This window comes from Benincasa hispida, chromosome 1 (genome assembly GCF_027475165.1).
Source record: "Benincasa hispida cultivar pf3 chromosome 1, pf3_genome.v1.1, whole genome shotgun sequence".
Taxonomy (NCBI): Eukaryota; Viridiplantae; Streptophyta; class Magnoliopsida; order Cucurbitales; family Cucurbitaceae; genus Benincasa; species Benincasa hispida.
In genome coordinates, this window is record NC_143478.1 from 5,520,188 (window position 1) to 5,581,135 (window position 60,948).

Genomic DNA, 60,948 nt, shown 5'->3' on the forward strand with positions numbered 1-60,948 from the left:
CATAAAACAAACGTAGTTATCCAAGATATATTAAAAAATACATTCCTAAAAAATATGATTATTTAAGGATATCAGACGTATGTAATTCCAGATATCTAACCATTCTACTTATCTATATTTCCAAAAAAAAAAAAAAACCACCTTAAAGACCAACCAAACAATTTAACCTTGAAATTTATTATATCTAGGGAAAAAAGTGAAACAAATCCTTTTTCTCTCTTTTTTTTTTATAAAAAACCCTTCCATTACTCTTTAGATGGATAAAAGGATCAGCTGTTAGGTCATTCATGACATTAAAAAATTGCATTATGTTCTAGAAAAGCAAACCAAACCCTACAAAATGCCTTTTTTCTTCCTAAAACACAGTATAAAATTTTGTCCAATAAATTTTTATTCCCTAATTCTGGTCAGATTTGTTGAAGTTGACCTTTAATTCATCCTGATATATACTAATTCAAGTAAACTAGGTCTCTATTCATACTATATATATATAGTGGAGTAAGTTTAATTATAAAACTTAAGTATATTTTTTAATTCATATATTTTATTTTATTCTTTGTGGCTTTATAAGAACATTATTCTAGTATTGAAAGAGATTATAGGTTGGGCTGAAATATTAATTTGGTTCATATATATATATATATATTGACCATATAATTTTTTATACTAATTCTATTATGTTATATTTAAATCTAGCAAGTGACTCTTGAGCAAATACATATCTTAAACTTTAAGTTTTATCAACCTAAATTTAAATTTGAGAAAAGTGATAGCTTTTTATACTATATGATAGGCTTACAAATGCATACCAACTACGGGTGTTCAAAAAATCCGATGACCCGAAAAAATCGATCAACCCAACCCAATCTATGCGGTTTGAATTAGGTTATCAACTCATTTGAATTGGGTTGAGTTCAAATAAATGAAAATTTTTTAGGTTGTGTTGGCTCAAAGATTCACCTAAAATAACCCAAATCAATCCGAACCAACCCGAACTTATTATTTTCTTTAAAATGAATACTTTTTTAATTACGATACAATTATATATACAAATATATTCATTTTTGTCTGGTTTAATTTCATTATTTTTTAGATAATTTATCGTCTAACAACTCATAAAAATAGTTTTTTTAATACGTTGGAAAGAAAATTTGCATTATATAAATTGAAATGGAGTTGTTAATCTTAATTTAATAATAGAAATAATTAAATCAAATTTATATGTTTTAGCATTTTACTTATTTTTATAACAAAAAGTTAAATAAAGACGACATTTAATATGATAAAATTAAAATCTTAAGAGCAAAAGTTGACTCACCTTCGGGCTCCATTAATTCAAAAATAAGAACAAATTTTTATTAATATATATATATATATATATATATATATATATATATATAATTTTATAATATAAATTCACTTGATGAGAATTTGAACGTATAACTTTAAAAATGTAAAATGTAAAATGTCTTTTTCTAAGTGTAAATCTCTTAACTATGAAAACCCTACCTAAGGTAACTCATCAATGCTTAAATTATAAGGCATTTATATTTAAATATGATTAAGAAAATAAAGTTCATATTTCGTGCAGTTCACGTTATTTTAGAGGGGAAAATGATGAATAATAATACTAAAATTACCCACATTATTGGATTATTCATACTTCCTCTTCATTGACAGTTCATATTCAATGCATCGTTTATTTTATTATTATATAGCATAACAAGCTATGGAAATATTTTGTTTTAAAAAATCGTTGACCTTAGAAAACAAAGATTTGACTCGTTTATATGGTTATTTTCTATAATAGTTTTATATTTATATTTTTAAATTTGATTATAAGACTTGTGAAAAATTAGGATTTTTAAAAATATTAACAAATGTTAACAACATTTAAAATCATCGTTGCAGTTGTTAGCATCCATCAATAGTTTTTATTGATAAATTTAAATTTAAATATTTAATTAAAATATATAATTTAATTATATCAGATCTGTAACTCATTAATTTTATGTTTTATATATATATATATATATTCTAAAATAAGATTCCGTTTGATAACAATAACAATTTTTTGTTTTGTAGTTTTTGAAAATTAAGCTTATTTTCTCTTAATTTCTTATCATGATTTATATATTTTTCAAGTACAATAGTAAATTTAAAAAATAAAAATAAAATTTTAAAACTTTTTTTAATTTTTTAAATTTTACTTAGTTTTTTAAACAATTGATAAAAAAATACATAAAAAAAATTTAAAATAAAAATAGTGTCTATAAACTTAATTAAAAAAAAAAACAAATATTAACTAATAAAACCTTATTTTTATTTTTTGTTTTTTTTTGTTTCCTTTCTCTCCTCTCTTTGTAGCCTACCGCTCTTTTCCTTCCCTTCTCCCGTATGTTTTCTTCTATTATAGATTTATAATAACAAATTTTCCAATATATTTTCTTTCTGGAATTATGGGTTATGATTTTATGATCAATTATGTTTCAATTTTTTTAACGATAGACATTTTACATTGGAGTTGTAATGTTTAAATGGGTTGAAAATATCATTTTGGTCCTCATACTTTAAATTTTATTTAACTTTAGTCTCTATACTTTCATTTATCTAATTTTAATCAATGTATTTTCAATGAATCTTAAATTTAGTTCCTAATATTAATTTATCGTTGATTTTTTAGAAAACTTTTTGATATATCTATTAACAATTTTTAATTATAAAATTTGAAAACATATTCATATATTATATTTCTTTGCATGAAAGTAATTATTATTATTTAATCATTTTGATAAATAGTTGATTTTAAAGGACTAAATTTAGGATTTATTAAAAATATATAGATTAAGATTTGGCCCATTAAAATTATAGGGACTCAAATTGTACCATCGAAATGGTACTTTAATATATTTAAATCTCATGTGTTTTTTCTTTCTTTTTATTTAATGCCTTAGATATTTGATATGTTTGTCTTTGAACATATGAGAGTTTGAAATTAAGAGGATTTTATTTTATATCCATGAAAAATAATAATATAATTTTGGGGAAATTTAACTAGACGTTTTGTTTTGTAAGAACAGAGACTAATTATATCCATTCCATTTGTCATCCAAGTTTTAAAGTTCAATTTAAAAATTCAGGCTCTAATTTGATAAATATTTTGAGTTTTGAGTATTTTTTATTTCTCCTAACAAATTTTATCAATTGAGATTCAAATAGATAAATTCCACATCTCTGCCATTTTTATTTATATATAAAAAAATGTAAAAAATTTGCTAATTTAATGAAAATAAAGTTTGTACAAATTAAATTTGACTAGTGTACAAATTTGACCATTAAATAACTATAATTGAAGTTACAAATTTTATTAATAAAAAAACAAGTTTAATGTTGTCTTTGACTAAATATATCAATCGTGTATCAATATGTTTTATAATTCATTGAATAATAAACTCACACTAAATACATATTTCAACAATTTTGAATGACAATTTATTGTAAAGTATAAATTGTAGCACTTTGGACATTTATTTTTGTCGGTTTTGAAACACATTCATTTGGACTTCTAATATCATAGACAAACATTTATCATATTCATATTTTTTTAGTTAAACAATATGACTTCAACCTCTATTTTTTTTTTTAATCAATATTATACGTTTCACATAAGTTGAATTATATTCACATCGATCGATTATTTTTTTTTATAATTTTTTGAAGAATGTGAAAATAAAAATAATTAAAACTGTGTCCATGATCATTGGATGAACCATTTTTATATCATTTATTTTTTTCAAGTATAAACCATCTTTAGATCATATATCATGTGAATATTCATAATTAAGGAAATGATCTCCGAGATTTTTCACTTTTAAATTAGAGAATGAGATAGGGACCCAAGAAAAATAGAGAGAAAAAACTTACTTTCTTATAATTTTTTATTATATTAGTATTGTTATCATATATATTAGTTTGAAACGATAACTCTTGAAATGCATATTTTAATATACTATTAAAAAATCAAATTTGTACCCAAAAAAAAACATTTTGCAATTTGGATATATATATATGAGTTCACATTTTTTTTAATTGTTCAAAGATCGTGGAGAAGATCCAAACCTTTAACTTTAAAGATTAATAATAAATTGACCAATTGATGTGAACATCTATATTGAACCAAAAATAAAAACTAAAAGCATTGTTTTTCAAAATTTATAGATTTTTTTTTTTAAAGTCTTTTAAAATCAAAGAAGAACCTTGAGAGGATGTCAAAGCTACTAAAATATGAGTAAATTTACTTTCCTCTTAAGGGATGTGACAAAGATAAAGGAATTAGTAGTATCTCCAATAAAAACAATATCCTCAATAAGTACTCTAATCTCTGCAAGTGAAACCTCATTTCTGCAAATGCAGTTAATAACATCCAGAGCATCCTACTCCACCCAGGCCAATCCCCTTACACAGTTACCAATCCCTCAAGCACAAGCTCAACTTTGCCCTTATGATCACGAACAATCCACCCTACACTGTCGACACCTCTCTCCTTCGATTACGCCCCATATATCATATTGAGCTTCCAATGTCTGAAACTTGTCGAAGTCCAACATGGTTGAGTATGTGAAATAGTTGACTGGTTGAAAGCATGTCAAGAGGCCATTCAAGCAATTACCTTTGCCACCACAATCATTGAGATGCATATCAATTGTCCCCCTGAGCTGAACAATGTCATACATATCTTTCTTGAAGCAAACCTTGCTCCTATAATTTCACAAATTCCAAAGAATGATCAACTCACAATCTAGCTCCTCACGCTAGCACAATGATCTCAAATGGTTCCAAAAATCTAGAGGGGATCATGTTGGATTTAGTGTCATAAATCTCATATATCTTGTAATTTGTATTTTGAAAGAACAAATTAATTATTTAATAAAATAAGAGATATTTTATTTGGCATTCAGATTGCATTAATTCAATCCACTAAACCAAGATTCAAGGTTATGTGATGTCACTTGCACAATATGTGGTAGACATACAAGTGGTTCAGGTTCAAGTTATAACTTAAAAGATTTATAGTAAATGGATAAAGATGGGTGTCTTATCCTGGTAACACTGCGAATACGACCTACTTTATAATTGTTACATGAGTTATAAATGTTACAGACAATATGAGTCATGTTGTTCATGTGGAGACATGTGAGTAGGGATATTCTATATAAAGAGTTTATACAAGATCGGACCGCAAAATGATTGGTTTATCTTTATAATACTGTTACTTGAAGAAACCAATAGTTCACTAGGATGACTGTAGGTGACTTGACCTTAATCCTGAGTGAGTTGTGAACTCTTGTTTACGAGGGAAATCCTTTGATCTGTATAGGTGAGAGTGGTCGTGTTAGCCAACTCAACAAACCTATTATTTTGGGGATTTATCTGAGTAGGGAGCTGGTAACACACCTACGCAAGAAGGAATTCACTCCTTCCCGATCATAGAAAAAGTAGATAAATTGCTCCCTTAACAGCTGATTTTGAATCTTGAACAATAAGACCTCAACCTTTCACTGGCCCGAGAGGTGTTAGTTTATAGTTAGACTATAAACTGTTTGTTCATTAGAAGAATCAGTGGTACTTAAGAAGTTAAATGTAACTACAAGGGTAAAATAGTATTTTGACTTGGTTGTAGTTATGAGTAATTTGTGAAGAGTCGACTCATTGTTGATTGATTATATCTATGGACACAGAAAATACATCTACAGTGTGAAGAGTACAGCTACTGATCTTTAGTGGAGTGATCGGTAGTTAATGAATATTGATTGATATAATTAAAAGAATTTAATTAAATTAATCTGATATCATTGAAACTTCTAATCTATAGGTCCATAAAGTCCCATTGTTAACTTGCTAAGGATAATAAAAAGGAATTATTTGAATTGTTCAAATTAATTAAAAGAATTTTATATTAATATGATTAATATAAAGTATAGTGAATTTTGATAGATATGATCTATAATCCAAACTATATTATAAGAGAGAGATATTTGGATGAGATTCAAATATTAGATTTATATGAATTGGATTCATAAAGAGATATATGCATATAAATATGTGATATTCGAATGTTAACTAATTAATTAATTAATTTTATATTAAATTTTATTTAGTATATAGTTATTTAATTTGTATGCTAATTAATTAATTAATTAGATAAAATGAGGAAAGTGGAAAACTTGAAGAATGGGTTACCCTCTCTCCTTCTAAATATACTATTATCACTCTTTTTAAGGTAAGATTTGTTTTTGTGAAAAATGACCTAGCCTCCACCCTTCCTCTCTAATCTATCTTCTCCAAAAAGAATTTCTCTCTAAAAATTCCTCTATCAAAAGATCTTGAAGCCCATACTTCCAATCTTTTTTTTTTTTTTTTTTAATTCCAAGAGAATAACAAGATAGCCTTAGAGGTGATGTTCTTGTTCGTTGAGAAGCTTGATATTGTTCGTAGTCTTTGGAGGGGAAACGTGAAGAAAGAAAAGAATCTATAAGGGTGAGTTTATTTATTCCCTTCTTATTCATTAGAAGTATCCTTTGGTCCTTTTGTATGTTTATCATTTGAATATTTTCATGAGTTCACTGGTTTTTGTTTTTCACAAAATCGTATTTCAAAATTGTAAGGCGATCACAAGCTTCTGCGAAAATTGGATTCTCTTTAATTGGTACCAGAGCCTAATTTTTGCAATTTTGATTTTCGATTTTTAGAAGTAAAAATTAGAGAAAAAGGTGGGTTATTTTGTTTGTATTATGAATGTGGGTTTGCAAATAGACATTTTCGAATTTTGGCACTTTAGATTACTATTTTTACTTGATCTGATCATGTAAGAGTCTGTTGTTTTTGGGGTCTGTAAGTCTAGGTCACAAGTTTTGCAAGTGTTGTTGACGATCGGGATGAAAAGCAGAGGATTTCAGTGCAATTTCGAAGTAGATTGCTATAATCTATGATGTAGTGTCACGACGCTATACCCTAGCGCCGCGATGCTTTGACGCGAAGCAGAATGTGAAGATTTTCCATAGCATCACGATTTACCAAGGCGAGGTGCGGGCTAGCAGTCCATCCAAGCGGTTGCGGTTTGAGTCTTCCTCTAGGTTTTGGTAGTGAATTTCCTTTTTTTTTTTTGTATTTTAGTTTATTTTAATTAATTAGATTAATCTAAATCAGTTATATTAATAAATTAATATTTTTTTGGGTGCCAAATTCGGTCTATTTCGCTATTTAATTTAATTTTGCATGTGATGTATGATGAAATTAGTAATATGCGTAATATATGTCATATAGTTTAAAATCCAACCTTAGGATAAACATGTTTCGTGCATCTTTTTCAATATAAGTGTTATATTATATGGTTGCATGATTAATTAAGCATGCTCATGCATCTTACTAGAATATAATTGTTATATAGTATGATAGCACGTGAACGATTTTCATTAGTAATAATATAATTATTATATTGTTTAATGAAAATGAATATGTATGTTTATTTTCATGGATAATAATTATAAGTGTTATTACTATTGGATGAAATAGATAAATATAATTGTTATATTTGATCAGTGTCATTAAATGCAAATTTTTGTTTTTAATAATTTCATTATTTTATAATAGCTATAAGTTTAACGAACTAGATTAAAATCATAATCAAGAGTTGCATGCAAATATAGGTCCAAATTTATTTTAAATGGTTTAAAATTAATTCACCTAGATCTATGTTAAATGTATTTCTAATATGATTAGCAATGAGTTAATCCTTTAATTTGTAGGATTAAAATGAACTCTATAAAAGATTAAATTTATAAAATAATTGCCTATAAAGGATCTCTGTCCAAGGAACGTTCTGTCTAGGCTGAGATATTTAAGCTGACAGAAACGAAACACCCCTACCTGAGAACCGACTTGGGAGATGAATTAGTAAAATATTTTATAAGCATGCAATAAATGTTTTTATTTATTAAGGAGTTTAATAAAGAAAATCATTTATTGTTAAAATATTCAATATAAATGTTATATTGAGCAAATTAACAAGGATTTAGTTAAATTATTTAGTCGAATTTTTTTGAGTTAATAAACCCATTTTTTTAAAACACATAGTGGGAGGAAAAAGATATATATGATATGTTATTTTTCCACTCATGTTCTCCCTAAAAGTTCACAAGGTGAGATTCATGCTCAGCCTTGTGGTACCCTAGGCGCACCCTCCCTTAGGAAGATATTTGCATGGATCAATATCAAGGTGAATAGAGAAAGTGTTTATAGTAAGTAGGAGAAGGACGTGTGTCAACATATCCTGCGGTCTTCTTCATTGGTTTGGAATATTTTTTCAATGTTCGGTCTCATGGCACCCTGGAAGCATCCCCCATTAGGAAGGTGTTTGCATGGGAAAGGGACATAACAAACTCTAGAAATAGATAGGATCATTATAATCAATTGCATTAATTACATTATACCTTGACTGGTTGGGGTGGGATTATAAGGTTGAAAATGATGGGTTACACTTACAAGAAAATATTAAGGTAATTAATGATTTCTAGACCAAATCAATAGTAATTAAATATTATAGAAATAAGAGTTATTCTGGTGTAATATTTGATTGAGAATGTATTAATTCAATGAAGGAGTAACTGTTCACCCCAAGGTAGCATTTATTCTATCACTAAAGTATCGTTGTAAAATAAAATGATGTTGGGGTTCATTATTTCTTTTGTTAAACTAATTGGATTAAAATGAACTTTTGCATAGGTATCTAATATAGGTGATTTCTTTTGTATCAGCAATATGACTAATGTTGCACTGATCCTTCTTAAAGCTGAAAAATTAACGGGAGAAAATTATACAACTTGGAAAAATACGATAGATACTGTCTTGGTCATAGATGATCTTAAATTTGTTCTGACAGAGGAATGTCCTCCAGTCCCTGGGTCTAACACATCCATGAAATGTTTGTGATGCTTATGAGAAGTGGATAGAGGCCAATGATAAAGCCAAAGTCTACATTTTGGCACGCTTAACTGAAGTCTTGATAAAAAAGCATGAGACCGTGATTACTGCATGCGAGATCATGGAATAACTACACGACATGTTTAGAAAACCTTCCTCACAAGCCATACATGATGCTCTTAAGTTCATCTTCAATGCACGGATGGCAGAAGGATCATCTGTTAGGGAACATGTCCTTAACATGATGGTTCATTTCAATGTCATCGAGATTAACAGAGATCTCATAAATAAGCCTAGCCAAGTGAGTTTTATTCTAGAATCTCTGCCAAATAGTTTCCTACAATTCAGTAGCAATTGTGTTATGAACAAAATTGACTACAACCTTACCACCCTTAACGAGTTGCAGACTTTTTAAGTCTTTAATGAAAGTCAAAAGGACCAGTTGGGAGGTAAATGTTGCCTTCTCTAACAAGAAGTTCCATAAAGGCTTGACCTCTGGAACTAAGTCTATACCTCATTCCTCTACCAGTGTCAAGAAGTGGAAGAAGAAAAATGGTGGAAATGAGAATAAATCCACCACTGTTGCTACTATCCAGAAGGGCAAAAAGGTCAAAGCTACAAAAGGAACTTGTTTTCATCCCAACCAGGATGGGTACTGAAAGAGAAATTGCCTTAAGTATTTGGCTGAAAAGAAGAAGGCAAAAGAAGGTAAATATGATTTACTGATTCTAGAAACGTGTTTAGTGGAAAATTATAATAATACCTAGATACTTGATTCCATGTTTGTACTTCTTTACAAAAAATTAGTTCCTGAAAGCAGCTTGAGGCTGGAGAAATGACTCTACGGGTTGGAACAGGGGAGGTTGTCTTGGCGGTTATAGTTGGGAGTTTTAAGTTATTTTTCAACTCAAAGTTTATATTGTTGGACAATGTTTACTATGTTTCTAATTTGAAGAGGAACTTGATTTCAATTTTATGTTTGTTAGAACACTCTTATAATATATCTTTTATTCGTGATAAGGCGTTTGTCTTGAAAAATAGTGTTGATATATGTTATGTAATAAACGAAAGTAACTTATATGTACTAAGGTCGTTAGTATCTAAAATGCTCCACAATGTTGAAATGTTCAACACTGCAACCACATAAAATAAAAGAAGAAAGGTTTCTCCAAAAGAAAATGCTCATCTTTGGCATTTAAGACTAGGTCACATTAGTCTCAATAGGATTGAGAGGTTGGTTAAGAATGGAGTGCTAAACGAGTTAGAAGAAAATTATTTACCAGTATGTAAATCTTGTCTAGAAGGAAAAAGGACAAAACGACTTTTTTCTGGAAAAGGTTATAGAGCCAAAGAACCCTTTGAGCTTACACATTCAGACCTTTATGACCTGATGAGTGTTAAAGTAAGAAGAGAGTTTGAATACTTCGTCACTTTTACTAGCGATTATTCTAGATATGAGTATATTTACCTATTGCAACATAAGTCTGATACTTGAAAAGTTCAAGGAGTATAAGGTTGAAGTTGAGAATTTATTGGGTAAAAAGATAAAAACCGATCAGATCGAGGTGGAGAGTACATGGATATAGGATTCCCAAACTATATGATAGAACATGGAATCACATCTCACTCTCAGCATCTAATACACCTCAACAAAATGGTTGAGCTATGCTTCTCTACCTATCTCATTATAGGTTATGCAGTGGAGACTGCAACAAACATTTTGAACTAAGTTTCGTTAGTGGTTATGAAACACCTTTTGAAATATGGAGAGGTTGTAAAAGTAGTTTAGAGCATCTCAGAATTTGGGGGTGTCTAGCACATGTGCTTGTAGGAAACTTAAAGAAATTGGAATCACGTTCAAAATTATGCCCTTTATAGGCTACTTCAAAGAAACAAAAGGCGGTCACTTTTATGATCCAAAAGAGAATAAAGTGTTTGTATCGACAAATGCAATTTTCTTAGAGGAAGACCACATCAGAGAACATAAACCAAGAAGTAAAATCATATTTAAATTTACTTACCAAAGAAACTATTGAAACTTCAACAAAAGTTGTTGAAGAATAAAGCATTTCAACAAGAGTTGTTGATATTGCTTCATCCAGCCAAGTGATGGAATACACAAGCATGTAACGGAAGCAAAGAAAATCAATAAGCACTTAGCATGCTATTTCAAAAATTCACAAAAGGGTTTCAAGAAGAACATATCTTTGATGATTTCTCCCAAATCCAAGCTACTCTTCACTCCAAATCAACTCCAAATCGACAGTGAACCACCAAGAGATCTTCTCTACTATTCTCAACCTTGAATTTGAGTGGTGAAACTCGAATTTGAGTGAATTGGTGAAGGATAATGAGAGTTCTTGTGAGGAAGAAGATGAAGTAGCAGAAACTCTTTTCAGCTTCAGCACCACCACCTTTCTTCTTCAAATTTGAGAGTTTTATATTTCTTCAGCATGCATGCATTCCTTAACCTTCAAATGGCCAGCACCTACTTCAATTAAATGTGGCATTTGTGTATGCTTGGAGAAAGAACACCTCCTCCTTGAGGTGTTTATGGGCAAAACCCATAAAATCCAAATTTTCCCATTTTCATTTCAAAAACCAATTAATTCAAAAACTAATAAAAAATTGATTAATTAATTCATAATTAATCAAATATCAAAATTCAATTTCTTAAATTGAATTTAAAATTGAAAATTAATTTAAATTTAAATTAATTAAACATATTTAATTAATTAATTAATTTAATATAAAATATCAAATTAATCACACATTAGATTTCAAACATGAATCTCATTCATGTATTTAATATTTAGACCAATATTTAAATATTATAAACTTTCCAATTTTGTTTAATTTCAATAAATTAAATGTTAAATAATCATATCAAATATAATTTGTAAACCCTAATTTCAATTTGAACATTTCAAATTGATATCATTACAAATTCACTCAGTTTAATAATTCAAGGTGTTCATGTTTTACGAGCTAGTAGAGGGACCCTATGAACCTACAGACCATGAGCTCTAACGATTAAGATTAATTGGTTAAAACTCTTTAGACCAAATTAATCAGTATTCGTTAACTATCAAGTCACACCACTATAGCTTGATAGTTGCACTCTCCTCACTGTAGATATATTTGTGTCCACATGATTTAACCATAACTAGTAAGTTGACCCTTCACAGGTTGTTCGTAATAACGATTGGGTCAATATGCTGTTTTACCCCCGATATTACGTCTTGTTCCATAAGTTCCTACTGATCCTCTAATGAACAATTGGTTTATGATCTAATCGCTACACAAGATCCCTCTCAGGCCAGTGAGAGGGTGGGACCCCTTGTTAAAGACCTGGATTCAGTACTTAATAGAACAACCTTTCTCCTATCCCTAAATCAGATAGGCGTGAATTCCGTCTTGCACCCTATATCTCCAGCTATTTACTTGGTCTTACCCCTGAAATGAGAGGCTTATTGAGCCGGTGCTGTTGAGCCGACCATCACCTATGCAAATCTAAGGATAATTCCGAATGAACAGGAGTCCATAGTTAGCTCAAGATTAAGATCGAGTTACCTAGGTCATCTAAGCGAAATAGTCAGTCTTAAATTGTAAACAACATTATAAAGTAAGAGTGACTTATTTTTTGTTCCGATTGTATGCAAACTCATTGCATAGGACGCCCCCACTCCTCATGCCAATATATGAATGAATCTGGATCACTTCATTTGTAGTATCTTTACAAACACTTGTAATAGCTACAGAGTAGGCCGTATCCAATAGTGTTACCAGAATAAGGTACCCAACCTTAATCATATACTATAGACCGTTTTGGCTATTTACTCGAACTTGATCCATCTCTATGTTTCTATATAAAGTTCAAGTATTCATATAATAGTCATGCATCTTAGTTTATTGGATTTAGACTTTATGTATGCAATTAATAGATTCAATACTTTTATTGAAGAAATGTTTGAATAACATTTTTATTGATAATAGAATATGTTTAATTTTTACAAACTGCGAGTTTTAGGACATAAAACCCAACAATACTCCCACTTAGACTAAAACTCCAGTGAATCAATATATACAAATATATACAATGTTGAGTTATATTGAAAGAACAAATGGTATAAATACAATAAAATAGGGCATTAGATACCTATAAATTATCCCACTTGCCTTAGTGATAAATATCTCATAGACCTAGTCCTACTAGATGACCCTCGAACACTTTAGCCGGGGGGCCTTTGTAAATAGATCAGCTAAGTTATCTTATGTGGCTATTTGTGTGGCGATCACGTCTTCTCTGTGTAAAATCTCCTTGATGAGATTGTACTTCCGCTTGATGTGTTTTCCTCATTTATGGCTTTGAGGTTCCTTTGAATTTGCAACTGCTCCACTATTATCACAATAGAGAATGACAGACATGTGCATATTAGGAATTACTTCCAGGTCAGGAACTTTTTAAGCCATACTGCTTCTTTTGCTGCTTCACTTGCAGCTACATACTCAACTTCCATTGTGGAGTCAGCAATATAACTTTGCTTGATGCTTCTCCACACAACTGCTCCTCCACTCAGAGTAAATACTGATCCCGAAGTTGATTTCCTAGAATATGGATGATATCCTACTCATTGGGAACAATATAGATTTTCTTAATAAAATTAATGAATGTCTAGCCGCTTAGTTCTAAACGAAAGATTTGGGTGAAGCACAGTTTTTTCTAGGGGATCTAAATCATTAAGGATCGTAAGAACAAATCACTAACCTTGTCTCAAGCATCGTAAATTGACAAAATGCTTGTCAGGTATTCGATGCAGAATTCCAAGAAAGGTTTATTTCCTTTTAGGCATGAAATTATTTTTTTTAAGGAGCAATGTCCTAAGACACCTCAAGAAGTCAAGGAAACGAGAAGGATTCCCTATGCATCTGCAATAGGTAGCCTTATGTATGTCATGTTATGTACTAGGCCCGCCATCTTCCATGTAGTGGGAGTGGTCATACAAATATCAACCGAATCCAAGATTTGATCACTGGATAACGACTAAAACTATTCTAAAATATTTTAGGAGAATAAGAAACTATATGCTTGTGTATGGTGTTAAGTATTTGATCCATACATGATACACTGACTCTAATTTTCAGGCTGATAACGATTTTAGGAAATCCACATTAGCATGAATGTTTACTCTGAATGGAGGGGCTATAGTATAGCGCAACATTAAGCAATGATATATTGTGGATTCCACTATAAAGGTATAATATATAACTGCTTGTGAAGCTGCTAAAGAAGCTGTATGACTCAAAAAAATTCTGACGGATTTGGAAATCGTTATAAACATGACCTTGCCCATCACCCTTTATTGTGATAATAGTGTTGTGGCAAATTCCAAGGAGCCTCGAAGTCACAAATGAGCAAAACATATTCAGCACAAATATCATCTCGCTAGGAAGATTGTGCAACGAGAGAATGTGTGTTGGGATTGATGTCCTAATTCTCCCGGCGTCTTGTTGTTTCTAATATACACGTTGTTATGAATAAAATAAGAGTTATTTCATTATGACATTTACTCATATCCAATAAACAAAGCTCCATGGTTATTGTATGTAAACTTAAGCATGTATATGAGATATACAAGTGGATCATGCCTTAAGTAATAACCTAAATAGGTCTGTAGTATAAGGACTAAGGTGAGATACTTAATCTTGGTGACACTACGGATACGGTCCGCTTTGTAGGGGTTTGCAAGTGTTGTAAACTACTACAGATGGTAGATCCTGACCATTCATGTGGAGATATGTGAGCGGTGGTATCATATATAAAGAGTTTGTATAAAACTAGACCACAAGATGACTCATTTTTGTATATAACGCCATTGATACTGAAGACTTACATCGCACCTAAACGACCATAGGTGACATGACCTCAATCCTGAGTGTTTTGGGAACTCCTGCCTGCCCTTGATTAGTATGGTGAGAGTGGCTAGATTTCCAACTCAATATGTATTCCTTTTTTAGGATTTTTCTGATTTGGGAGTAGGGAACTCACTTACACAAGATGGAATTCACTTTTTCCCCGAAGTAGGGGTAATAGATAGATTACTCCCTTAAAGGCTAATTCCGGGGCTTGAACATAGTGGCCATAACTTCTCTTTAGAAGAGAAGACTCAGTCATAGTAGGACTATGACTTATGTTCATTAGAGGAATCAGTGGTACTTAAGGAGTTAGATGTAACTACAGGGGCATAACGGTTATTGGCCGAGTTGTACTTACGAACGATCTGTGAACGGTTGTCACACTATTAATTGGTTAATATGGGCACATAATATATCTATAGTAAGAAGAGTTCAATTGTCGATCTTTAGTGGAGTGCCTGATAGTTAATGGATGGTGGATCCCATGACTAAAGAGTTCAGTCAGTTATTCATGTACCATTGGAGCTTCGAGCTACAGGTCCATAAGGTCCCCTTGGTAGCTCAATGGATTCAATTTGAGGATCAATTCTTGGTGCTGATTTGAAATGTTCAAATTGACAAGAGGTAATTCGATTATATATGATATGATCAGTATGGTGTATGCGATACATCTAGTGGAGGATTAATGTAAATGAGATTTACATTAAGAACTATGGAATAGAAAAAGTGTTATGGTTTATATGTTTCATGAGATGAAATATTAAAACTATAGGTTATAAATATAGTATGGTAAGTTAGTTATCACATATATTTATAATAATATTAATTATTGGATAATTATCTCTTTTTCTCTAATAAGAAATTGAGCGGGAGGTTATTGGTGGTTTCGTGGTAGCTGTGAGATAAAAGGAAAAATATTTTCTTAAATTTAGTAAGAATGTTAATTTGAGATTTCTAATCTTAGAAAGTTCTCATGAAAGGTTGTCAAGTAAATCAGATTTACTAAACGACAGCTTGGAGAGACTAAACAATCGTGGAGAGTTTCTATACGATAGACACTCAGCTAGACGATTAGCTAAACGATCACATAGCTTTAGCTAGATGATCGCATAACTTTTGATAAACGATTGAGCATCGATCTATAAGATATGCTTTATCTTCTCCCACTTGCTAAATCATTTACACGATCGTCTTCCTCTGGTTTCTCGCCTTTAACCGAGTCCACACAGAGCCCACACTCTGGATTCTCACACCGAGAATACCAAGGTAATCTTTTTGGTGGTGTCATATTCAACTCGACACAGTCGACAAAATCGAGGTTTTGTGGAGGTCGTTTGTGGTATTCGGGGTGTTTATGATCTTGGAGATCATTTTATTCGAGTTTGCTGTGATGTGTTGTGTAGCGGTCGTAGTGTATGAGATTTCATGTGTTGCTGTGTTGCTGTTATTGAGCGTTCGTGATCGAGGGATCTGGAAGATGGGTCTTCAAAGGTTTGTTAGTTCTATCATTTGATCGTTTAGAAAAGCATGTGCAATTTTTGTTTTGTGCATAACCGTATGTTTTCGTTTGTGACTATAATTGTGTATGTTCATATATGATTGAAATTTAGAAAGATCCTTTCGCTGTTCATGGAAATCCTCATGTCTGATTTCCTTCAATGTGATCGTCACAAAGATCACGTTGGAGCACAATGTTGCTGATCATTTACAAAGGCTCTCACGACTAAAGTTTTTTAGGGTCACCTAGAAAGTCTGGGTCTACGAGACATGAGTCATCTAATCTAGGATAAGTGGGAGATTTTATTGGGTATATTGTATGTCTTAGTTTATTGTATTGTATTTGATAATACACATCCCACTCGCTTTAGGACAAGTGGGAGATTGTTGGATTTAGTGTCCTAAATCTCGTAAATTTTCTAGTTTTTGTTTTGAAAAAATAAATTATTTATTTAAAAATAAGAGGTATTTTGTTTGACATTCAGACTGTATTAACTCAATCTAATACACTTGGATCCAAGGCTATGTGTGTTAAAGCTATAAAAGTATTATTTTCCTAGGCTTAATTTAGGCTCGTTAATGAATTTTACATGTTAATTATGCTATTTTGTAGGTATTGAGCACCAAAGAGGTATAATCGAGCTTAAGATGTCAAATGGGATTAATTTGAAGTAATTTAGAAGTAACTTGAGCATACGAGCTTCAAAAGAAGAGAAATGACCAAAATACCCCTAACCGAAGCGTTGCAACCCTCACTCAACGCTCTTGTGCTATGCTAGAAGGCAATGTGCTTGGATGTAGAGAAGTGTTGCAACATTGCAAAGATAAACGGAGTGCCACCAGCACCTTATTGCAACGTAGCATCGCACTAGAGTTGCAATTCTACCTCAACACTTGAGGACTGGATCGACAAGAGTGTTGCAATGCTCTTGCTAGCGCTACAACGTTGCGGCTATTGTATAAATATGTTCTTTCCAGATTAGGTAAAGGGAGAGAGGAGAGTTTAGCCGACTTAGAGAGCATGTTACTTGGTTTTGGCCATTCCAGGCCAAAACTCATGAGATTTCCTTTACTTTTGAGTTTTAATTGTATATCTTGGAATCGTGAGTCAGACTTGATGAACGATTGAAGGCTATGATGTCGGTTTTTTAGGTTTGTAGGGATTTTGTTTTTAATTCTTTGAGGTTTGTTATGGATTCTTGATTGGATCTTTCTATTCTTTAATTCAATTTCTAGTACAAGCATATAAGATTGACTCAAATTTCTTGTATGTTTGTCTTTGCCATGTGTGTTTTTCATGTCCATAATTGCATTGAAAGCATGTTTGATTTAGTGGCAATAGGTTTTAGTTTGAATTATGGCTTGATTTCTAGGCTATCGAGGATCATCTAATTGATAACAAAACTTAAAGATTGGGAATGCATTAGGATAGAATTGGCCATTCTTGTTTAATGCCTTAATCAATCTAAGAATATAATGCAATTATGTAACGAGCTTAGTTAATTTAGGATCGACACGTTGATTCTCATTAGGAAGTTTGTATGAGTTATCCCTATATTCGATTAGGCTTAAGAAATAGTTAATTCAATATTATTTTCATAATTAATCGATGATTAGATTCATAGAAAACCCTATGAGCTCTAAACTGGTGAAGGTAACCTTGTGTTCGATCTCTCTCTTTCTCAATTTATATTACTTTTCCGCACTTTAATTTTTGCATTTAGTTTTCTTGAAATCAAACCAAAACCCCCCGTTTTTATCGCTTTCCACAATAAAATTTAGCTTATGAAAAATTTAATTATTGGTCTTTCTGTGGTTTGACTCCGTGATTGCCACTTGTGCTACCTAATAGTATAAGTAGTAATTTGGTGAATTTTGATTTTTTCTTTTATTTAGGCTAGGGGTCTAAGAAGCGACATTATATTCTTGCTAACTTGTAGAAATACAAGTTATTTTATTTCTTTTATCTAAAACAACTAGAAAAGAACTTGGAAAAATGCGACAGCTTGGTAAAAAATTCATGAAATTAATTATATCATGCGTTCACATGTGTACAAAATCTCAAAATCCACGAAAGATATAAAACTTGTGCTTTTTGGGTGTAAGAAATATATTTATGCGATCACAAGGCATCGCTGCAAAGGAATTCCTAATGCCAACATTGGAATCACATAGTTGAAAACATAGCCTCATATGATAGAAGGTGACATGATGCATAGGCGGTGGAGGTCAAATCAGGGACTAAGTTGGTAGCTGACAAAAAAGCTTCACGGTAGAGCCAATAAACTTCTAAGACAGAGTACGTGGCGCATCAGGATATGAAAATTAAGGCATCTTGTCAGTACAATCATTAGTGAGAGAGGAAGAAGTACTCCTTGACACCTATGAATACTCGACGAGATTTCCATGCAAAGAAGATAACCAAGACATTGGAGGAAACTCTAACCAATTTCTCACTTCATAAACATTTCCCTTGAGCCCTCGTGAAATCTTGAGGGAAGGCTTAAGATTTCTTCCTGAAAACAAAGGAGAGACTTCACCTTCAGCATAATCTTGTGAAGCAGTCATTTATAAAAGCCAGAAAGAGCAAGGAATTGCATCCCACGACTTGATATTCTATCTCTATCTTTTTTCTTCTGCTATTGTTGTTATTTATATTGTGTAAAATATTGAAAAACTTCTTTTATCAATATGAATGCATCTATAGTATTTTATTTATCCATCTCTCCATCTTCTACCATGAGCAACTAATTTCCTTATGGGTTAAGAGACATTTCAACTAACATGAACTAAGTAAAGCTTGTGCGTTCAACTTATTTTATGTATGCTTTATAAACTATTTGAATAAGTCGAAAGATTGTTCTAAATAGAATGAATCTATGTTTGAAAAAGCAAAGAATTTAGACCGCATAAAACAATAAGAGATGATCTTTAGAAATAAAGAGACATCTTTTACATCAAATACTCATCGCATGCATCTTAGAAATAGGATATGGTGGCTAAATACACTGAAAAGTGTAGGTTATAATTTTTGAGTGATTTTCTTGAACGCATGATTGATGCTGTTAGGAATTGTTAGTGAATATTTTTCTCAGCCCTATCTTTATTTCATTTGAAATCTATATCTCTTCGCATAGGGTTTTAACTTACGATTGTGATTCCCATCGCATTCACCACTATTTATTTTAGTGATAGAATAGGAACAAACTAATTGCATATTTAACAAACAATTTGCATCAAGATCGAAACAATCATTATCAACTGCATCAATAGAATGCAATCCTTAAGTTCGACCCTTGACTCACCAGGATTTTAGTTGGAGTTATACTTGTGTCTAACTAGGTAAAATAATGTGTTTATAAGATATTACATAGCACTTAATCCATCGCATAAACAAAGTGCATTAAGTTTTTGGCGTCGTTGTCGGGGATTGTAGTAACTAAGTTGTTCTAAGATTATTGTTTTTTATTTTCACAGTTCTCAGTTTTTGGTGTATTGTACCCTAACAAACGTTTTATGAGTGAGGGATCAACATCTAAGCTAGTATACGACCCAGAGGTCGAGAGAACCGTTCACAGAAGAATAAGAGCAAATAAGAAAATGAGATGAAGGAACAAGGCTCAGAAGATGGCAGATCAACGAAACAATCCAGAAGAGCCAGATGCAGTAATCAATGATAATGCGGATGCTTTTGGCAACCTTATTCTTCTAGCTAATGATTGGAATAGTCCCATCAGGGACTATACTTTGCCAATCCTATATGACTTCTCACCTAGAATTATGCGTCCAACACTAGATGATTCCAGGTTTGAAACGAAACCCGTCATGCTTCAGATGATTCACCTGGACAATTTGGAGGGAGACGAAGTGAAGACCCTCATGCTCACTTGAGAAGTTTCATCAAAATTTGCAACACATTCGTATTTCTCAACATTACTCCTAAAGAAGTTAGGCTCACCTTATTTCCATTTTCACTATGTGAAGATGCTAGAAAGTGGGCTTATTCACTTGAACTTGGTGAAATCACATTGTGGGAACAAGTCGTGGAAAAATGAAGAAATATTTTCCACCTACAGAAAACAAAAAGGAGAAGAAAAATCACAAATTTTCAACAAGAAGAGAATGAAACATTTGTTGGGGTTGATGCCCTAAATCTCGTAGGGTCCTATAGTTTGTAAACATTATTGAACAAACTACTTGTGTATTTAATAAAATATATGATATTTTATTCATTGTCTATAAAATACATTATATTTTAGTTGCATTAACCATAAACCAATAAACTAACATTCAAGGTTATCATCCAAGGTTATCTTTGTAACTTAAACATGTATGTAGAGATATACGGGTGGATCATGTTTAAGTGATAACCTAAATGGTCTGTAGTAGATGGATAAGGCTGGGTACCTTATCCTAGTGACACTAAGAGTATGGACTGCTTTGTAGGTGTTACAATTGTTATAAAGTGCTACAAATGATCTGATCCTGATCATTCATGTATAGTCATACGAGCGAGGATATTCTATACAAAGGAGTTTGTATAAGACCGGACCACGAATTGTTTAGTCTCATTATATAATATCGTTGAGAATAGAGACTTACATTTCACCAGGATGACGATAGGTAACATGACCTGAATCCTAGGTAGGTTGTCCTTTAATTTGTATGGGTGAGAGTGGCCAGATCGCAGATTCAACAAGCCTACCATTTTGGGGATTCCTCTGTTGGGGAGTTGGGAACACAGCTACACAAGATGAAATTCACTCCTTCTCCATGACAGGGGTAAGTAGATAAATTGCTCCTTTAAGAACTGATTCCGGGTCTTGAACAATGTGACGCCACACTCTCTCCTGGCTTGATAAGGGTTTAGTCATAGTTGGCTATGATCTATTGTTCATTAGAGGGATCAATGGTACTTAAGGAGTTAGATGTAACTATAGGGACAAAACGATAATTTAACCTAGCTGTACTTACGAACAATTTGTGAAGGATCATCGTACTGTTGATTGGTTAAATCCATTGGACACAGAAATATATCTGTAGTGCGAATAGTGCAACTGTCGGTCTTTAGTGGAGTGCTCGATAGTTAACAGATGGTGAATAATATAATTAAAGAATTTAATTAATTATTCATGTATCGTTGGAGCTTCAAGCTATAGGTTCATGAGGTCCCCTTGGTAGCTCAATAGGATTAAGTTGAAAATCAGTTTTTGGATTAATCTGAATTGTTCAAATTAATAGAGGGGTTTAATTATATATAATATAATTAAGTTGTTTCAATTATATGTGATATAATTATCATAATGTATTTGATATATTATAGCTTAATGGGAGGAAATAAATATTTGAATGAGATTCAAATATAGTTTTTATAGCTTATAAAAGAGAAAAGAAACTATAGCTTATATTGTATGTGATACAATATTAAAACTATAGGTTATATGTTATATTTAAAATAACATATAATTTAATATATATATATATATATATATATATAGTATGATAATAAAGGAGGGAGTTACAACTCTCTTCCCCTTCTTTTCTCTCCATCTACTTGGTTATTTTTGGTAAGTAGAAAAGAAAAGGTTTCTTTTTCTTCTTGCTAAGGGCTGGTTGGATGAATTGGACAGTAAGAAAAAATAACAAAAGTGTTCTGTGTGTTTGAGTTTAGAGATAGTTCTCAATCTTTCCTCGTCTCCAAAAGTTTTCCCTCATAAGTAAAATAGCCAGAGCGCACCACTCCTGGGTTATCACCCTGAGAATACCAAGGAAACATTCGTGGTAGTGTTCAATCTTGTTTGAGGATTTTCTTGAAGAAAGTCTTCAAGGAGTTCGTGATTTATTCGAGGGAAACTCGTGAAGAAAAGGTCTTCAAAGGTGAGGTTTTCTGAAACCTTTTTCATTAGCATGTTGTAATTTAGAATTAAATGCATACCTTGTTTATTGTTTACTGTAAAATTTTATATTAAATGAAAATGGAATTTGGTCAATCCGCTTCCACTCAAGGTTCTCTCCTCAAAGAGTTCCTTCAACATTAAGCGACACATGGGCAAGGTTTAAAAGACTAGTAAGAGATTGTCCACATAAAGGACTCTCTGAGCGTTTACAAATGGATATTTTTATTATGGTCTGAACTTAACACCTCGAACTACTATAAACGCTACCACAGCAAGTGATTTATTGGATAAAACTAATGTTGAAGCCAAATCATCCTTGATCGCATTTCAAAAAACCATGAGGATTAGAAGAAGAGGTAATATGGCTCAAGATCGAACGAGAGAGGAAGAAATGGACATAGTAACGATGCCATCGCATCAGTACAGGCACAGATGAATGCAATGACCAATTTGTTGCAACCAATGGCAATGACAAAAATCGGCGTCATAAATGGGCAAGTGAATGCAGTTACTTAGATGGTTAACAAAAATTGCATTCTCTGTGAAGAAGTTCACTCATTCGAGGTATGCCCACGTAACCCACAATCTGTCTGCTTTATCAAAAACAACCCATTTTCAAATACTTACAACCCTTGTTGACGAAACCACCTAAATTTCTCTTGGAATGGAAATCAGCAAGCACACGCCAACCATCATAGTGCCCCTAGAGATGGACCACTTAGGTTTCATCAAAGACATAATGGACACCAATAGGCATCACGCTCATTGTAACAACCAACAACTTCACCTTTAGAAAATCTGTTAAAAGAATACATACAGAAAAATGAGGCGGTTCTGCAAAGCCAAGTGACATCCATTTGAAATCTTAAACTTCAAATGGGGCAGATCGCTGGAGAATTGAAAAATAGACCACAAGCCTCACTATCAAGCAACACTGAAGTCTCTCGTAATGCGAGAAGTTCAAGCAAAGAACAATTTCATGTAGTGACATTGAGAAGTGGTTGCATAATGAAGGAAGATTAGAAGGAAAAGTCAATCAAGCTTACTAATGAAGTGCAGAGACATTCTTTTGATGAACAAACTGAAAAGCAACCAATGTAGGAAACACAGATACCATCGCATGAAAATCAAAAGGAATGCAAAGACTCATCTGCGATATCCTTTACTTCGAAGGCATTAAATGAGGTGCAACTCCCTTCATACCCACAAAGATTGAGGAGGAAGAATGATGAAAACCGATTTCAACGCTTCCTTGGAGTGTTCAAGCAGTTGCATATTAACATTCCACTCATTGAAGCATTGGAGAAAATGCCATCTTATGCCAAATTCTTAAAAGATATCATCTCAAAGAAAAGAAAGATGGGAAATACGAGATTGTCGCATTGACACAAGAATGTAGCAATATTATACAAGAAACTATTCCACAAAAAATGTGAGATCCAAGGAGTTTCACCATTCCTTGTTCCTTTGGAGGAGTTTATATAGGGCAAAGCCCTATGCAACCTTGGAGCTTGCATCAATCTCATGCCATTATAAATCTTTAAGCAACTGGGAATGGGAGAACTTGTACCCACAACAGTTACTTTGCAATTGGCAGACCATTCTGTGGTACATCCAAAGGGAAAATTAGAAGATGTGCTCGTGAAGGTGGATAAATTCATCTTGCCAGTTAATTTCATTATATTGGACTACGAAGCTGATAAAGATGTACGTATCATTTTGGGAAGAACCTTCCTATTCACAAGAAGAACCCAAATTGATGTGTACAAAGGTGAAATCACCATGCATGTTAATGGCCAAAAGATGAAGTTCAATATTCTTAAGGAGATGGAATATCCTGATGAGATCAATGCATGCTAAACAGATGAATTGGAAGAAGATTGAAGGATGAGGCGGATGCAACATTTGAATCTTGTTATGCGATAAAAGAGATGTAAAGGAATTTTGAACCTTTGGGTTTAGAAAATCGAGAAGGAAAAATCAAGCCTTTTCTCGAGCAACAGTTGGTTTTAGAGTTGAAAGCACTCTCTGCTCATTTAAAATATGCATTCCTTGGTGAGATCGATACTTTACCTGTAATAATTTTAGTAACACTCTTAGAAGAAAAGGAAAATGCTCTATTGAAATTTTTGAAGAAATACATTAAGGCGATAGGGTGGACCCTAGCAGATAGCAGAGGAATCAACCCATCCTATTGCATATACAAAATTACACTCAAGGATGGAAAGGAAGGCTCTATTGAACACTAGTGCAGGCTCAATCCTGCGATGAAGGAAGTAGTCAAGAAAGAAATCATTAAATGGTAGGACCAGGGGATTATTTTTCCTATTTCAGACAACACGTGGGTCAGTTCCATGCAATGCGTCCCAAAAAAAGGTGGAATGACTGTAGTTCCCAACCAAAACAACATACTCATTCTAATGCCTTCAATTACAGGTTGGAGAATATGTATGGACTATAGGAAGCTCAACGCAGTGACTACGAAGGATCACTTTCCCTTGTCATTTATTGATCAGATGTTGGACATATCAGTAATGAATGACTTCTTTTGCTTCCTAGATGGCTATGTGGGTACAACAAAATCATGATTGTGATTGAAGATCAAGAAAAAAATAACCTTCACTTGCCTTTATGGGGCATTCGCCTTCCAGTGCATGCCTTCCGAGCTATGTAACTCCCCTAGCACTTTTCAGAGGTGCATAATGGCCTTCTCTTTGATTACCTTGAAAAGAAAGTTGAAATTTTTATGGATGATTTTTCAGTAAACATCAAGACATATGATTATATCTAGCAAATCTTAAGAAAATTTTGAGGAGATGTGAAGACACCAATCTAGTTTTGAATTGAGGAAAATGTCAATTCATGGTGACAGAAGGAATTGTGTTTGGGCACAAGGTGTCTAAATTTGGGATGGAAGTTGACAAAGCTAAAATTGACGCCATAGAAAAACTGTCACCATTTATAAACATGAAAACACTTCGAAGTTTTCTCAAACATGTTGGATTCTACTGTAGATTTATAAAGGATTTCTCTAAAATTGCACGACCTTTGAATTTGCTGCTAGAAGTTTATAGACCTTTTGAGTTTGATCATAACTGTTTAAGAGCATTTGAGACATTGAAGCAAGCACTAGTCATAATGACTATTTTGATCGTACCGGACTACTCAAAGCCATTCGAATTGATGTGTGATGTAAGCGATTATGTGATGGGTGCAGCCTTAGCCCAATGCAAAGAGAAAGTTCTTCATCCAATCGCATATGGGAGCAAAAATCTTGACAACGCACAGGAGAATTATATAACAACAGAGAAAGAGTTGCTCGCAGTAATGTTCGCTTTGGAGAAATTCACATAATACTTGTTGGGATTGAAAGTGATTATTCATAGAGATCACTCAACAACAAGTATCTTATGACCAAAAAGACATGAAGTTGCGTTTGATCAAATGAGTATTACTATTGCAAGAGTTTGATCCTGAAATCATTGTTTGCAAAGGATTAGAAAATAAAGTTGCAGATCATCTATTACAGCTTCCAATAAGAGGTGAATGCTTGTTTCCCTGATGAAACGATATTAAAAGTTGATGTGTTCTTGCCTTGGTACGCAGACATTGTCAATTTTCGGGTATGCATGCAATTCTCAAAGGAGAACACTTTGCAAAAAAAAAAAAAAAAAAAAAAAAAAGAAGAAAGAAACTTATGCATGAATGAAAATTTTACTATTGGGATGAGACACATCTTTATAAAAGAGGCCCAAACCATATTTTAAGGCAATGCGTTCCAAAAACTGCATTTCATCGCATCTTATATCAATACCATGAGTCACCATTCAGTGACTATTTTGGAGGTCAGTGTACAGCAACAAAACTAGTTCAGAGTGGGTACTATTGGCCTCCACTCTTCAAAGATGCCATAGATTACGTTATGAAGTGCGACAGTTGCCAACGCACTGGGAATATTTTCGGAAGAAATGAAATGACATTGAAGGTTATCCTAGAGGTTAAATTGTTTGATATATGGGAATTGACTTCATAGGCCTATTCCCGCCTTCCAATGGCCAAAAGTACATTTTGGTAGCTGTTGATTATGTTTCAAAGTGGGTTGAAGTAATTTCATGCCCTACAAACGATGCGGCAACAGTACCGAAATTTCTACAGAAAAATATTTTCACTCGTTTTGGCATCCAAAGTTCCATCATAAGCGACAAGGGTACTCATTTCATTAATCACATCATCAACAAGCTTCTAATTAAATACAATGTTCATAAAAAAATTGCGATATCTTACCATCCTCAAACAAATGGACAAGCTGGGTGTCCAACAGGGAGATCAAATCCATACTTGAAAAGATAATTAATTCGATGGGAAGGGATTGGGGACAAAAGTTGCACAAGACACTATGGGCTTACTGCATGACATATAAAACGCCTATTACAATGTCCCTACATGCGCTCGTCTTCGGTAAAACTTGCATTTTCTTTTGGAACTTGAACATAAGGCATTCTAGGTCACAAAGAAGCTCAACTTTAATATGGAAGACTTAGGAGAAGCAAGGAAGTTGTAGTTGTACGAGCTGGATGAATGGAGATTACAGGCGTATGAGAACGCCAAAATTTACAAAGAGTGTATGAAGTGTTGGCATGACCAATACATTAGTAAGAAAAATTTTGAAGTTGGCCAAAAAGTCTTGTTATTTAACTCAAATCTCCATCTGTTTGTAGGAAAAATAAATTGGGCAGGTCAGGACTCTTTGTTATTAAAGAGATCCATCCTCATGGTGCGGTAGAGCTAACACATGAAGATGGGTCAAATGCATTTAAAGTTAATGGCCAAAGGATCAAGCCATATTTTGGAGGTGATTTTGATCGGGAAAATGCCTCCATTGATCCTCCACTAGATGTATCTCATAGACCATACCGATCATATCATATATAATTGAATTACCTTTTGTCAATTCGAACATTTCAAATCAACACCAAGAACTGATCCTCAACTTGAATCCATTGAGCTACTAAGGAGACCTTATGGACTTGTAGCTCGAAGCTCCAATGGTACATGAATAACTGACTAAACTCTTTAGTCACGGGATCCACCATCTGTTAACTGTCAAGCACTCCACTAAAGACCGACAGCTGAACTCTCTTTACTACAAATATATTGTGTGTCCATCTTAACCAATCAACAATGCGACAACCCTTCACAGATCGCTCGTAAGTACAACTCAGCCAATAACCGTTATGCCCGTGTAGTTACATCTAACTCCTTAAGTACCATCGATCCTTCTAGTGAACATAAATCATAGTCTTACTATGACCGAGTCATCTCTTCCAAAGAAAAGTTGTGGCCACTATGTTCAAGCCCCAGAATCAGCCCTTAAGGGAGCAATTTATCTACTTACCTCTACTTCGAGGAAGAAGTGAATTCCATCTTGTGTAATTTAGTTCCCAGCTCTCCAATAAGACGAATCCCCAAAAAGATAGGCATGTTGAGTTGGAAATCTGGCCACTCACCCATACTAATCAAAGGACTGCCCTCAAAGGCATAAATTCCCAAAACACTGAGGATTGAGGTCATGTCATCTATGATCGTTTAGGTGAAATGTAAGTCTCCAGTATCAATGGCGTTATATACAGAGTCTAGTCATCTCGTGGTCCGGTCTTATACAAACTCTTTATGTAGAACACCCCCACTCGCACATCTCCACATGAATGGTAGAGATCTACCATCTGTAGTAGTTTACAACACTTGCAAACCTCTACAAAGTGGGTCGTATCCGTAGTGTCATCAGGATTAGGTATCCCACCTTAATCCTTATACTACAGACCTATTTAGGTTATCACTTAAGGCATGAACCACTTGTATATCTCATATACATGCTTAAATTTACATAAGATAACCATGAGACTTTGTTTATTGGATACGAGTAAATGCCATAATGAAATAACACTTATTTTATTCATAAAAAATGTGTATAATTACAAACAACGAGACTCTGGGAGAATTAGAACATCAATCCCAACAGTCATTTCGTCCAGGGTTGATGAAAAGGTGATCAAATCACCCCAAGTTGAAAAGACACCTTCTTCCCACCGTAGAAAACCCTCATTGCCTAAGCTTAGGCCATACTCTCTCCCGCATCAGAACGAGTTTGATGTAGAACCATTTGCATCACTAACATATAGGGATTCTTTTAAGTTAGGCGTCGATCTGAACAAGCACCATTTCCCTCTTGAAGAACCTTCTTTCCCATTTTGCCTATCGAACCAAAATTACCAACGTCTCCACCTTCCCCCAAAATAACATAATAGGCTTTAGCCCCTGAGGAGCCTAAAGGTCCCAAGCGTCTAACCAACCATACCCACTGCTGATGATCAAAGCCTACCAACATTTACCCTTAAAGTAGGCGGAGGATATGACATTAGTGAGGCTAGTGGGCACCAAGATGGTGAAAGAAGCCAACACCAAAATCCCAGCGTGTCTGAAGAAGAAGTTGATCTAGAAGTTGACGAGTGGTACAGATTCCTTCATGATGACCTCTGAAAGCCTATCTTAGGTGGTTCTAATAAGTTGTCGCGGTAACAGAACACTATCGCAAGTTAGCTAAGTGACATGATGTGGCAAGAACAAGAACTCATTTGTCAACACAACAAGTTGAGAGAATTTGTCCAACGCCAGGTTCATGCAGTTCAACACCAGCAGACCATTACCAGAAGCTTCATACGTGATGCGTTAATTTTTTAAGTGAAATATGGATGATATGCATTGATGGATTGCATTGTGCACTCAAGTTTCCCCAGTGGAATTCAAGTGTAAATTCCTCTGAGTTTCCCGGTAAGTCCAGGATCGAACACAGGGACTTGTGAAAATAGTTGCGTTGGTGATTTTTATGAAGACTTGCGATAACCAGTTAAATAAATAAATCGTTGGGCTTGTTGTTTGTGTTGATGAAAATAAATAATGAATGCAGCAGAGTTTGAAAGAGTTGGTAAACGGGAAATACGATGAATATGCGATGAATAGGTTGAGAAAAGTTTTGGCTAATACTCCCTAGAATGCATTCATGCTTTGCGATCATGAAATATACATACAATAGTCAACTACCTCTCGGCATGAATGCTACGGCTTCTAAGGCTAGAACACATGCGATAAATATGCGATAAGTCTACAGGGTTTACACATAAACCTCTATCTCTATTTATGCGATAACAACATGACATTCACACAAATATGCAATCACATAATATCATTCTTATTCCTAGGATGCATGCAATGCAAGTTGATAAACAAAGCTTATCTCTAAGTCCCTATCTCTTCTTTATGCAAGCCTAAGCTTGTTCTTTCGAGTTTGGATTCTAACCTAGCTCTCTCGAGACATTAGGTTCTTTCTTTAGATTCTCTCTCGAGTAACTCTAAAGGGTAATTTGAACAGCATGAAACAAGACAATCACAAGCAATGAACTTCCTAAGTCATGTTAGCTTAGTTCTTTTCAACCCATTAAACTAGTTTAGCTACTCATGCATATTAAGAGAGTGTGCAGATGTAGAAATAGAACTTCCATTTAATAGATATGAGATGAAGTACAAAATAACAATGCAAGTATAGTAAAGAGCCTAAAGCAATTTCTTGCTGCCAGGCATTTACACTGTTTCTACTCGTGCTCTAAAGATATTCTCACTCTCACAAGAGTCGGCCCGCTCTCTGCTCTTACACCCCAAGGTTTTCTTTCAAGCTGCCCTAGGCGATCTCCGGTGCCACCACTCTTCTCTTGCTCCGCCGTAAAATGGAAAAGAAAACTTTGAACAAAAGCAACTGGTGAATTTTTTAACTCATCAACCCATTTTCTGAAGAATGCATTTGATATTTATAGGGCATCAATGGTGAAAGGCGGCTTCTCTCTCCCGATTGTACAGATGGGACAACTTTAATTCCTGATTGACGCGCCGGGTGATTGTTACCGATAAAGTTCAAAGTACTTGGTGACCGTTATCGGCTGTCAACTTAATTTGGATCCGACTGTCATCAGCTTTCTGTCCCATCGCTCTTAATTATTCTTTCACTCGGATGCGCCCACCATGTTGCGCTGATCAAGTTGCAGTGATACTTCTTGGGCGAATGTTTATGAGCACGATCAACGCAAAGTCTTGCGGTGAAGTTGCGCTCGATCAATGTATTCCTATGATCGCAATCTCTGTATTGCATTAACGTATATTCTGCACAAAAATGTAAAGATCAACTGCTCTAATGCATTGGACGCATGCGACCGTAATATTATAGAATTTATGCTTAATGGAGGCAATTTAACATATTTCATTAACGCAATCCAACATTATTTAAGAACTTAGCACTATGATAACGTGCATTTCTGCCCGTTATCACACCCCAAAATTTAAACAATGCTTGTCCTCAAGCATAAGCTAAAGATTCCTTTAGCAAGTCCACCGCAAAGTTCTTTTCCTAGATTTCTCAAGGATACTTCATTCAAGTCCAATATACCAGAATTTCCTCAAGTCTTATTCAAGTCTCTTCTTAAAATAATTCTAAGCCCTAGGGATTGCAAGTTCAACTTTCAAAAAGAGTTTATTAAATTTCGGAACATTGCATGATTTATTTCAAAAAGAAAATTTTCCACTGGGGTATCAACTGATTTATCCTTGCACAAAAATTTTCTTTATTACTATTTTTCTTCTGACCTTGCGCTGATCTGAGTGCCTTGCCTTCATTTTGGCTTGCCCCCACGGGTGTCATGCGGACATCCAACTACGAGAAATGCATTCTTTCTGAGTCTAAACTCATACCAATTTGACATTGGAGTTGCGGTCATTGATTTATGCGTTGATCCTAGTGACTTACTTTCATTTTGGCTTGCCCCCACGTGTGTCATGCGGACATCCAACTACGGGTAAGTACCTTCATAACTTAACTCTTATCAACATGGGTTTTCCATTGCGTTGACAGTGGAGTTGTTATTCTTAATTTTTTTTTAGAAAATAGCAAGGTCGAAAATAAATACCTCGCCCCCAAATTTAAAATGCGACAATGTCCTCATTGTCAAAAGATTAAAATAAGTCATGTGATGGTCATAGAATGCGTCGTAAAGAAAGTTTGAAAGAAAGCTATCAAACCCCTAACTTCGAGAAATATTGCATGAGGTGACTATCTTAAGATGAAGTTGACTCTAATATATACGAAAGAAATAGAAGCATATTTTTCATCATTGAAATCATATTTGGCAAAGAAACAGAATGCGGTGACTCATTTAATTTATCTATGTCAAATGATGCGGTGATTAAAGAGGATGCGGTGATAAAACTTTGAAGACTAAAATGCACTGTGATAGCGAAAAATTGGAAATAAAGATAAGGAAGAGTACACCCCTCGCTCGCATCGTATTGACGCATCCATCTTTATGGCGATCACTCTTCGTCGCGTTGCGGTGATGGAATAAAATGATTGTTGCTTTGCGTAATATTTCCACAATCCAGCGCCTCGATCGTTGTAAGAAAAACAAAGAGAGGGTCAAATTATTTTAAACAAAATAAAAATTGTTATCACAATTTTTTTTTTTTAAGAAATGATAGTGAAAATTGAACATATAGTAAAGTAAAGATAAATCAGAATTGAAAAGATAGTGAAAATTCTGAGTAGTGGAGAAAAGAGTTGAAGACTTGAGGTTTCCCAAAACTTACGTCCCTGATAAGTTGTGATCATCTGATAACGCAGGGACCACCTACTTCCTTCTTCATTCAAAGTTTCTTAGTTCCATGGAGTCGATTTGGCGATGCCAGTCTTCTCCCTGATATGCCTTTCTCGCTGCCCATTGACTTTGAATATGTTGGTTCCATCGTCATTTGATAATTCCACCGCGACATGCGGAAGTACTTGTCGAATTATGAACAGTCTGGACCAACGTGACTTTAGCTTTCCCGGGAAGAGTCGCAGACGTGAATTGAAAAGCAAGACTTTTTGCCCGACTTGGAGGTTCTGACTGCATATGCGTTGATCATGCCAACGCTTGGTGCGTTCTTTATAAATCTTCGCATTTTCATATGTGTTGTTCCTCCATTCTTCTAGCTCGACCAGTTGCATTTTTCGCGCTTCCCCTGCCTTCTTCAAAACAAAATTCAGCTTCTTTACCACCCACAGTGCCTTATATTCCAGCTCCAAAGGCAAGTGAGATGCCTTACCAAATACCAGCACATAGGGGGACATACCTATGGGTGTTTTAAATGCGGTCCGGTATGCCCATAAGCATCGTCAAGCTTTATTGCCCAGTCTTTCCATGAAGGCTTTATTACCTTCTCAAGTATCAATTTAATTTCTCGATTGGACACTTCAACTTGACTATTCGTTTGCGGATGGTATGTGGTGGCCACTTTATAGAGGATATTGTACTTGCGCAGAAGCTTCTTGATATTGTGATTGACAAAGTGTGATCCTTCATCACTTATGATGGCACGAGGAGTGCCAAAATGAGTGAAAATAGTTTTCTTCAGGAACTAGGAGACTACTGCCGTATCACTTGCAGCGCATGATATTGCCTCGACCCACTTGGAGACATAATCAACGGCTAATAAAATATAGTGTTTACCGTTCGAGGGGGGGGGGGAATGGTCCCATGAAATCAATTCCCCATGCGTCGAATAATTCCAGCTCCAAGATAGTGTTCATTGGCATTGTGTTCTTCCATGAAATGTTACCTGTGCGTTGACACCGATCACATTTCACTGCGTAGTCAGCCGCATCCTTGAATAATGAAGGCCAAAAGAATCCACTTTGCAAAACTTTGGCTGCAGTGCGTTGTCCTCTAAAATGCCGACCATATGGTGAGTCATGGCATTGTGACAATATGCATTGTTGAGGAGCATCTGGTACGCATAATCGAATGATTTGGTCTGCACCTCTTTTATACAGATTTGGCTCATCCTAATAATAGTGTCTGCATTCATTCTTGAGCTTTTTCAGTTGATGATAGGTGTAATCTTCAGGAAATTGTTCACAAACCAAATAATTAACGATGTCCACATACCAGGGCAATTCTTCTATGTGGAATAGTTGCTCGTCTGGAAACACGACACTCACTTCAGATTCATTGCGGTCAACCTTGGGATTTTCTAGTCTGGATAAGTGATCCGCAACTTGATTCTCTGTCCCCTTCCGATCAATTATCTCGATATCAAATTCTTGAAGGAGAAGAACCCATATGATCAACCTCGACTTTGCGTCTTTTTTTGTCATCAAATATTTGATTGCCAAATGATCGATGTGAATGAGTACCTTGGTTTCCAATAGATATGCCCAGAATTTTTCCAACGGAAAAATCACAGCCAGAAGTTCTTTTTCAGTGGTGGTATAATTGATTTGAGCAGGGTTCAGAGTTTTACTCGCATATGTGATGAGGTGCAAAATGGTTTTCTTCTTTTGCGCTAATGTGGCTCCCATCGCATACCCACTTGCGTCGCACATGATTTCGAACGACAGTGTCCAATCCGGCATAATCAAGATGGGTGCGATAATCAGCGCATCTTTTAAAACTCGAAATGCATTGAGACAATTGTTGTCAAATTCAAACTTTCGGTTCGCCTGTAACAACGCACTTAGTGGTCGTGCAATCTTAGAAAATTCTTTAACAAATCGTCCATAGAATCCAACATGCCCCAAGAAGCTTCGCACAACCTTCACGCTGGTTGGAGGTGGAAGCTTTTCAATTGCGTCAATCTTTGCTTTGTCCACCTCCAACCTTTCTCGGGAGACCTTGTGTCCCAACAATATACCCTCTTTCACCATGAAGTGACATTTTTCCCAGTTGAGCACCATGTTCGTCTCTTCACATATTTTTAGAATTTTCTCCAAATTGGCCAGGCAGACTTCATAAGTGTTCCCATAAACGGAGAAGTCATCCATAAATATTTCCACTAAGTCTTCGAGAAAATTGAAAAGATCATCATCATGCACCTCTGAAACGTGCTCGGCGCATTGCAGAGACCAAACGGCATGCAACGAAAAGAGAATGTCCCATATGGACAGGTGAACGTGGTCTTGTCTTGGTCTTCAGGAGCTATCATGATTTGATTGTACCTGGCATATCCATCCATGAAGCAGTAAAAATCATTCCCTGCTAGTCTATCTAGCATTTGATCAATGAATGGCAGAGGGAAGTGATCTTTCTTTGTGGCCGCATTCAATTTGCGGTAGTCCATACATATGTGTCATCCAGTGATGGTTCTTTGCAGTATTAATTCATTGTTCTCATTGGGGACTACTGTCATTCCACCCTTCTTCGGCACACATTGCACGGGGCTGACCCATGTGCTATCTGCAATGGGATAGATAATGCCCGCATTCAGCCACTTGATAATCTCCTTTTTGACGACCTCCTTCATCACAGGGTTAAGTCTGCATTGATTTTCAATGGTTGCTTTGTGGTCGTCCTCAAGAAGAATGTGGTACATGCAGTACGTGGGGCTAATTCCTCTGATGTCAGCGAGCGTCCAGCCAATTGCTCGCTCATATTTCTTGAGAATGCTCATCAACGCATTCTCTTGATCTGCGTTGAGCGTAGAGGAAATTATCACTAGTAGCTTCTCATTCTGCCCCAGAAATGCGTAATTCAAATGTGTTGGTAGGGTCTTCAGTTCAAGTGCTGGTGGTTCCACGAGGGAAGATTGCGTTGTTTTTCTTTCTTCTGTTGGCTCTTTTTCTTGTGTTGCGATCATTTCTTCTTCTTTGTTTTTTTTTCTATGATTGCATTGCAGACAGCTACGGATGCGTTAGCATCCTCTTCTTCACACTTTTTATCAGACTTTTCTTCTTCAATCAAATTCAGGTCATCGTCAGAATCTTGTAGGTCTTCCTCATTCAACAATTTCATGGCACGAATTATGTTAAATTTGAGCTTCTGACCATTTATGCTCAAAGTGATTTCTCCCTTATGCACATCAATCTAAGCACGACCCGTTGATAGGAAAGGTCGCCCCAAAATGATGGGCACATCTTTGTCGGCCTCATAGTGTAGAATGATGAAGTCAGCTGGCAAAATAAATTTATCAATTGTGATCAACACATCCTTCACCTTACCTTCTAGATGAACTAGAGATCTGTCAGCCAATTGGAGAGTCACGAAGGTGGGCACAAGTTGCCCCACATTTAATTGTCAAAAGATTGACAGCAGCATCAAATTTATGCTCGCCCCCAAGTCACACAGGGCTTGCCCAATATAGAGTCCTCATATGGAGCAAGGAATAGTGAAGCTCCTAGGATCGTTCATCTTTGGTGGAATAATAGATTTGAAACTTTGTGTTAATGCCACCGTGGAAAATTTTCCAGCGCCTCTCTTCTTAGTTACCATGTCCTTTTCGTTTTTCTTCTTCCTTAGCCTCTGAGGGAAGGGTGGTTAACTGAACTTTCACGGTTCCCGTTTCATTTGACTTTGAAGTTAATGCAACCTCAGGTTCTACTTCTTCGTTTTCTCTTTCTTCTTCTTGCGTTGCTGCGATCTTAGGCTCAGTTGCGATGGAAGTTGATTTGTTCTACTCCTTCTTTTCTCCTTCCACAATCTTTCCACTGCACAATGTCACAACCTGTCATTGCTTCTTTCCTGAGCCCCCTAGGTTGCGTGGAAGCTCGGTTGAACTTGGCAACGCCCCTTGCGATCTACTTTTGAGCTCATTCACAATCTGGCCCATTTGCAATTCGAGGTTGCGGATGGACGTAGCCTGATTTTGAAGCACTGACTCGTTTTTCTCTATATATTGCTTCAATAGGCTCTTTAGAGAAGAAGATTGCGTTGGTTGTTGTGAGCTACTTGCTTGGTTGCTCTGTTGACCGTTGTTGCGTTAAAATTCTAGGGTATGACATCTTTAAGATCTCGAACCTCGTTGTCCGTATTCTTATCGGCAATCCAGTTCACCATTTCCTTCAATATAGCAACTGGAACCTTATGCTCCAAGGAGTATTGGATTGTCTTTTTAAACTGTATCATAGGTACCCTAGGGAGATGGTACTTAATATTTGGACGATCCAAAGGAAGTTGAACCTTAATTTCCTTCTCTTTTGTTATTTTCTTTTTTGGTTCAACGGGAGGTGTGTATTTATCAACGGCCTTCCTCTTACTTGTTGTTTTTGTACTCTTGACCATAACCTATAGAAATATAACAAAATGGTGAACATGTTGGATAACAAATATGAAGAAAGAAATTTTCGAATCACATAATGATCATACCTGTGAATCGAGATGTAGGGTGTTAGAGGAGGTCGTGATATCAAGTTGTATAGATGAATTGAGAGGTGGAAATGGGATCGATGACTTAGGTGGAGGTGGGGTAGGTGACCTACGTACAGTTGGGATGGGGGACATGTGGCATCTTGGCCTATCTATGGAGTGGGAGACCTCGTCGCCTCAAACACCGTGGAACCTTTTATAGACTGTAATAGAGACAAAATAGTTAACAATTGTGTTTTCATGTCTCTCGTGTCCGTCTCTAGGTTCGATACACGGGCATCCAAGCTCGATATTGAGCTGTCAATGCTCCGAAGGTACGCATATACACCAGGATCAACATTACCTCCCTCCCTGTGGCCCGAAACCTACGGGACAGAATACTCCTCCTTAGGCTCAGGACGTACGTCACCCACCAGTACATCATGAAACATATCCTCACTAGGGGTGTAAGTAGGCTGGTGGATGTTTTGGTCCCCATCAAATTCGTCATCCCTCACTCCACCTTCTAAATTACCCTGTTGTTCACCTTCCCCACCTTCTGAACTATTATTATCTGAACTACTGCGACTATTTGAACTACTATAGCTCCCTGAACTCTCGGTGTTGGAATGTGCTTGTCTTACGGCCCGTCTATCAATTAGAGTGTCCTGAAACTCCTTCTCAACATCGGACATGACAAGACCCTCTTTGACTTTTGTCTGCATTAAGGAACCCAGTAAGATGGTTAGTGTACATTTAACTACTGAATAAACATACTGTGGCTACATAGATTACACTTACATTTTGAGACTAAAAAATGTCTCTCTCGAGTGCTTTGAAAGACACCGAGTGGGAACATGACCACCGTAATATACGAGGAATGGCTACCTTGCTCTTTTGAGTGGCAATGTTCCTTGCCAATACATCCACACCTAAATCCAAACAATTCAAATTTATAACTATGTTAATGTTAAACCAAAGATAAAGTTAAGTTAAGGAACATTTATCTGGAATGCTTGGGGAAATCCACGGAGCGAGTACTTCACAACATAATTTTTATTTCCCCTCACCTCTCGTTGTATAAACCAACATTGTCGTTAAGTGCGGACTTCAGGGCATCGAGTGTCCTCTGCCAAATAATTGTACCCCAATCAAGATTGTTGTAGTAGTTTATGTCTTCAACATCGTCAAATAGAGTACAATCGACAACATTCTTTTGCATGTTTTTACCCATCATTGCAACCTCTGCATAATATACTAGGGAAATTTTCATAGCAGCATCGTCATTTTCAAATACCAATTTTTTATATTCCTCTTCAAGCAAATTCAAGTGGAATGTGTCTGAGGTTGACCGACTACCAAAGTACCTCGTAAAAAGTTCTTGTGAAGACTTCTCACTCCATCCAACTCGCGTAGGAAACCGCCACAAACCAATGATCAATAAAAAGTCGTCCTTCGAAAATGTGACGACCTTTCATCTGACAAAGAAACTAATTGAGTCCATTCCTGACTTCTTCACTTCCCTCAATAACATATAGTGGATTAGTGGGTTGTTGAATACAAGTTCAATGTCTAGAAAGAGACCAAAAATTGTTTTCTTGAACATTTCTAACTGCCTTCCGGTAAGCTTTTGCTTTACAATCTTGTTGGCATTGGCAACGTAGGCCATGCAAGTTCCTTGTCCGGGAAACCTATCAACTTCACGATTTTTAAGATTTTTACATCTTAAATTACTCCTGTATTGTATGAACATTCAGTTTATCAGTTAATAGGTTCGTACTAAAAAATCACTAACAAAACATACTGTTAAAGTCTCACTAATCTCGCTAATAATCTCGTTAATCTCACTAATCTCGCTTTCGCCCATCTCGCTCTCGCAAAAATCATCCACTACCTTGTCTGACTCGAACTATATCTTCTTCATCCTTAACCAATGCAGAACACATCGAAACCCAAAATAAAAAATAGACGCGACCGATTGAACCCCGAAACCAATTATGAACGTGATGACCGATCAAAAGAAATCAACCTAAACAGATGCAACACAACATGGAAGACAAAAATTAAACTCACTAACTCAGTAGAGAACTTCGATTACGACAGTAGATGGACGATGGTTTTGCAGAGCGAGATTGAACGACACTTGCACAATAATTTTGACGGAGTGGGACAACCGTTGAGTTTGAGCGCACTCGTATAGACTGGAGGGGCATTTTTGTAATCTCATCCCGTGATGACGTAAGCAGAAGGTCAATTGACATTATTTTTTAAAAATTGGTCGATTGATATTTTGGACCAAAAAATTGGGTTTCGTTCAAATTTACCATTTATATATATCCCATCTTACTCCGACCGTCATTTTTCGTCAAGTCCATCGTCAAATTCTTCCTCGTCGTCTTCGTTGCCACATCTCTCTGCATTTATCAATGGATTCTGCTCTGCTAATTCCTGTTGTTTCAGTAATTCTCGGTGCCCTAATCGTCATTATCTTCTTCGGAAGTTACTTTCGCAAGCGAAGATCCGAAGTCCAAACCATTTCCCATCCGGAGCTTCCATCGGATCCGAAGAAGCACCAAAAGCCGTCTCAGACTAAGAAGTCTCACTCCAAACCTCACTCTCACTCCTCCGATAAGGTCCGTTTGGTTCCTGAAAAGCTGCATAAAACGACGACGGAATTCTCGCAATTTTGTACTGAATTATTCACTGCACAATTTTCGTCTTAGATTATCTAGGTCTAGCTTCTACATCTTCTGCTAATTTTCGAAGCTGCGAGTACGGCGGAGTGATTGAATTCTTCATCGATCATCGTCCGTATCGCAAATGTGATCTAATTATACGTAGCTAGTTAATTTTGCTCTGGACACATGCTAATTATTTGAAATGATCGCCATCTAATTCCTTTTTAGTCCCATCTTCTCTGTTTATCATGATTTTTGGTTCGTTGTTCATCGTAACCTCGCTGAAAATGCTATTCCTCTGTCTTGTTACTGGTTCATCACGGTGTTCTGCTACCATTTCAGTAAAATATTCATTGTTTGCTTCATGCGAACTACCTCGAGCTTTGTGCTGCATCGAGTTCAATAAAGGTTGTTTATTTCCTTTTTACATTTGCTATTTTTTGATTCAGGTGTATTACGGTCAGCAGGTTCTCTTGTTTATTCTAATGTTATCTGCAGAGGAAAATAATTGTATTCAGATTGAAATGTTGCAACTCCATATATTGTTTACATGATGCATTGAACAACTTTGATATTTCTCTTACACTCAGTTTTTCCTTTTTTGATTGTCAAATGTAGGATCAAAACAAGAAACATCACCCGTTGGATTTGAATACATTGAAAGGTCATGGAGATTCTGTGACTGGATTATGCTTCTCCTCAGACGGAAGTAATTTGGTGACCGGTAACATGGTTAATCCTGCTAGATCAAACAGTTTTTCACTTGATATTACCTCCATTGTTAATATGCCGTGACGAAAGGGAAATATATTTAACTAAGAATGTCAGAATGTGAATATTGCCCCTGCCTCCATTTTATTTATGCTTATGGCTGAAGAATTTTCAATTGATATTCCCTCAGTAAAATCATTTTCCAAGCAAGCATTTAATTAGACTAAGCATATCAGGTTTGCATTTGTATCCTTTGCTAGTTCATTCGCTGGATTCAAAGTGTTTCAGTTGATAATATATGTGTTTTCTATATTAAGCTCGTGTATTGTATCAATTAGTGTTTTCAATTATTTCTAATCCTCTTTTTCTATCGAGTAACAAGTTTTAAGTACTTTTCTGTTTTAATGGTCTATATTAGTGAATTTTAGTGGGTTCATTCTCATATGGAGCTGAAAATTTGAACTCAGACTTCATGCTGTTCTGATCTGATGCTAATTTCTCATCTTCATATAAAATTTTCTCGCTATTCCTAAAACTCCTATTAGAGACTTATTTTTGCAATATGTTTTCAGCTATGAAAAAGCAACTTCTGTTGTTGTTTTTGATAATTTTGTTTTCTAGACAGTTTTAGCTATTACTGTATTCTGTTTCCTCTTGTTGTTGCTCAACTTAGCAGTAATCAGTGTGGGAATTGGTTTCTAAATTGTGGTATCCAAATTTATATCAATTGGCGTTTTTGGTTCTGGTTTCTGGAAGTAGAAGGTATCATTTATTCTCTATTCATTAAGATTAATATATCCATGTGTTTAACAGTTTTATCATAATTAATATGCAATGTTTTATCAATGTTTCGTATTAATTCATTTCAGTATGATATGTTGAAGATTTTTGTTATCATTTTTTATTCATTAATCTTGTCTTATCTGTTCCTAAAACAGCCTGTGCTGATGGCGTGATCAGGGTATTTAAGTTGGATGATGCATCAAGTAAAAGCTTCAAGTATGTAAATCCGTTTTTCAAATCTTTTCAAATGTATATTTTCAGAGTGCTAATAAATAGTATTTTGGTTTTTCATCCATTTTTTGCACATCATTTATATTTCTGCAGGTTCTTGCGAATTAATTTGCCTGCTGGAGGTCATCCAACTGCTGTCGCATTTGGTGATGATGCAACCTCTATCATTGTATCCTCACAAGGTCTGTCTGGTTCTTCCTTGTACATGTATGAAGAAGAAAAACCCAAAGCTTCAGGTGAAACTAAACAGCAAGCTAAGCTCCCTCTTCCTGAAATCAAGTGGGAACATCACAAGGTGCACGATAAAAAATCTGTTATAACCCTAGTAAGTGCAACTGCTAGTTATGGCAATGCCGATGGGAGTACAATTGTGGCTTCTTGTTCAGAAGGTACGTTACATCTACCTTACAATAATCAAGTGCAAGGCATGTGAATGATGTTATACTTTCTTTTATTAGACCTCTATGGTTTGTTTAACCATTGAGATTTAAAATATTCATCAGTGTTGAATTTGTTGTTTGCCATATAAAGAATTCTGGAGGAACATAAGGGCCGGCTTCAAATTTTCAATAGCATCCATGAGTACTAAAATATTATGCTGCAGATGTGCTAAATCATGATCAAATAATTCAAAATGTTTAACTTGGTTGCGAAAATTATCTTGTTGATTTCTTGTGCGTAAACAAATCTGCTCAACAGTTTACTGCATTCTTTATCATAGTTCTGTCTTACGTAGAACTTAGAAGTGCTTATATAAGGAAATTGCTTTCTAGGGACTGATATTAGACTCTGGCATGCAAAAACGGGGAAGCTGGTGGGTGATGTTGACACTAATCAATTAAAAAATACCATGGCCACTTTGTCACCAAATGGGCGTTTTATTGCGGCAGCTGCTTTTACTGCAGATGTGAAGGTGAATGTTTCTGGCATTTGCATATTTAATAATGAGAAGTTTCTTCTTTCTAGATTTGTCTACAGTGTTATCTCTTTTATGGACCCACACATGAAGAATTGAGCAGTACTTTTGAAGGCAAACATTAGTAAAGATCAGCTTTGAGATACATTTCTTTGTAGTGAGACATCGTTTGTGTACACGGGTCCAGTGTCATATGTTCTTACCTCCTAAGAAGTACTGACACTTCTAAACTGGCAAAGTGTTGGTGTCGGACACCTGTCGAACACCGACACGTCAGCTGGCGTATGCATTATTTTATTATTATTTTTTTGTTTTCCAACATGTCAGCTAGCGTATCCATTATTTTATTATTATTCTTTTGTTTTCCAACACGTCAAGACACACCAAGAGACGTTAGCGACATGCCAAGGACACTCCATATGCAAAATAAATAAATAAATAATAAATAATAAAAAAATAAAAATAATGAAACAAGACCCACTATCGGTAGTCCATTTAAGGGGCATTTTAAGCGTATTAAAATTAACTATAATCCACAATTTTATTTACGTTTTTTCATACTTTTTGTTAAATATATGTTCTGCATATTTCACAATATGTCAAATTATGCACACATATATTTGTTTTTGAAAAATAAATAAATAAATAAATAGCATGTCACCAACGTGTCATTCTTACTTTTTTGTAAATTGGTGTGTCGTTGTGTCAATGTCGTATCGTATTCGTGTCGCGTGTCAGTGTCCTTACTTCTTAGCTTGCCTCCTTAGAAAAGATAGACAAGTGACTGTGAATTACAATTGGCTTTAATCATTCTAGCTCATGATATATTATGATTTATTGAAATCATTTCGATTTTGCTGGGAAAAGAAGTTACCACTATCACAATATTGGTGTTGCTTTATAACTACCTGATTTTACATATTTATTCAATCAATAAGACTGGTCTTTGATGTTTTTCCGTCAATATATTGTTCTTTGCAGGTATGGGAGGTTGTTTACTCAAAGGATGGTTCAGTTAAGGAGGTTTTGAGAGTTATGCAGCTGAAAGGACACAAGGTTATTGTTTAGATATTTTGTGAAATTCATGATGTGATTTAGTTAGTTAGATCTAATAAAAAACTTACATGATTGTCTATCCTTTTTCAATGTTCTGCTTCCACTCTTGTTTTATCACTCTTCTACTCTTCAAGCCACCCTAATTCTCTACTCTTGTTATATCACTCTTGTTTTATCACTCTTCTACTCTTCAAGCCACCCTTTTCTTCGAAAAAGTTTGTAAACTATGGTATTTGCAGCTTTGATACATGGAAAAATCCATATGAAATCTTCTTCTTATGTGTGACTAAAAATATTCTGCTATCTGTTGCACTTCACTTTGTTTTGACTTTTGAGTTTGGTTTTCAGTAAACACCAATATCATTTTTTAGGATTCATCATCTTTTAAATATCTTCTTGATGGTTTCAACTTCCTTGTCGGTTAACGTTTTCTTTCTGATGTCCAGAGTGCGGTAACCTGGTTATGTTTTACCCCAAACTCAGAGCAAATCATCACTGCATCAAAGGATGGTTCAATGAGAATATGGAATATTAATGGTACGTAGAGTCACATCTATAATTTTCATGTGTAAACACCTGTTAGTATAATTGACTGACCTATGACCATATCTTGTATTGCAGTTGAAGTACTTTTAGTTGATTTTTTTCATATGGTTTCTCCTTATTCTCCTAGTTTCCTCATTTCATCTGATGGAGCTAAGATAATATTAGTAGAGTACATGAATGTTAGTTTTTGCAAATGAATACAAAATTGGTCTACATTAAAATTGTATTGTGTTTTCTAGATATATTCTTCATCTAATTAATTTTTATCACTTCTAATTGGGATCTTTCCTGAAAACTCACGTAATTGTTAAAAATACACACGCACGCGCTTGTAGATAGAAATTAAAACACAAACTTAACAATTAGCTATTAAGTAAATGCACATTTAACTGTGAATCTGTGATGTTGTAACATATATATTCTTTTACCTCTTAATGCAATTAAAACTTTAATTGGTTGATTGCTGATTTCTTTCTGTTTCATGTTAACCTATCTAATTAGATGACTTTAAACAACTGACATGTTCCTTGTATCTATATTTGCATTATTTCCTTTTTCAAGTGAGGTATCACCTTGATGAGGATCCAAAAACTCTCAAGGTGTTTCCAATTCCATTACATGATTCAAATGGTGCTACATTGCATTATGATCGTCTCAATATATCCCCTGACGGAAAGATACTAGCAGCAACGCATGGTTCCACACTGCAGTGGTTATGTGTTGAAACTGGAAAGATTTTGGACACAGCTGAGAAAGCTCACGATGGTACGTATAAGTCTAAATTATTTACCGCTTCTTTTCTTACCTGCTATGAGGTTCTATTAATATTGATTAAAGAGGGCTCTCTGTCTCTCTCTCTCTCTGTTGGGGGTTTACCATTTTAATGGGTTGAAATTGCACCTGATGATCCTAATCCGAAGAATTAATTACTCACTTGAGAGCGAGACTACTACTGTTTTAATTTTGCGTAGCATCATCTATCAAGAGAAATACTTGTATAGTGTTTGGAAACATTTTTTCAATAAAAAACACTTTCCAAAATGTTTACGGTGTTCACCAACCCATTAGGAAGTGTTTACCAGTATTTGTGTATACATAGTTGCTTCGTCAAAACTAAGGGTCCGTTTGGATTAACTAGAGAAAAAAAATTTTTTTAAAAATTTTTTTTATTTAAACTATTTTGATAAAAACTGTCAATAGTATGTTTTGAAGTTATTTTGAGTAGTTGCCATACACTTCATTTTTTTTTTCAAAATGAATTATTTTCAAAATTAAATACTTAGTTAAACCAAAAAGTTGGTTGAGAATTGTAATTATACTACATAATTACAATCTGAATCGATTAACTACATTGGGTCTCATCTTTCATATTAATAGAACAACCTAAAGAACCAGGATTTTTTTTTAATTTCCCTTACAAGGATACTGACCATTACAGTAGTATGACTTGATTTATCAATTAAGTGACGGTTGTATCCGAGTCCATGTGTTTACTAGTCCGAACATTTTGGTTCATCATCTCAGGTTGTTTTCATATACCTGGACGAGGTTTTTTCTAGTTATATTTGCCATGTCTCATAGGGTCCTTAACCTAACAAGATTATCTTATTCGATTTGTGCAGTTCAATATAGTTTAGAACAGTTTGTTGATAATATAATATTTCTTTTAACTGCCTATAGTCCAGACTCCAGAGCATGGTCGAATTTAAGTCGAGAACTTTGTGAATTAAATCAGCTAATCGTGGGCACCCAATTCTAATGCAGGTGACATCACATGGATTTCGTGGGCACCCAAGCCTATTCCATCAGGTAAAACTTCATCCCACTTCTTCTTAATTATCTTCTTTCGCTACTAAAATATGGAAATATTAGAAAAAAAATATTTTCACAAGTATAAAAACGAGAGAATTACAACAATATAAACTAACCATAACACTAAAGCACTCTACATTATTTTCATAAAGTTATAAAGAAAAAGTGAATGATCTATTTAAAACTGCATTATTGTATTATGTCATTTAGTTAGAAGTTTTTGTACAGAAAAATTACGTTAGCCTGACTTGATTTGAAATCATAGGAATAGTAAAGAATCAAGAATAAAAGACAAAGTTAAGAAAGAAATGTGCTTTTTTTCCCCTCATAAACGATTACAACTTCGACAACACTTTAATTCGCATATTGACCATATCTTAAATTTACAAAACTAAAAGATATTGTTCAACTTAAAAGATTCACTCACTAAAAATTTATTATTCAATCTTGCTTTTCTCTTTTACTACTTTATTGTGGAAGTGGTTGATCAGTCTACAAAAGTAACGTAAGAATAATAATATCTTGATTAAAATGTCATTTTGGTCTTATGTACTTTGAAGTTAGTTCATGTGTAATCCCTGTATTTTCAAATGTTCAATTTTAATCTATGTTCTTTTATTAAATCTTAAATTTAGTCCCTATTGCTTGTTTATTGTTGATTTCTTCTTTAAAAAAATGTTATTCATCAGCATCTTTACTAGAAATTTTGAAATTGTATCCACATACTTTATTTTGATGCATGAAAAATTATTATTATTATTAATTAGTCGATTTCAATAAAAAAAAAAACATTGAGGGATTAAATTTAAGATATTTATTAAAAGTAGAGGAACTAAAATTGAACAAACTCCAAAACACAACGATGAAAATGGTATTTTAACCTAATATCTAATATAGCTTCTTTTGGAACAGGAGATAAAAAAGTATTGGTTTTGGCTACTGCGAGTGTGGACAAGAAAGTGAAACTATGGGCAGCACCGACACTTAGTTGATCACGAATTGGATTTGTTGGCTAAGATAAAGTTAACTTTGGATACAAGCCTCCTGATTTGGTATATCATCAAGTGCTTTTCTTGAAAAAGTTATCTAAATTCGATACTGGAGGTCAACAATTTCAACAACTGCTGCCGAATCTTTTGACAAGTAAGACAATTCGATCTCTTTATTAACAATACAGCGTTTCGGTAACACAGTGGATTTCAAACGTGAGAGGCTTTTTGAAACTAGAACCTTTTCTATGGCATAAAAAAAAAAGGAGAGAGGAAAGTAATAGTTTTAGATTTCAAATTATTACATTATGGTTAAAAGGAGATGTTAGGAATCAGATACCGACGTTTTGTGTGAAGTTTGTTTGGGTAGAAATTAATGGTGTTATATTAGGTCCTTTCTCCACTTTGAACTTTGGTCATGCTATTGCTATTTATGCTTCTTTTTTATTCGAGTGTTGGATATTTAGTTTATAGGGCATTAATCGAGTTTAGTTGAGAATTTCTTTGGACATAATTCAATCATTCAAGAATCTAATTAATTTAACTTTGGTCTAATATGTGCTTGCTATGTTGTTGTCATCATCATCATTATATACTAATCTTTTTCTTTCGAAATCTACTTCAAACTAAGAGGTCGTTACCGTTTTGTTTTCGTTGTTTCCAGGGATTCTGAAGAGTGAATACATAGTTCAAGTTTTAATTTAAAAATTTTCACAAGTGTTTTTAAAATTGAACTCAAAAAAGTTTTTTTTTTCCTTTTAATAAAAATTATGACTAAATCTGATGAGAAATTGACTAGGTGCTTGTAGGAAGTAAATTTTTAAAATAGAAAACAAAGAACTGTTTAAAAAAGGCCTGAAAATTCTCTTTTAAATTTTGGAGAATTAAAATTTTGAAATGGTAGCTTATTCAAATGCATTTCTTTGGACTCTAAATGCTATCCTCCTAGTCAAGATTCAAGCTGGTGTGGACACGAATATATTATATATATATAAAAAAATAGATTAATATGGAATGAAATGTAGATTAATAAGTTCATATCCTAAATTGGAATTTTTTGTTAAAATAATATTTTTTTTAATAAATAATGACAAAAATAGGGATTGGGAGAAATATTTTCAAAAATAGGTATTTTGGAAAAGTATTGACAGATTTAGGATAGTGAATCGTGTACCGGTATACGATTTCCATATTTATAATCTAACCTTTGTAGTTTTCAAATCATTTGATTTTTGTTTTAATATTAATGTGGTATTTGTTCAAACTTTGAATGTTATATGAAAATGGTCTCAAGTTTACAAAATTCTCTCTATGCTTCCTAAAGTTGCGCCTTTTTCATTATGTTGGCCAATTCAGATGGTAGAACTACCTTTTTCATTTAAACAAATAGATATGGTTTTTCATGGGAATTTTTTTGGAACTAATTCATTTATTAAGAACCTAGTTAGATGATCTTGGGAGTCAATTTAATCTGATCATCAATATGCATGAGTTTGAGTTACTTAGATCAACCACTAAAATAATGAATTAAGAATGGTATTTAGGGCATGTTTGGATAAATTTTTAAAAAAAAATTCAAAAGATTCATTTTTATTTACACTTTTAATAAAAATCAATTAAAATACACTTGGAAAATTATTTTAAGTAATTGTCAACCAACTTCAAATGCTAGCAAAATGATTTATGTTTTAAATTAAACTTTTGGAAATGTATTTCAAACACACGGGAAGAGTAAATTTGATAGGAAGTCCATTAACACAGGCAAATTAAATCAATTTAACCTACCATGTAATATCTGTAAAAAATGTTATTAAATATTCTTTGCAAAGGACAAAAATTCATGTCCCTTGCGTGAATCTCTATGAAACACAGACACTTCATGTGAGACACAGAATCCGTATCAAACACGTATATGTATCTATTTTTACGCGTACCTTTTTTTTAAAGAAAAAAGACAAACAACTCATCTAATCTTTTTCAATCTAAAGCTAGACAATCTATTTAAAAAGCTCATTACTCGAGTCCAAAACTAAAAGACCAAATTTTATAATCATCTAATCTTCATATTCACATTTAAGTCACAAAGTTCACAAAAATATAAACTATTTGGATATCTTCGTCAATTCAATGAAAAAGTTCTTTGTTTATCTTCATACTTCTCCCTCTAATCTTCTTCTTCTTTGTTAAGAGCCTTGCGCTCTACCTGAGCTAGACGGGCCTCGTTTTTGGATGTCGAGAGCAACGCCTAATCATAACTAGAAACTAAACTTAACCCCAATAGTTTGTCCAGATTTTTCAAATATTACCAGATAACATATTCTCTAATCGTGTAATATTTTTGTCAAACTCAATTACATTTAATGAGGAAAACTGCAAAATCAGAAATCTTTTAACTACCAAAGAAAATATATAGTTCTATCTAATGACAGAAATCAAGTGCCAAAAAGGAAAAAGAAAAAGAGAAAGAGAAAGGCACCGCAGAACATTTGTAAAATATTATTGTCATTTTTCATTGGGTGTTCAGAATTTATAAAATCCAATAACATCTTCTCTTCAAATACTGTGAGCAATTTCCTCCTACACTATCTCAATTTAAGATTAAAACAAGTAGGAGGGATTTTCTAGTCCCCAACTCTTTTTACACAACCTGTACGAGAGATCTAGACCTTCAATTTTGTAGTCAAAATGTATGTTTTAATTAGTTTATGTATGTTTAAGTTGGCCTCTCATCTTTAATTGCATTTGTAAAAAGATAGAGAATTTAAAACAAAAACCATAACTCAAAGTAGTAAAAAAATGAAATTATAAAAAATAGTACCTTCGCCCACAGGCAGGGCTCGATTTAAACAACTAGTATGTTAAAGTTGGCCTCTCACCGCTAATTGCATTTGTAAAAAGGAAGAGAATTAGAAATAAAAACCATAACTTAGAATATGCAAAAAGATGAAATTATAAAAAATAATTACCTTCACCCACCGTGGGGGCTTCCACTCTACCAACCGATTTTGTTGAGCCATTTTTAGCCATTCCCTTTTTAGTCATAGTTAAATATTTTAAATATAGGAATAGAAAATTACGAAATAGTAAAAATAATTATCTTCGCCCACCGTGGGGTTCGAACCCACGACCACAAGGTTAAGAGCCTTGCGCTCTACCGACTGAGCTAGACGGGCAATTTTGAGAATCTGGTTTAACCTGTAGCATTTTACACAAGTATAGTTTGAACCGCTTTATGCAACCAAAAAGGAATATTCAAATAGTTTTAAAAATTAAAAAAAGAGTACCTTCGCCCACCGTGGGGTTCGAACCCACGACCACAAGGTTAAGAGCCTTGCGCTCTACCAAGACGGGCCTGTTGTTATATAGGGACTAGACCGCATGAACTAATCATATCAAAAAGGTTCTTTGCGCTTCGACATCGTGGCAACCTAATGGGGATTTAAATGGACAAAGAAGAGACTGGAGATAACATATGGTATGAAATTTTCAGAGAAACTATCAATTAACTTATCTCCATGATAAGAAAGTTATCTATCTCCATATTTGCAAGTGTAACTAATTACAAGTTATTGTAACTAATTACAAGTTCAAGTAAATGTCAAATGTGTAATAGTACAATAATGTGGAGACAAACGACCTAATGGAGGGCGTCGGGCTGCCTTTCTGGTGACGAGGCTTGGAATTCTGGTAACTTCTTGTAAGATACATAAATCCTTGCTAAGGTTGGAAACTTAGACTGCACTATCCAACAGCAGAAATTTGTTATGTGAGAGAGTTTCGAGACTTATGTTTTTCTTCTTCCAAATTTCTTATATGTTATAAGTTAACCAAGAATATCTAGAGATGAGTTTTAAATTATTTTTATTTAAAATATAATCAAAGAATTAATTTTTTTTCAAAAAAAAATAAATAAATAAAAGGGATGGGCGGTTTGTAACTGCAGCGTACGATCTATGCAAGTGCAACCGGCAAATTTACATTAGAACTTCAAATTGTCAACCTCTGAGAAGTGATGAATTAGCTGTACCAAGATTTGCTATCAAAATACTTGGAGCATATTTGGATTAACTTTCTAATTTAATTTAACATAAAAAGTCAATCCAAACATGTCTTTAAGCCAATGTGGAGTAAATCCTAACAATTTGTAAGAATCAATGTGATGCCTAGTGACAATAAAGGATTTGGTCGCCTTGTTTCTTGATTTTTTTTCAAATGTTCGATATAAACTTAAAAGGAAAAAGGACAATGTTTTTCATTTTTCATAATGTGTAATAATCGCTGAGTGAGATATAAAAAAGAATGGAGAAAATACAATACCATGTCAATGTGGAAGTTCTCAATAGCATTTGAAATTTGGGGAGCCAAAAATACATCAGCCTGCATGTGACAACACTAGATTAAGACTGTGACGATGAAACTTCGAAAGTTGAAATCTTAATTGGTAAAAGAATCGAGAATATTTTGAAACGTGCCATCTGTACTTCATCCCCTAAAGCATAATGGCCAGAACAATCCTTCAGCAGTTTCTCAAGAGCTGTAATACACAACAGATGAAAAATTGAGGACCACTACACTTTCTTGCACACACAATGAATTAGTGCGGTAGTTTTATTTAACTTCACAAACGTACCATTGAGACCTTTTTCTAAATTGGACTGAGCCCATGGTAGCTGCTCTTCTGGACCAAATTTTTCCCCGATAGTTTTCTAAACAAATATATATATATAAACGTGGACTAGATTAACTTTAGATATATATGTACACAGGTAGTGCAAATGAATCATGTGCAAATAAAATCTACCAGCAATCCCATCATAATAACAGGTTGTATACTTGAGCTGACGATACTTGCCACCTGCAACATGATACATTTATCTTTTTTGATAAGAACCTATCACCATAATGATGCACAGATAACCAGACTATATCATATGTGAGTTCTTATTCGCACAGAACTATAGATTTTCCCCCGCTTTTCTGAGAATCAGAAATCACAGATTTTATTGCTCAATTTTCACAAGACTTAATAGCGCTCGTGTTAAGATGTAACAAGCTAAAAATAATCATTTAATTGATGCGAGCCAATCCACTGCCGATTAAACCACTCAAAACATAGAAACTAGGATCTCATATCATATATATGATGCAAAATTAAATGTTCCTAAAGATTTTAAAATTCAGTCAGTGGATTTGAAAATAAATAAATAAATATATATATATAACTGTAGGCCTGTAGGAGTACCGTAAGAACAAGTAGTTACATGCTAGAAGACATTTTTCATAGATCTATAGAGCTCTCTTTTAAACTTTTCAATTTGTAGCTAAGCAGTACTGATCTTACTTGCAGATTAAGAGATTTTAAACGAAGATCAGCAGGCAGCAGCGCCTTCTGTGGATATTTCTCTTCCAGATACTAAACAATAACAACAAGAAAAGAGCATTAGTGTTACAAGCATAATCTAGGATAGTAAAAGCAACAGAGGATCAAATTTAGGCACGAGAAAAGAAGGATGACTAGTATATTCAAGTCCGTGAGAATCCAAAACCTTCTGAACTGGCATTTGCTTAGCCATTGTGGTTAAGACACAAGTTCACTGTTCTTCGTCACGGACTCGAACAAAGTCGATTATCTCCCTTCTCTTTATACTAACCAGCAAAATCGCGTAAGAATCTGAAACTACCACCGGACCATCTACTAATACAGGAACATACTTAAGAGGATTTAGGCGCTCAAAATCTGCATCTCGGAAGGAATAAAAAATAGTTCAGCAGTTTTTTATTCTATCGATTCGCACTAACACATCCATCTCAAGATTTACCTGGACTTAATTGTTCTCCTTTCCCAAGGTTTATTGCTCTGTACTCGTAAGAAAGCCCTAAGCAACAGTCGGGAAACATTTCTGTTAACAGAAGTATCAAGTTTCACAACTTTCATTTGTTTGATTTACTATCACGACCTTCATTTCAGCTCAGAATCAATTTAAACAAAGTCATGATGCGTTCTACGGCAGACCAAACTCGAATTCATCTATACTTCAAACTCAAATTATTCATCATTCGTCCGATTTATAATCATGATCTTCATATCCGCTTAGACTCGATCTAAACAAGATAACCGTGAATTTTACAACAAATCAAACTCTAATTCTTCTGTACTTCAAATTCGAAGATGAATTTTCCAGTAAAGTCAAAGAAGAATAAAAACCTTTGAGGTTCAACGCAAAGCGAACACGCCACGAGCAGGAGCTCCGCCAGAAAGAATAAAGAATCAGCTTCGATGACGTTAACGAATCGTCGGAGCTTTTCTGCAATGACAAAAACAAAAGTAGGAACAACATTATACTACATTTCCTAAAGATTTCGAGTTAAGAAAGTGAATCCGTCTCTCTGCAATCAACTTATCTTCAGATCAAACGATTTCAAGAAATGGGCGCGCTCAAGAGAGAGAGAGAGAGAGAAGATACCAGAGCGTGAGGTTCGAAGTCCATGATCGTCAACGAGAAGAAGAAACAGCAGGAGACGCTGCTTGAACAAAAGCGGTTAATAATTGAATACTGTTGCGCTGAATTTGGCGTGTGCTGTATTTATATACGGAAGCTGCAGCCTCGATGGTAACGATTTTTGGGTAGGACGAGTCACGAGCGAGAGAGCCGGACGAGCATGAAAGGAAATTTTTTTTTTTCTTTTAACTCCTCAACTTATAGAGTTGTATGATTTTTCACTTCAAACTTTTAATTTGAGCATAATACACTTCTTGTTAATGTCTATTTGATTTCTGAGATTTTTAAATATATATTTTAGTCTTTCAAATTTACAAAACGATTGTACATAATCCATAACTTAACTTTAAGCTAAAGTGCTGATATGAATGGAAAGATAAGACTATCTCATTTAACTACATGGTGATTAGTTGGAAAATAAATTAAAATTTAATTTTTCAAAAACTGTTAAGTTGAAGAAGATTTAATTTTGGATTGGATTACATTCTTTTAATATACTTAAAACAATTTTAATTCACTTAGTAGTTTATCTTTTTAAAAAATAATTTTCAATTTATTTTTCAACTAATCAAATAGATTTTGCCATATAATTAAATGAAGTAGTCTCGTCATCCTATTCACGTCATTAATTGGCATTCTATTAGTTTAAAGTTAAGTCATGAATAATTTAGAATAATCTTGCAAATCGGAGGACAAAAGTGTATGTTTTGAAATCTTAGGGACCAATCATCGATTTCAATCCTAAAGGACGAAAAGTATATTTTGCCTTATTTCAATATTCTTAAAGAAAAATGGGTTAAAATACATTTTTACATAAAACATCCTCTTTAGGCCATATATTTCAAAAATGTCTTTAAATTTGAATTTTTTAAGGCCTTTGATATCATTTTTGCACAAATTTACCTTTTTTATTATTTGTGTCCATATTTATATATTTCCCTATTTACTAAGCTTCTTTAATGATAGAGAGAGAAACTTATTATAGAGAGAAAATGTGTTTAATATGATTTTTTTTCATTTTCAAATGGAGGGAGAAAATGCATTTAATATAGTTTATTTTTTTCCATTTGTTTGATTTTTTATATTAATGGGATATATTTCATTGTTTGTTTTGAATACTATTTGTTTTCATGTAATATATGTCATTGTTTATTTGGCATATATCCGAGGTATTATGATATGTATGTCCTAATTAGTCATCGTTTATGTGTCTGTAATATATTTCCCCAATATTTGATATATATATTATTCTAATGTAATTTTTATATGATTGTCTTTTTTATTTGAGTTTGTTTGTTACAGTTTATTGTTTATTTTGAGTTTGTTTATATTTTGTTTTATTATCCCATATATACATAGTTTAGATTCATTGTTATTTTTTAATATACGTTAGAACATTTGTCTTAGATGTTTGTAAATATTCTAACAAATATATCAAATATACTAGTAAGATTGACTATATTTCATTTAAGTAAATTTAACAGAAGCTCTCTAACAAAAATCGATACTTCTCAATTAATGTGATCGATTCAAATTCAATTTAAAATCTCATGATTTTCAAATAAACAAAACTATGTACCACAGTATATAAACAATTATACACTGATCCAAGTAAGGATGCAATATCTAATTCATGAGATCCATAAACATTGTTGGGGCATTCATCAAACCAAACGACATGACTAAGACCTCATAGTGCCATATCTAGTTCTGAAAGTCGTCTTAGGAACATTCGCTTCTTTAACTTTTAACTGGTGATAACCTGATCTCAAATCTATCTTGGAGAACACAGTTGCCCCCTTTAACTGGTTAAATAGGTCATCAATACGAGGCAACAAGTACTTGTTCCGTATTGTTACTTTATTCAACTGTCTTTAATTAATACACAACCTGAGAGTGCCATCCTTCTTTTTCACAAATAGAACTAGTGCTCCCCATGGTGACACACTGGGTCTGGTATAACCATTGTCCACCAACTTCTGTAACTGAACTTTCAATTCCTTCAGCTCAACTGGCACCATCCTATATGGTGCTTGGGATATAAGGGTTGTACCTGGGATCAAATAAATTGTAAACTCAACCTCTCTGTCAGGTAGTAAACCTAACAACTCTTCAGGAAATACATCAATAAACTCCTGAATCACTGGTACATCTTCGGGCTCAACTTCTTATCCTGCGAAATAGTTACATGTGCCAAATAGGCTATACATTCCTTAATCAACAGTTTCCTGGCTTTGACTATTGAGATCAAGCTATTAGAAAGAATTCTCCTGCTTCCAGTAAATACTATATCCCTCTCTTCAGGTCTTCTAAACACTACTTCTTTCTTATAACAATCAACCGAGGCAGAATATTTACTCAGAAAATCTATGCCTAAGATAGCATCAAACTCAAGTAGTTCTAGAGGAGTTAGATCAACCCACATGCTCTGGTTTTATTTCACAATCACTATAAAATTCCCTTACTACTAACACTTCCTCAACAAACATAGAAATAAATAACCCATCTAGCACGCTTTCTAGCATTCTATCAATATGCAATACAAACATGCTAGAAACAAATGAATGAGTAACACTAGGATCTGACAACACATATGTAAGAGTTACTCTACCGATCACAATGTCTGGCGACTCCTTAGTTTCCTAGTGGGTCACTGCATACACTCTATCTTATTGTTGAGGTCATCCAACTATCTTCTTCTATTTGACGCCACGGGAACCCTTACCTCTGGCTTCAACTTCTCTTAGTTGATCTACTGTCCAGGAAATCGTCTTCTGCTCCACCTGAGTCTCCCGTGCTAACTAATCGAAATCTCTCTTGAAATAACCTATCTAATCGCACCAGTTGCAGATGTTTCTCCCACTGTAATATGTCCCTAAGTGATGCTTACCACAGCTCGCACATGGGGGTTCGCTAACCGTTCTAGCAATAGACTCGCTAGCACATCCTGCCTTGGATCCTCCAACTGAAACAGCTAGTTGTCTTGATCTCTACCTGTTTGACCTCTACCGACTCGCAGCTCCCTGATCTCTCATAGTCGACTGTCTAGAGAAGAAGGGCTTGAAACTCTCACTTTTCGACTCTCTGGGAGACATCCATGATTCCTCTTTCCTTTTATGCATCTGCTTCTCATTAGCTAATCTCCTCTCAACTCTGATGGTTGTCTCGACTAATTGGGAGAAATCTGTCTAGTTACCCGTAGAAGTTACTGGCATAAGAATCTCAAACCATTCTTGAATCTCATGCACTTGTCCTTTTCTTCCACAATAATCGGAAGAGCATATTGAGACAACTCAGTAAACTTCTATTCATATTCAGAAACCGTCATCGATCCCTGAATTAGTCTAAAAAACTCATCTCTCTTCTCTTTCCTCAATGAACTAGGGTAATATTTTTTCTCGAAAGCTTTTCTGAACTCTTCCCAGGTCATAGCTCTAGAACTACTTTGTCTAGCATCTAGGACTTTCCACCACTTTTCAGCTTATTTCTAAAGTAAAAGCACAACTAAACTGACCTTCCGATCGTCAGGACATCTCATCACATTAAAACCTTTCTCTATCAGATCAAGACAAACCTCAACATTTGTTGGGTCTGTCATACCCTCAAATGTCGTAGCACCTAGGGCCTTTAGCTTCTCAATGCCATATTTCTTCTCTGGATCTGCCTGTACGGACTCTACACTCGCCACTAGCCTCTGGCCAATCCTACCAAACACTCGGTCTTCCATCTGAGAATCTGTCCTATCTTGAGGGGTATTAGACTCACCCTCAAACGTAGTCTCCTGTACTACTGGATCTCTATTAACATTACACCTTCTCAATTTTTCTCGTAGAGTTTGAATCCCCTCTGACTTTGAAATCTTTAGTAGGGTCATGATCCCAATCCGCTATCTGCCACTTCTTCTTGGCATCCTTCCTAAAATAAAGTACAATCATTAGGGACATTACAACATTGACACATCCTAATATAATGCATGAGTTCACTCCCCAAAACCTTAGGCTCTGATACTAGCTTGTCACACCCCCTTTTAGAACCTCTTCTATCCTAGGAGACGATGTGAAGACAATAGTTACCAACCCTCTTATGGTAACCACTTGTATGAATAGTTTCAGGCACCTGATAAATATAACATTACTCTTAACGGAGGAGCAGTAGTGTGGCGAAGCACTAAGCAGGGGTGCATCGCCTACTCCACTATGGAGGCGAAGTACGTAGCGGCTTACGAAGCTGCTAAGGAGGTCGTCTGGCTCAGGAAGTTCTTAACAAAACTGGAAGTTGTTACAGATATGTTTAGGCCCATTACCCTTTATTGCGATAATAGTGGGGCAATGGCGAACTCCAAGGATTCGAGGAGTCACAGGCGCAGCAAACAAGAGCAGAAGTATCATCTAATCCGTGAGATAATGCATCGAGAGGACGTGATCATCACGAAGATCGCATCGAAGAACAACGTTGCTTACCTGTTTACGAAGGCTCTCATGGCTACAATGTTTGAGGGTCACCTTTAGAACATGGGTCTACAAGATCACCCGCGGCTGGACTAGGGCAAGTGGGAGATTTTCTTGTACTAGGCTTTTATGCCCTAGTTTATTGTTTTGTACTAGTTTTATGTACACCCCACTTCGCTTTAGGGAAAGTGGGAGATTGTTGGGGTTGATGCCCTAAAGTCTCGTGTCTTGTAGTTTGTAAACTGTTTGTATGAACGCTTGTGTTGTATAATATATGATATTTACTTTACATCTTGATTTTGCTCAGTTGTATGTTTTATTTGCTTTACCACAAACCAATAAACATAAAATCCCTAGTTATCTGTATGTAACTTAAGCATGTATGTGGTGACAAACAAGTGGATCATTTTTTGAGTGATAACCAAAATGGTCTGTAGTATATGGATATAGGAGGAAAACCTTATCCCGGTAACGCTATGAATGCGGCCCGCTTTGTGAAATGGTCATAAGTGTTGTGACTTGTCACAGATGGTCTGATCCTGATCATTCATGTAGGGGACATGCGAGCAGGGGCCGTCCTATACAAAGAGTTTGTATAAGACCTGACCATGAAGTGTTAACGTTTCGTTATATAACACCATTCATGATAGAGACTTCACTTCATTAGGATGACCATAGGTAACATGACCTCAATCTTGAGTGAGTTGGGAACTCCTGCCATTGAGGACGGTTCTTTGATTTGTATGGGTACGAGTGGCCAGGTCGCCGATTCAAACCTACCATTTTGAGGATTCGTCTGATTTGGGAGTTGGGAAGTTAGCTACACAAGATGGAATTCACTTCTTCCCCGAAGCAGAGGTAAGTAGATAAATAGCTCCCTTAAGGGCTGATTCCATGGCTTAAATGATGTGGCGCCACACACCTTCTCTTGGCCTGAGAGGTGTTCATACATAGTTGGACTATGTTGTATTTTTCATTAGAGGAATCAGTGGTACTTAAGGAGTGAGATGTAACTATAGGGGCAAAACGGTAAATTTGCCAAACTATACTTACGAGCATCTGTGAAGGGTCATCGTACTCGCGATTGGTTATATCCGATGGACACAGAAATATATTTGTGGTAAGAAGAGTTCAACTATTGGTCTTTAGTGGAATGCCTGGCAGTTAACGGATGGTGGATCTCGTGGCTAAAGAGTTTAGTCAGCTATTCACGAACCGTTGGAGCTTCGTGCCATAGGTCTATTAGGTCCCCTAGGTAGCATGGATAAAGTCGAGAATTAGTATTTGGATCAGTTTGAAATGTTCAAATTGACAAGAGGGAATTTGATTGTATATGATATAATTGAACTGGTTAATTATACATGATATAATTGGCTAAATGTATGATATGCATTTTTTGGAGGAAATTAGATATAAATATGATTTATATCAAGTGGAGGAGAAATTACTATAGTAGATATATGATATCAAACTATAGGGTAAGAATATAATATTATTATATTCATTTATTATTAAATTGGTTAATTATGAGATAATTGGTCGTATTATTCTCCTCAATCGTGCATTAGTGGGAGAAGCCGCATTCGGTTATGGTAACTGATGAATAAAATGAAAATTGTTTTCATTTTGCAAAAAGTTCGAAAAATCACAATCGGTGTGGAAACGTAAACAATCGCCTAGCTTGAAAGCTTATACGATAGTATCTCATCGTTTAAACGATCACGCACCAGCGTCTAAACGATCACACACCTTTCCTTAAACGATCGTTTAGCTTTCCTAAACGATCGTATAGTGTGCCACATTTTCTAAACGATCGTGTAGCTTCATCTTAACGATAAGCATCCCTGCTATACGATAGCTCTTTCTCTCCTTCTTGCTTATCGTCTACACAATCTGTCTTTTCTCCTACCTCTACCAAATTCACCAAAGACCACACTTTGGATTCTCACTCCGAGAATACCAAGGGCTTCAACTGGTGGTGTCGTCCCTGCTGTTTAGTTATTCGTGCTTGTTCGAGTTGCTGCCTTTCTTGTAGACGATCGTGCTGCCGCAGTGACTGATTTGCTGGGCGATAAAATTTGCGTAGAGGTTCTTCCGCTGCTTTTAAATTCGACATTTGAAGAGAGTCTTCAACCGGTATGAGAACTCTTTCCCTTGTATTTTATTAAGTAAATATTAAGTAAATGTTAACTTCCATAGAACTTCAGGGTTTTAAACATTCATACTCAATACTATCAAATAAATAAAACATTTAAACTCTAAAGACTTTAAATAGAAATTATTATCACATAACCTTAGTTGAGGAAAGCCATTTCGCTTAATCACTCAAATTCGAAGTCCTTAGTTGGTGTGGAGTATTCTCAACACAACCAATGTCAATTAATACCTTACGTGCATGTGGTAATGCCTTGAATATCGTCATATCTTAGGTACCAGGGGGCCCAGATACCTTCTTTTGGTCCTTCGGTATCAGGTTTCCTCATTATATCATCATAAATCATTCTCTAAAAAAGGAAACTCAACTTTGAAACATTAAACAATCCAGTAAAACAGACCTTTAATGTATTCATCATAAAAGACTTAACATGAGTAAGGAATGCTAGTGGACTCATGCTTCATAAAACTCATTGCTAGAGAATTTAAACCATGCATTGATATATCTATTATCATACTAGGGCATGTGTCAAAGTAGAGCTTAAGAAATCATGTTTACTTAGAAAATTTATCATAAACCTACGCTCATACTTGGCACATCATTAGGAAAACATTTGAAGAACTGGCTCAATAGTATAACATGCGTTGGAAACTTATAAGAGAAAATACCTATAAACTTTGTCATTCATAATCTTGGGCTACTTCCTTAGGGTAATAGGCTTCTTCTATTGGTAATTTCCCTGTGACATTTATAAATACTTTTGGTTAATGTCACTAGTTTACTTTTGAGCTTAACTTAAATAAATAAGTTCAACGTCAAACTTAGGATGTTTCCCGTACTTATCAACGCAACATCTAGCCCAACTCATCCTACACTTAGTCCAAATTACCTTTTTATCAACTAATAGGTGGTACGTGGCCACAAGTGCCTACTCATGCACTAGGACATGCTTACAGTGCCAACGTGTCGTGCGCTCACCTACATGTCCCTTAGCGCCTTCAGTAATAGCATGTTCGTGCACTCACTTCTCACACATACCATAGGCAGAACCTTGCGCTCAACCTCGCACACTCATGTACATTCGCCAACGCCTATGCCTTGCACTCAACCTCGCATATGTATGCGTGTGCCAATGCCAAGCCTGGCTTGCCAGTTGTTTGCGAAGCAGCTGCCTGCTTATTTAACCACCAATTTCCAAATTTTAATTTCTAGCATGAATAACTTAATTTTCAGGCATCATTTCGGAAAACTTCCTTCTACGAACTTGTTCATAAATGTCTTCACTTACTTACCTTAAAATTTGGGCCTCAGATTCCTTTTATTGCACTTAGAACCATCAATCTTCCTATCTTGCCCGAGAACACTCAAAAGCTTAAGACACTTAGGAATTTCTTCAAGCTCTAATTTGAATTCGTGGGAATTTCCTCTCAACAACCCCAGTTCTTCATCAGCGTCGATTTAGCTTCAAATCAGCACCAATCCTTCTCCCTTGGCATAAATGGAAAGGCTAAGTCGATGTCTTCTTTCAACCTCCCTGATATAATTGGGAGTGCATGATCATCTTCATTGCTTAGGGTGAAAACTAGCCCACTAAGCTTAATTAAGGCATCTAAACTTGACAGCGGGCCCACTGAGCTTG

At 34.8% G+C, this 60,948-nt stretch overlaps 3 protein-coding genes and 1 non-coding gene across 7 annotated transcripts; 2 read left to right on the forward strand and 2 right to left on the reverse strand.

Annotated features, from left to right (window-relative positions):
- The first annotated feature begins 23,843 nt into the window (after positions 1-23,843).
- Positions 23,844-24,149, forward strand: LOC150038188 (uncharacterized). The gene has a single exon (XM_090312419.1). The coding sequence runs from the start codon at positions 23,844-23,846 to the stop codon at positions 24,147-24,149; it is 306 nt and encodes a 101-aa protein (XP_090168545.1).
- A 14,633-nt stretch (positions 24,150-38,782) lies between these two features.
- Positions 38,783-46,761, forward strand: LOC120090148 (Transducin/WD40 repeat-like superfamily protein). The gene is made up of 10 exons (XM_039047669.2): positions 38,783-39,117; positions 39,781-39,886; positions 40,812-40,872; positions 40,981-41,276; positions 41,661-41,800; positions 42,785-42,859; positions 43,306-43,396; positions 43,967-44,170; positions 45,170-45,214; positions 46,130-46,761. Exons 1-10 carry the CDS (start codon positions 38,911-38,913, stop codon positions 46,207-46,209), a joined length of 1,305 nt encoding a protein of 434 aa, XP_038903597.1. The 5' UTR covers positions 38,783-38,910; the 3' UTR covers positions 46,210-46,761.
- Positions 46,762-49,306: 2,545 nt separating this feature from the next.
- Positions 49,307-49,379, reverse strand: TRNAK-CUU (transfer RNA lysine (anticodon CUU)). The gene has a single exon. It is a non-coding gene; the product is annotated as a tRNA-Lys (tRNA).
- Positions 49,380-49,679: 300 nt separating this feature from the next.
- LOC120071259 (glutathione S-transferase zeta class-like) lies at positions 49,680-52,866 on the reverse strand. Of its 4 annotated transcripts, none has more exons than XM_090315276.1 (10): positions 52,671-52,866; positions 52,412-52,511; positions 52,026-52,082; positions 51,858-51,943; positions 51,548-51,619; positions 51,008-51,061; positions 50,837-50,912; positions 50,679-50,740; positions 50,524-50,583; positions 49,680-49,947 (listed from the first exon to the last, which is right to left on the reverse strand). In XM_090315276.1, the coding sequence occupies exons 1-10, from the start codon at positions 52,692-52,694 to the stop codon at positions 49,924-49,926; spliced, it is 615 nt and encodes a 204-aa protein (XP_090171402.1). In that variant the 5' UTR covers positions 52,695-52,866; the 3' UTR covers positions 49,680-49,923. The 4 variants fall into 4 exon arrangements, with proteins under 4 accessions (XP_090171402.1, XP_038879359.1, XP_038879350.1 ...); XM_039023431.2 differs by having other exon boundaries at positions 49,680-49,942; positions 52,671-52,825; XM_039023422.2 differs by having other exon boundaries at positions 49,680-49,942; positions 52,026-52,106; positions 52,671-52,825.
- Between the last annotated feature and the right edge of the window lie 8,082 nt (positions 52,867-60,948).

Coding starts and splice junctions, on each gene's coding strand:
- LOC150038188 (XM_090312419.1), top strand. CDS start 23,844: ATGGGAGAACTTGTACCCACAACAGTTACTTTGCAATTGGCAGACCAT.
- LOC120090148 (XM_039047669.2), top strand. CDS start 38,911: ATGGATTCTGCTCTGCTAATTCCTGTTGTTTCAGTAATTCTCGGTGCC. Junction 39,887..40,811: donor CGGAAGTAATTTGGTGACCG/GTAACATGGTTA, acceptor TTCCTAAAACAG/CCTGTGCTGATGGCGTGATC. Junction 43,397..43,966: donor GAGAATATGGAATATTAATG/GTACGTAGAGTC, acceptor TCCTTTTTCAAG/TGAGGTATCACCTTGATGAG.
- LOC120071259 (XM_039023422.2), bottom strand. CDS start 52,694: ATGGACTTCGAACCTCACGCTCTG. Junction 52,107..52,411: donor CTTTGCGTTGAACCTCAAAG/GTTTTTATTCTT, acceptor TTCTGTTAACAG/AAATGTTTCCCGACTGTTGC. Junction 51,620..51,857: donor ATTCTTACGCGATTTTGCTG/GTTAGTATAAAG, acceptor GTTATTGTTTAG/TATCTGGAAGAGAAATATCC.